Source organism: Oryza sativa, chromosome 8, assembly GCF_034140825.1.
Source record: "Oryza sativa Japonica Group chromosome 8, ASM3414082v1".
Classification (NCBI taxonomy): domain Eukaryota; kingdom Viridiplantae; phylum Streptophyta; class Magnoliopsida; order Poales; family Poaceae; genus Oryza; species Oryza sativa.
Genome location: NC_089042.1, coordinates 15,232,442 through 15,293,389, shown reverse-complemented (window position 1 = coordinate 15,293,389; position 60,948 = coordinate 15,232,442). Strand labels below are relative to the sequence as shown.

The 60,948-nt window shown below is 43.2% G+C and overlaps 6 protein-coding genes and 1 non-coding gene across 9 annotated transcripts; 5 read left to right on the top strand and 2 right to left on the bottom strand.

Moving 5' to 3' along the window:
• The first annotated feature begins 579 nt into the window (after positions 1–579).
• Positions 580–1,281, top strand: LOC4345314 (uncharacterized). The gene has a single exon (XM_015794091.3). The coding sequence runs from the start codon at positions 601–603 to the stop codon at positions 1,192–1,194; it is 594 nt and encodes a 197-aa protein (XP_015649577.3). The 5' UTR covers positions 580–600; the 3' UTR covers positions 1,195–1,281.
• Positions 1,282–5,033: 3,752 nt separating this feature from the next.
• LOC4345313 (general transcription and DNA repair factor IIH subunit TFB1-1) lies at positions 5,034–13,801 on the top strand. Of its 2 annotated transcripts, none has more exons than XR_001548489.3 (20): positions 5,034–5,282; positions 5,832–5,910; positions 6,228–6,301; positions 6,409–6,472; positions 6,739–6,877; positions 7,648–7,723; positions 7,819–7,914; positions 8,048–8,092; positions 8,719–8,775; positions 8,944–9,099; positions 9,212–9,277; positions 9,423–9,546; positions 9,976–10,032; positions 10,112–10,236; positions 10,328–10,519; positions 11,519–11,665; positions 11,774–11,851; positions 12,681–12,728; positions 12,998–13,066; positions 13,411–13,801. XR_001548489.3 is itself a non-coding variant. In XM_015795489.3 (20 exons), exons 1-20 carry the CDS (start codon positions 5,208–5,210, stop codon positions 13,489–13,491), a joined length of 1,815 nt encoding a protein of 604 aa, XP_015650975.1. In that variant the 5' UTR covers positions 5,034–5,207; the 3' UTR covers positions 13,492–13,801. The 2 variants fall into 2 exon arrangements, 1 of the variants encoding a protein (XP_015650975.1); XM_015795489.3 differs by having other exon boundaries at positions 11,552–11,665.
• Positions 13,802–14,100: 299 nt separating this feature from the next.
• Positions 14,101–14,173, bottom strand: TRNAR-UCU (transfer RNA arginine (anticodon UCU)). Its single transcript has one exon. It is a non-coding gene; the product is annotated as a tRNA-Arg (tRNA).
• Positions 14,174–15,210: 1,037 nt separating this feature from the next.
• LOC4345311 (L10-interacting MYB domain-containing protein) lies at positions 15,211–17,222 on the top strand. 2 transcript variants are annotated; one of them, XM_015792678.2, is made up of 4 exons: positions 15,211–15,668; positions 15,811–16,019; positions 16,152–16,460; positions 16,555–17,222. In XM_015792678.2, exons 3-4 carry the CDS (start codon positions 16,152–16,154, stop codon positions 16,762–16,764), a joined length of 519 nt encoding a protein of 172 aa, XP_015648164.1. In that variant the 5' UTR covers positions 15,211–15,668; positions 15,811–16,019; the 3' UTR covers positions 16,765–17,222. The 2 variants fall into 2 exon arrangements, with proteins under 2 accessions (XP_015648164.1, XP_025875705.1); XM_026019920.2 differs by having other exon boundaries at positions 16,102–16,460.
• A 1,318-nt stretch (positions 17,223–18,540) lies between these two features.
• On the bottom strand, positions 18,541–20,187 carry LOC107275816 (UPF0481 protein At3g47200). Its single transcript, XM_015793661.3, has 2 exons — positions 19,481–20,187; positions 18,541–19,396 (listed from the first exon to the last, which is right to left on the bottom strand). The coding sequence occupies exons 1-2, from the start codon at positions 20,138–20,140 to the stop codon at positions 18,650–18,652; spliced, it is 1,407 nt and encodes a 468-aa protein (XP_015649147.1). The 5' UTR covers positions 20,141–20,187; the 3' UTR covers positions 18,541–18,649.
• Positions 20,188–49,999: 29,812 nt separating this feature from the next.
• LOC4345310 (uncharacterized) lies at positions 50,000–53,357 on the top strand. Its single transcript, XM_015792598.3, has 8 exons — positions 50,000–50,428; positions 50,534–51,287; positions 51,652–51,768; positions 51,843–52,021; positions 52,141–52,234; positions 52,338–52,415; positions 52,522–52,623; positions 52,889–53,357. Exons 2-8 carry the CDS (start codon positions 50,730–50,732, stop codon positions 53,018–53,020), a joined length of 1,260 nt encoding a protein of 419 aa, XP_015648084.1. The 5' UTR covers positions 50,000–50,428; positions 50,534–50,729; the 3' UTR covers positions 53,021–53,357.
• A 367-nt stretch (positions 53,358–53,724) lies between these two features.
• On the top strand, positions 53,725–54,746 carry LOC112936160 (uncharacterized). Its single transcript, XM_026019884.2, has 3 exons — positions 53,725–54,039; positions 54,112–54,216; positions 54,292–54,746. The coding sequence occupies exons 1-3, from the start codon at positions 53,943–53,945 to the stop codon at positions 54,744–54,746; spliced, it is 657 nt and encodes a 218-aa protein (XP_025875669.1). The 5' UTR covers positions 53,725–53,942.
• The last annotated feature ends 6,202 nt before the right edge of the window (positions 54,747–60,948 follow it).

Here is a 60,948-nt window from a genome sequence, read left to right as displayed (position 1 = left end):
TACCTTTAATATTTATTTGCTGAAAACAATACCTTTGAATTGACATTTAAATTTTTATAATTTTGTTACTATAAAGTACATAAATAATTATAATCCGAAGTCGAAAGAAATCGGCCAGGTAAAGCTAAAATAAGTAAGTATCCAGACAAATGTTGATCGTTACGGAAATTAAACATTATAAAAATTGAACATATTTTTACCGGTACTTTGGTACGTCATCCGTATTTAAGTCAGTTTTTAGTTCATTCGCTAAAGCGTGTTTGAATCGGTTTTTAAGTTTATTCACTTTTAGAAATTTAGAAGGAGACATATAAGAAATCTCTTTTAAAAAAACTCGCACATGCTACCTTGAGATGATTAGACTCTTAATTGCAGCTCATGATTTTATAAAAAAAAAATCCAAGTAAATTCCTACCGTGAATTTCACCTTATCTAAACCGTATAATAATAATAAGATTAAAATAGTCTTCACTCTCGCAACGCATGAGCAATTTTTTCTAGTCAATTCAAATATTCAATTTCTTTTTTTGTTTAGTCTTTCGGAAGGTCAAAATGCACACGCGCACGGCTCGGCCAGCCAGGCAGAAACAAAATTCAGCCATGACGACGGCCATGGCGTCCTCCTCCTCGCGTGGCGTCACCGTCCCCTTCCTGATGATCTTGCCGCTCCTCTTCGTAGTCGCCGCTCTTCCGGCCGAGGTCACCGTCACCGGCGACGGCATCCTGCTGCCGTCGTGCAAGACCGTCGGCGGCGGGAGCACCTACTTCGACGTCCAGTTCTGCCTCGACGCCCTGGGCTCCGTCGGCGCCGGCGCCGGCGCCCGGAGCTACCGGGACCTCGCCGCCGTCGCCGTCGGCCTCCTCACGGCCAACGCCACCAGCACGTCGGTCAAGATCGACGCCCTGCTCCGCGGCGGCGGAGGCGGCGGGAAGGTGGACGCCGCCACGGCGCGGTGCCTGCGGTCGTGCCGGGCGCTGTACGCCGGCATCGCGCGGAGGCAGCCCGGCTGCGCCGCGGCGGTGAGGGGCGGCAGGCTCGGCGAGGCGAGGTCGTCGCTGGAGGAGTCGGCGGCCGCGGCGAGGCGGTGCGAGGACGGGTTCCGCGGGGGCAACGCGACGTCGCCGGTGACGGCGGAGGACGACGCCGCCTTCAAGCTCGCCAAGCTTGGCGTGGCGCTGCTTGGTTTTGCTTGACAAAATTACAGCTCGTGTGTACTGTTACTACTAGTGCTATGCCGTGATGTTCTAAATGAAATTAATAACAAATCAGAGTGTTGTCTATATTTTGATCGTTTCATGCAGAAAATTTCAAACGCGAGTATCTCTCTAACTGAATAAACTGGTACAATCAAAAGGTTGTTGGAATCCTCACTTAGTATAAGTTAGTATAACTTATAACCCACTAAATTCTAAAGCTTAACATGCAAAGATGTCGCATCATCACCCACTATCATCCAATAACAATTATTATATTTAAGCATTATGAAAGCATGCTATATTATCCATAATTTTATAATTTATTAAATTTTAGAAATTAAAATGCAAACACGTTAAATCATCCCCACATAATTCACATATATCTCTCCATTATTTTTTATAATATCCTACTCCATCCGTTTCAAAATGTTTGATGGCGTTGACTTTTTATCACATGTTTGACCATTCGTCTTATTCAAAAAATTTAAGTAATTATTAATTCTTTTCCTATCATTTGATTCATTGTTAAATATATTTTTATGTAGGCATATAATTTTACATATCTCACAAAAGTTTTTGAATAAGACGAAATGTCAAACATGTGCTAAAAAGTCAACGGTGTCAAACATTTCGAAATGGAGGGAGTATATAGGTATACCTATATGGCTATATAAGTTCATCCTCACTTCATTAATGTTATCTCTGTTTTCTCTCATTAAGCCATATCAACTCAATTTTTATTATTTTTTATAATATCCTATATAGGTATACATATATGGCTATATAAGTTCATCCTCACTTCATTAATGTTATCTCTGTTTTCTCTCGTTAAGCCATATCAACTCAATTTTTTAACCCTTAGATATATGATCTAAATTATCTTCCTTCTTTTGTTCTCTGGCCAAATCATCTTACTTTTAAATTTGAATAATCATTCTATATACTACTTAAATTTAAATCACTTCAACATATATAAGCTTATGTTATTTAATCTACGTTACATACTATTATTTTTATCTTTTGTTATCACAATAACTCCTGTAGCAATACGCGGGTTTTATCTAGTTGTCCTAACAGGCGGAGCCGCGGAGGGGTTGGCGTTAGAATAATTTCCTGGCTGTTACGTTAATAGGCCAAAAAATAAGGCGATCAAGAGTTGTATTACAGGAGCATGGATGCATGTATTTGTAGACCGGCTGCCTGCTTATTTTCCACTCCCTCCGTATTTTAATATATAACGCTGTTGAATTTTTAACAAACATTTGACCTTTCGTCTTATTCAAAAAATAAAAATTATGTAATTATCGTTTATTTTATTGTGACTTGATTTATCATCAAATGTTCTTTAAGCATGACATAAGTATTTTTGTATTTGCATAAAAAATTTAAATAAAACGAATGATCAAACGTTGGTTAAAAAGTCAACGGTGTCATACATTAAAATTAAAATACGGAGGGAGTACTATGATTTAGAAGTTAGAACACGAATCCAACACGTCATGTTTGCCTATACAAATACAAGGCCAGGTTTCAAAACAGTGTACACACCAATCCACTGTTAGTAGCTGAAGAAATTAGATCTGCCTATTGTTTCGGAAGATCAAAACATAGCTCTTGCTTTCAAGTGGTGACTGGTACGCTTCAGTTTTCGTATCTAAAGTTTATAGAATTGTTTTTATGGTGTTTTGTTCTTACTTGAGGTCCCTTTAATTCCAACAAACTCATAATATTATTTCTTTTCTGAAAATTGATATTCATGGATCATTTTTAGTGAATTAGGCAAAATGAATTTTAAAATCACACTGTTCTTATGTGAGAAACACAATACAAACCCAAACAATACAAACCCAAAGACTCACATACACAGACGCACGTACACTCACCTATGTGAACACGCACACATGAACATCCTATTTTTACAAGTATCTCGGCAAGATTAGGCCGTCATATGTTGATATTGACGAAATCACATCGTTATCAACGGCACATAGTCTTAACACTAAAAAAATGATTAGCCGTAAACTTGAGCATCTGTTTGATCCAGTAAACAAGTTTCACCACAAAAACAAACTAACCAGAAAAGCTACACCAACTTCGCAAAATCACACCGTTTGGATCACATGGAGTGGGGTTCGTGCAAATGAATTTTGTGTTTGTGTAGCTAAGTTGTATCCTTGGTCTACTCCCTCCGTCCCAAAAAAGACAAGATGCGACACATTATAGACGTCCAGATTCGTTGTACTATGATGTGTCACATCGTAGTACAAGGTTGATTTTTTTTATGGAGGGAGTATCTGACTATCTGGCAGCTGAAATACCAGCCCATTTTTCTCTCTAAAAAAAGAAAAAGAAATACCAAACCAATATACCTTTAAAAGAAAGGAAAAAGTACACCGAAGGTCCCTCAACTTGTCATCGAGTTACAACATTGTCCCCCAACCACAAAAATAGATATATAACATCCCTCGATTTATAAAAACCGTTCATGTTAGGTCCTTCGGTGGTTTTACCCCGATTTTGTCCTATATGGTTGCTGAATCAGCAAGGAACCCACGTGGGCCCTACATGTCAGGATGCCACATCAACACCCTCCCTCTTCCCCCTCCTCTTCCTTCCTCCTCTCTCTCACTCTTCTCTTCTCTTCTTTAGGTAAGCCGGCCGACGCTGCTGGGAGGAGGCCATTGGGGTGAGGCGGGAGAGGAGGCGATGGCGGGCGACGAGGCGGCGGCGGCTACGACACGGGAGAAGGCAAGGGCGGCGCCCGGTCGTGAATGGCGTTGATGGTGCTGTGTCGTCGGTGGCGGCGAAGCGATCCCGCGCGGGCGGGTGCCGCGACGTTGGGCGATGAGGAGAACGGCGGAGCAGGCGGGCGAAGCGAGGCAAGGCGGGTGGAGTGGGGCGATGTCGCGGGTGGGAGAAGCAGTGCAACGGCGGGCGGAAGGGCGACATGTCGAAAGCCGGTGGGACAGTGGCGGGGGGAGTGGGGCAACAGCAGGAGCGGGGCGGCAACGGGCGGAAAGGTAGCAATCCGCCGTCGGCCATGGCGCGAACACCGTCGAGGTCGAAGGGCGGTGCAGAGGATGGCAGAGATGGGGGCGAGGGTCGCAATGGTGAGGTGTGCGCCCTCCTAATCCTCGAAACTGTCGTCGTCATCTGGCGGCTTGTTACCGCGGGCTGGGGCTAGCAGGCAGTCTCGGGCGGACGAGGAGCGGAGGGCCGCGCTGCCGTGGGCGGTTCACGGTCATGGGCTGCGTCATGTCGGTGGCGTCGGGCGCCGCGTGCGGGGTGTGTGGGGGAGTGCGGCGTGCGTGTGTTTGTTGCATCAACGGCGGAGGTGGAGGTGGAGGGGTGAGGTGCGGGATCGCGGTGACGCCGCTGCTGCCGGTGGCAGCTCCTCCCTCGCTAGCCACCGCCCTTGCCCGCCGTACTCATCTGCTCTCTGCCAGCCGCCCGTGGAGAGGGGAGGAGAGAGGAAGAGAGGTGGTGAGGGGAGGGGAAGAAGAGGCTGATATGTGGGACCCATGTGGATCCCACGTTGAGTCAGCTGCCACATCGGACAAAACCGCTAAGTGACCTAGTTAGCACTGGTTTTATAAGTTGAGGAACGCGTTGTATCTGGTTTTGCGGTTCAAGGACGATTTTGTAATTCGACGACAAGTTGAGGGACCTTTGGTGTACTTGTTCGTAAAAGAAAAGAAACACCGGCCCAGTATTGATAAGAAGCCCAGACGGACCAACAGGCCAAGCCCATCTTATCCCAAGAAAAAAAAGGGGAAAAATTACTCCTTTCTAAGCGAAGGCCTAGGCTAAAGAACAGAGAAGAGACCTGCTCTTGCGATCCTTCTCACTCTCTTCCTCCCCGAGTCGACGGCCGGCCACCGACTTGGGGGAAACCAAGCCACCGCCGCCGCAGCCGCCGTACCCCACCCTCCCTCCCGGCGGCCGCGGGCCATAGCCGCGTTCTCCCCCGCGCGTCTGCCTGCGGCGTGGAGGCGTGGGGGGCGACGGCGATGGGGTCCATGACGATCGGCGCCAAGTACAAGACCACGCTCAAGGACCCCGGCACCACCGGCGTCCTGCGCATGGTGCGTCGCGATCCCCCCTCTGTTCCTCCCTCCCTCTCTCTCTCCCGCATAGCGTCGCCTCTCTCCCTCCAGCTCCGATTGGTCGGGTTTAACCCTTGCGGCCGTGCCCTACTGGATACACACTCCGCGGGAGGTGCGGTGGGTGTGCTGATTCTGTGGAGGGATGTCGCTTGACGGGAGGGTTTTGATCGGGTGTTGGTCGCGGTAGTGTTTGATTGGGTATGCTAGGGCTTCTGATGCTTTCGGAGGGGTTTGTGGTGGAAAGGAATCGAACCGATCTGCGGTAGTCGGATGTATAAGAGGGATGAGCTTCTGGAGACATTGGTTTAGCTAGCTTGGTGGTTAGTTATTTATGTTGGGTTCATGTAGTGGAGCGTTTTGTGCCTAGTTTCTGTGGATCAGATGCAATGAGTTGCATATCTGTTTGATTCGCTGATGAGTTTTGCGTAGTTGCGTTGTAAATTTTGCTTGAGTATTTCTACCTGCTTAATTTCATGCACAGCTTGCTGGGTCTAAATGGCATCTATCGTTTGATACTTTTAATTGTAGAACGAGGATAAGTTCACCTTCACTCCCCATGATCCACGGTCAGCGATGAAGCTCAATGTTGATTTCCGGAGCATCAAAGGTAATTTCATTTGGTCTATTTATAGTTGGGTACAGTGGGAGTACTATGACCGTCCCAGTGGTTTAGTAAATAACAAACTGACCAATTCGTGATTGCCATTTGTCAGACCAGGCTCCATATTTCTTATATCTGATTCCTTTTGTGGATAATTTGAAATATGTTTTCTGCAAAGGCATTAATTAACGGGAAATCAAGATAATATATAGCTATTCTAAGGTAGACCATGCATAGTAAAACAGATGGATTGATTTGATGCTTGTGACCAACTTGTCTGATGTCAACTTTGTACTTTCTGTGCACATGCACTTCTGATTCAGGCCACAAGTTCAACAAAGTAGATGGTAGCAAACCAGCTCCACCATTACTGAATCTTTCAAAAGACTCTGACAAGGTATAGGCAATTCTACCTTAAACTTTATCTTGTTGAATTTCTATTCATGATCTACATTTGTTTCTGTCATTGAGAAAAATTGAAATTTCTATGTGTTTTTTCTTTAGGGTGGAGGCTACATGTTTGAGTTTGACAATGTTACTAACCGCGACCTATCTCGTGACTTTGTAGGTAAAGTGAATGGAACCTAAAATAGCTTCTTTTATTTCAGTTTGATGTCAAATGTAGGTTATGAAAGTTAGAAATAACAGTATTTTGTTATTTGCCTGAGTATTGATTATTGTGTAAGCATCAAGTGGGAAATTGTCCACTTAGTGTAAACCAATCCACCAGCTGAGTCCTTTTTACCGATTGACTTGAAGATTCTGAATTTGAGTCCAACAGTACATTTATACCCTGACACAGCATACAAATAACCAATGGCTTTCTCTTTTCAGCTAAAGTTTTAGGTAAGCAACAAGGTACGATACCGCCTAAACCAAATGTGCCCCCTGAAAATTCAGTTACTTCAACTGGTGAAGAACAGCTTAGTGCTGCAGAAATGCAACGTCGGATGAAATTGCTGCAAGAAGATAGGTAATGTGATTATGTGGAACATCACTATTGTATTTTTTAGTTACAGCAACATGATGTAGTTATGATAATCCAGTGCAAGGCCAGTGGTTACTTGTTTTTTGCAAAAATATGATCTCAGATGAAACTTCCCTTAAAACTCTTATGCGTCTATAATGTAAAAAAATTTGCCAACACTATAATGGACAATTCAAAATGTAAGCTATCCACTGAAAATCTCAAATTGTATGCGGAACACAGACAGTAATATCCAGGCTTAGGAATATAACCTTGGCAACAGCCTTGAGCGGGAATAACTAAACAAGTATTTGGTTTATTCAGATTTTGTTAGGTTAAGGCAGCATTAGATTTTTCATGTCTTAACTGCATCTATTGGTCTGTTTCATGAGCTTTGCTGCAATTAAACGGTAGATACCTGCCAGATTGGCAAAACGAAATAATAGAGATAATATATGCCTTCTATCCAGTTTATTTTATATTGAATTATAGTTGGCTTGAAATCTGTGGCATTGGAATAGCATTGTGCATCCATTTCCATTTAATGGCTTTTGCTTGTCATCTGATGTTAGTGTGATATAAATATATATATTTTTGATTTCTTCTTTTTGAGAACATGGTTATGCAGCTATATTGATTAAGTTTTACTATATGGATGAAATTGTAGTTCTCATATATCTTACAAGAGAAAGTGATGCAAAATTATGCAAACTGTCGCACCCACAAAAATTTACATGGTGTATTACAATCTTGAGCTTTTTTTTGGGTCTTCACAGTGAATTGCAGAAGTTACATATGAAGTTTGTTCTTGGCAATATTCTGCAAGAATCTGAATTTTGGGCAACAAGAAAGGTAAAATTCACTCACTCAAGCAAAATATGTTTCTTCCTGATATGCTTGTTTAATTTATTCTCATGAAACTATCATGTCTTTATGAACTTTTACAGAATTTACTTGAGGACGAAGCAAATAAAGGATCAAAACAAAGGCCAGGTTTCAAAAGTGCCATGCTAGCTGATGTTAGGCCATCGGCTGATGGTCGGGTACGTTATTTATTTTGTGTAAATTATGGTTTATTATGTTCTAGTCTGTTGTATCTTATCTTGCCAGACATTCACTTTGGTGATAGCTGGTGATATTGATGTTATTTCTTTCTTTTTCCTACTCCTCTCACAGACAAATAAGGTTACTTTTAGTCTCACTACCGAGATAATTCATCAGGTACGTTCATTTGACTTTGATGATTCTTTAGGACAGGCCATCTTAGTATTGTTTTACTGTTTCCTCAACTGTTGTAGGTGCAGTTCTATGCTATAAGAAATAAGTTATATCTACAGATCTACTTTGTGGGATGGAATTTCAGAATTACTAGAATCTTTCTCATTGCACAATAGACTCTACACCTATTTGGCAGGGCTCCAACTCCTGTATTCTTGCATATATTGATTCAAGCTAAAACAAAGTGGTTCAAGCTTCTTAGCTTTTATATCTAAACAGGCTTGCAATTTGCTGTATTTTTAGTCCCCATATAGAATGGTTTGATCCCTACTTAAGCCATTTTTTATTCATGAAACTATATGATTTTGTTGTCTGGAGTATACATCCAGCATGTCAGCTAGATCAGGCCAAAGGGCTTGTACGGTTGTACCACTTGAAAGCATTCTTGCATCCATGCCTAGGCTTACAAGTCTGTAATGCTCCTAAATCAGGGCTTTGTCTAGGTCATTGGGCTTGGCTATGTTTGCTCAATATAATACTTGCTTATGTTTGGCATGCATTATATAATGGGTATGACTTCAAATTGTTGAACAATTCAAATGTTCTGAATATACCTTAATGTTCTGCAGATATTTGCAGAAAAGCCAGCTGTGCATCGAGCGTTTTTAGATTTTGTTCCAAAAAAGGCAAGATCTTACCCATTTGTATTATACCTTCATTCTTTGTTTCGCATGTACTTTAGAAATTTCGGTATGATGGTGTTGAGTTTATACTATTTCTGTATTGATGTAAATGGATTTTTTTTTTGCGTCCTTTTCCCTTGATCCTCCATGCAATCATCTCCCTCAAAACAGATGTCAGAAAAAGATTTTTGGACAAAATATTTTAGAGCTGAGTATCTTCTTAGGACAAAAAATACTGTGGCAGCAACTGCTGAGGCTGCTGAAGATGAAGAGTTAGCCATTTTTCTGAAGAATGACGATATACTAGCAAAGGAGGCAAGGTTGAAGGTACAGTTTTCGATGTCTTGAAATACTGCTTATATTATTCCAATTCATTTGTGCTATTGCTTGGGAGTTGGATTTCTTCATTCCTCTTAAGCGGTTCTGTTCTTCCCTGCAGATAAAACGAGTCGATCCAACATTAGATATGGAGGCAGATGCTGGAGATGACTACATCCATCTTCCGGTGCGTCTGTATTCTCTACTTCTGTTGCATATGCAACTTGATGAAGACGAAAGTGATATATCTTTATTGAGCAAGGATATCTGTTCTTTTTATCGAAATCATGAGTTGCTTATCCTGTTTTGATAATATTTTGTTGGGCATGTAGGACCATGGCATTATTCGTGATGGCAGTAAAGAGACGATTGATAATGATGGTGAATTGGCCAGGAGAACACTTTCGCAGGATCTGAATCGCCATGCTGCTGTTGTGCTTGAAGGAAGATCTTCAGGTAAAAGTTTTGGATCTGTCAGAAATATTTCATCCTTTCTACGATCATTTGATACTAAATAATTGTGCAAATATTTTCATCTGTTATAAGAGAACTGCCCTCAGGTATTTGAGGGTGCTTTTATTTGTTTGCAACTGAATAGACATTTTTTTCGTGCTACCCTGTTGATTGAAGTCTTCTGACTATTCTTTGGAACTGAGTCTTAAAGAATTAATTTCCTGATAATAATTATATAAACAACTACCCTAAGCTACTAGCCACTTGTAATTTCACTGTGCTGTTCCTGTACTTTCTCCACAGTGGAGTTCATACGTTGATGCTATGCTGCATTTTCTTGCTCTGCATATGCCTGTTAACTTTTGCATCTTTAACATATATGCGCAGTCCAGTATGTGACTAAATTGGATGGGTGCCTGTGTGTTTTTGCAGACGTGGAATTAACTGATACGAAGACTGTTGCTGAAGCAATTGCAAGGTCCAAGAAAGGTTACAAATTATGTTTCAACGTGTTTTTTTTGGTAGTAACACTTCTGTATTTATGCTGATGAAATATTATTAGCTGCAGAACCACCTTCAAGTTCTATTTCTGATGATACCAATCATGAGAGGTTGGTAAAAGTGGCCCGCATGACTGAGATAGAGGATCTACAAGCTCCACGGAGCCTCCCATACGCACCACTTTGTATAAAGGTAAAAAATATTTCATGGCTTCATCGTAGATCGATGAATCGGAATAATATATTTTAACTTGTAGATTATCATCTCTTATTTGTCTTATTAGGATCCTCGAGAATATTTTGATTCCCAACAAGCAAATGCTCTGAGATCTTTAGGTGGCAACAATGATGGAAGACATGCTCGTAATTGCAGGCTGAGTACAGATGATGCATTTGATCATTTGTTGGGCCAAATATCTTCTATAAAAGTTAATGGGTTGAACTATCCGGTTATTCAGTCTGATGTGGCTCTTAAGGTAAATGATTTTACACAGTACACTAATATGGATATTTAATTATGTTAAGCCATCTTTGTGGAGTAGGCCATATCTCCCTGAAATAGGCAACCTCCTTAAGCTGGTACATTATTGCTAATAGTCTACTACCTCCAGTGAAAAAAGTGATGTTTCAGGATGCAGTCAAACATCATACTTTGCATATTGGGCATTTTTTTACTATGCATTTTATAAGTATTGTACAATAATTTGATTGTTCTAAAATTTATAATTCATTGGTCAAAGTCATGTTTTGTAAACTACCAATGTCATGGGTAGTGGCCGAGAGGTTGAGGCCCTAGTGTCCCTAGGGAACGGTTCCCTTGTCTTACGGTAGCTCACTTGGATAGTCTAGACTGGATCCTTCCCTCCATCTATATAAGGATGGATTGTATCGTTATTCTAATTAAGCAATGAATCAGAATTAGTCTCCCCCAACCCTAAGTCCCTCTCTCATCCCTTTCAGCCGTCGCCGCCTAGCTATCCTCCCAGTGGTATTTACCCTCTATGCCCTAACCCATAACAACCAATGTCCCAAAAGCACTTTTGTGGCTTAGGAAATTATTGCTAAACATAATTGTTGGATACTAAGATCAAGGGGAAATATAGAACAAGGGTTTAGAAACTAGTTTGAATAGCACAAACTTTTGAAATAACTGTCTTGTTAGTTTTCTTACATGTACTAGACCAGAAGTTGATGATGAAAGCTGCATTTGAGGACCATGTTGATATCCAAATTACTTGTGACTGGAGGGTAATTCTTGAAACTTGTTTGGATTTTGGGTGATGTAGCATTTCAGATTGTACAAACATTTTAAGAAATTTACTATGTTGACCAACAAAGTTTTAGTTAACTGTGCAGTATGTAGCTATGAGAAAGCCTCTGCACATCTGATTTTTCCATCCACACATGTTCTGCATGACGTTGCACTACTGTTACTGTGGCTTCTCTATTCTTAAGCTATTAAATTGCATGAGCAGGAAAACCTAACTACCTGCATGGTATGGGCTTAGGTTCTGAATGAATTGAATGAAGGAATTTCACGTTCAAGAAGACTTAATCTTAAGAATCCTCAAGATAGTCTGCTTGGTCAAATCCCTCGACGCACACGAGATGAACTTATGGATGTGAGATGCTGACTTCATTTTCTGTACTGAATATTTTCTGCATTTATTTGTTTTATGTTTTTTAGTTCCTGTATTACAGAATTACTTATTGTAAACTCTGTTTCTTAGCACTGGGCAGCTATCCAGGAATTATTGCAGCATTTTTGGTCATCATATCCAATAACAACTTCAGTTCTTTATAATAAGGTATATTATCAGTCCCAGACTTTTCTGCACCATTACGTAATTTATGTGTAGCATTTGGATGGTAATCAGTATCAGTAGATTACTGGGTCACAATAAATTTGGTTCCTATAGTGATTTTGTCAATGTAGTTTTCCTTTCCTAGAGTGAAAGGAAAATTTTGCCCATTAATTATGAGCGGTAAGTTAACTAAATATTAAGTCTGGCACTCAGAAGAAAAAAAGGGTTCCCAAAGTGAACAGTTTCAATTGTGGATTCAGGTGGTAGCAGCATGGTTATCTGTTCACTGTTGCGAATTTATTTGTAAAAGTAAATGCAACATCATGAGAAATTCATCATAGCCTAGTTTTTATGTTTGTTTTGGCTGTACAACAGCTCTTTTTGTTTTTTCTGCATATTGCACTGAATTCTGTAAGAAAAAAAATATTACTGAAAGCAGACTAAGTAATTTTATACTTCATTCATCTGAAAATATAAGGCTTATTTTGAGTTGATACATGAAATCAAGTAGGGTATGAAACTGAGGAAGAGAAGATAAAATGACTACTCTATTGCTACTTAAATGAAATATCTTTGAAACAGGATAGGGAATGTTAATGAGATGTTCTGAGAAATGTAGGAGAATATGTAAAGGCAAATAAGGAAAACCACCAATAACTTCCAATGCATGCCTTATATTTTGCAACAAATTTTGAAAAATTCTGCCTTATAAAAAGAAACAAAAGGGGAATGCAGTCATGTGGGTGGAATAGCTGTACAACCAAGACTAAGCCTTGAACTATATTTGCAAGATTAAGAATTCAGTGTTTATGTTTTTGTACTTCTGTGGCAGGTTCAAAGAATTAAGGATGCAATGACCCAGATATATCAAAAGTTGCAGGTAATCTCCATCACAATTGCCTCTTTATCTTCTTCGAGTTCATCATGTGGAGTACCTTAGTTTTTACCTTTTGAGCATGAGTTACTGATAAGATGATAGCTAGCTGGAATTGCTCTTCCTTAAACTATAGTTTCCCTCAAACATGTTACAGAAATGGGTTTGTATTGAAATTGACTTCAAACTTTCTTATGATGTTATGGAACTGTACCTTGTTTTGGTGATGAAATTCTCACTGGACCCCTATTCATATGCATAACTTCCACCTGCAGGATATAAAGGAATCAGCACAACCTGATGTGAGACACGAAATATCTCAACTAGTAAAGCCCATGACCCAGGTTCTTATCTATATCCTTTTTTGTCCCATTTCCAATTTTCCATATGCAAAATAGATTTATTTCAGCTTCATTATGACGACTCAATCATGCTACTGTACTGCATGAGTTTCCACATTCTTTTCGAGCTACCCTTTGTTTAGCATTTCTTTATGCTCATTGTGTTGCAGCTTATCTGTATTAGCATTGCTTGACAGTTGATATTTTAACTACTACTACCTATTAACTGTTCAGCGGTGCTCACTTGCTGTCTTTGTACACGTATCAGCATGTCTTCTTTCATTTGCATATTGATGATCTTCTTCAACTGCTGAAATGCCATCAATCTGGTTATATTTACTTTCCAGGCTTTGGATGCTGCCTTCAACCATGACTTGGAGCAGCAGCAAAAATCATCGAAATCCGGGAATAAGCCCAATGGGTTTTAACTTTAGCCGAGAAGACTAGCTTCGGCGACGGATTAGGGATTGATTTACTGCTAGAGCAAGAGGGCTACTTGCAGTTCTGGAGGGGTTACCTCCTTGAGCCTTGATTCTCATGTATATTTACCTGAGCTTTATAGTGGTGGGCATAACGTGCTTACTAAACGCCCCAATTTTTCAGTGCCTGATTCATTCCAGGCATACTCTGGGATGGTTTGTGTTCATCACAGTTCCAGGTAGAACCAAAATTTTGTGTACACTTTGGAAAGAAGGAAAAAAAATGAGCACGCGTTGATGCTGCGTTCCTTACCCGTCATTCTGCATTGTTCGTGCAAGTTGTAGACGACAATTTTGATATGGTCGAGTTTATGCATGGACAATGGTTCACTCTTGCTGTGTTGCAAGCTTGCAGTATGGCAAACAGAATGAAACTGCAGGATTGTTGCTAGTTTTCTGGTGACCGCTGGTTAAAGCATGTAACGTTCACCGTGAGCAAAAGGCATCTCCGACCGGAGCGATCTGCAGTCCACGGGAAGAAGGCCCAAAGAGAAAACCAAAAGAAATGGAAAAAGAAGGCCGAAAAAAACGAAATGAAAAGGAAAAAAAAAATAATTGCACGCCCAGTGGGACTCGAACCCACAATCGCCTGATTAGAAGTCAGACGCCTTATCCATTAGGCCATGGGCGCTTTGTTGCTGTGGGGTCCAGCTTTAACTAAATGTAAGAATTCGTTCTTCTGTTCCTTTGCTTCGACAGAGAGATAATTTGGAGTATGAATTAATCATCTAATGTCTAAAAGCAATTAACATGATATGAATTAATGAGAGAAGAAAAAATAATATTAACTAAGGAAGAATGAACTATATAGGTATACAAGATATTATAAAAAATGATAAAGATATATTTTAAAATATTATGTGAATTATGTGGGATGATTTAATATGCTTGCATAAAATTCTAAAATTTAATAAATTATAGAATTATAAATAATATAGCATGCTTGCATGATGTTTAAGATGTAATAATTGTTGGTGAATGATAATGTGACATCTTTGCATATTGAGTTTTAAGATTGAGTGGGTTAAACGTTATAGTAAGATAGGATTAGAAAACTAACAAGTGAGGTGGATCTTGTTTTAAGGAAAAATGGAATTTCCTTAGTCAACGATAGTGGGCCTGTTCGGTAGCCTATTTTCGCAACTGTTTGGGCTGTGCCGCACAACCCAGCCGTTCGGCTGCAGTGGTCTAGGCTGTGTTGCATAGCCCAGTCGTTCGGTTGTGGAAACGGCTGCAACCCACTCCCCGCAAAAAAAAAGTTGGTTTCTCGCGAAAAAAAAGAAAGTACCTATACATCTTTCGAAAGATTTTTATAATCGTATCACACAGATTTTTAATCTTTATATTAAAATCTGATAGATATAATAAAAAGCAAAAAGCAATTAAGAAACACCATAATGGACACTAAATTACCATATCCTCAAGAAAAAGACCAAATCAAATATAAAATTTAAAATTTACATGCGAAGATTCAAAAATTACAGTGTAACTTACAAAAGTTATAGTGTAAGTTTCATAAATTACACTGTAACTTACAAGAAAATGCACTGTAAGTTTGAGTTAGAAAATCGAGTGAGAGATAAGAAAAAAATCTTTCGAGTGAGATATAGCGAAATCCAAAAAAAATGACGCCCCTCTTCTAGTTCCCATCTCCCAGTCCTATCGCGTAGCCCACACTCCACCCTATCGCGCCTTCTCTTCCATCGCCACGGCCCACACTCTGCCGAGCGCGTCTCGATCCCCTCCGCCTTCTCTCCCGTCCTCCTCCTGCCGAGCCACGCCGTGCCTTCCCGATCTCCTCCACGTTCTCTCCCATCCTCATCCCTCCGAGCCGTGCCGTGCCTTCCGGTCGCGCCCGACGCCACCCCTTCCCATCCCCTTCCTTTTTTCCTCTCACCACTCCCGATATGATCGATTAAATCCAATAGGATGTGAAGTTCATCTTGATTCAGCTGTGGGGGTTGAGGGGAGGGGAAGCTCGACAGTCGGCTGGAGTTAACCTCATTAGGGTGTGGTTGTTGAGGGGATAGAGTGCAGCCAAGGGAAACATCCCGTCGGGCAAGACCCACGCTGTGTCGCTGGCGACGTCTTCTCCCCCAGATCCGTCCAGGTCCGGCAGTTAGGAGGTAAGAATCATCTCCCTTTTGTGATTTTTGATCTTGCATTTTTAGGGGTATTTGTGTATGGCACCATTCGCCATGTCAACTCGGCCGAAGGGCACCTTGTGCAGGCATACGAACTGCTGATTTGATTCTTGGACATTTGTAGGACCGCAACCAGAAGCGCTGGCACATAACCTGAGACGATATGGCACCACGGAGCGGTTGGCACTTGTAAGGTCACAAGAGCGACTTGTACGTAGGAATCCTCAATCTGAACAAACGATTTCCCTCCGCCGGTCGACATCGTCATGGTCTCCACCTGAAGCCGCATGATACAATCTGCGTACAACTCCTGCACGGCAGAACTAACTCAAGGCAAGCATTGCTTTCTCATATTAGTTATCAGTGCGAAAAATGTTTTGCATACCTGCAACTTGATGTTAGTACTGTGTTTAAGATCTCAAAAACTCCTAAGTTGGACTACATGTAATGCAAAATTACACATAGATGGCTGGTGGTCGCACCTATTGGGACAAAGCCCTCACAAAGATATTCCTCGACTTATGCATTGCTGAGAAGACAAAGCGCAATCACAACAAGAAGGGTCGTACCAACATAGGTTGGCAGAATTTATATCGCAATTTCAGAGAACAATCAGGCAAGAACTATGACAGTAAACAGCTTCAAAACAAATTTAGCACCTTTAAGAGACAATACAAGCTATGGAAGAGCCTAAAGAATAAGAGCGGAGGTGGGTGGGACAACAATTCTAGCACCATAAGGTGCGATGATGATTGGTGGGAAGACCGTATTGAGGTAACTACATGTGAATATTGATTTTACTACAAAACTAATATTGAGTTTTTGTTATTGTCTCGTCAAACTTACATTGTCCATATCTGACTTGTAGGAGAATAGGGATGCCAGACAGTTCCGTGGAAAGCCGCTTGAACATGAGGATGAGCTGACTACTCATTTTGGTTGCATGGACACCGAAGAAGGTACAATGTTGTGCGTAGGTGGTATTGGCAAGAGAACACCAAGCAGTGGAAGCGATGACAACCTTACTCCGATGTCTAACGACAATGTCGGCTTGTCTAGTGCTGGCCGTGTGGCTTAAAGGGCAGGGAAGGAGCAGGTGGTTGACCGCCCACCACCCAAGAAGAGTAAAAATATGGAGTACTATGTAGGGTGCGTATCAGAGAGTATGCTCGAAAGAAGCAGGAATGAAAGCAGTGTGCTCAGGGGAGAGCAAGATGAGATAAAAGAATTGCTGCAACTTGTAGAAGAGGATGGTGTGGCTCAAGGATCTGAGTTGTATTTCATAGCTACTGACCTATTTAGGTCAGCTGCACGATGGGCAGCTTTTAGGTGTATTTACCCTGCAGAGAATCGTAAAGCATGGCTCCGATGGACTTGGGACAATGCTAGGAAAAAGTGATACCAGTCCATGCTTAGTTGTCGCACACGGTGTTTGATTGTATATACCCATCGCCAACACGACGTGGCATTATGTAATCGGTTGTTTGACCTTGGCATACTCTTATGTTATGCATTATGACCTTATTTGCTTTGCTACTTTATCATATAAATTTGTATCAGTCGGCTAGTCATTTCATATAGATCTACTTGTCCTTTCTTTATTCTTTTTTTTACTTGAAAATTGAATAACCATGTTGCATCCTCACCTACTGTAGAACAATGGAAAAATGCACTACACTGATTTTGTACATGCATACATTTTGTAACGGAAAAAGTACGAATTACCCCGCTGAACTATCGCAGTCGACTGAATTACCCCCGAACTCAGAAACCAGACATAGCTCACCTTAAACTATTAATACCGAACGAATTACCCCCCTCGACACTGTTCAAAGTGGTTTTGGCTTGAGCTTGCACACGTGGTGCTAACGTGGCAATCCAGTCAGAAAAAGACTCCTTGGGCCCACTTGTCATATCTCTCCCTCCCCCTCTCTCTCCTAGGTCCCTCTCTCTCTCTGCCCGGCCCCTCTCTCTCCCTCTCAGATAGGCGGCTGCAGCCGGCGGACGGGCTCGGGCATGCAGCTGTGGACGGCGGCACGGGGGGAGGACGCGGCAGCGGCGGGTGGCGCCCTCTCGTGCTCCGTGTCAACAGCGATGGGGGCGGCAGCACAGCGCGGGAGGACGCGGCGGCGGCGGGCAACGCCCTGTCGAGCTCCGTGTCAACGGCGCCGCGTCCACCCCCGATGGCTGCGGCTGTGTCTGCACCATGACGTGCGCGTTAACGGCTCCTCGTTGTCGAACTCCATCCCCTCAAATGGGTCAACGCCGTCGTAGACGACGGCCCGCGCCACATACGCCGCCGCCGCCGCCGACCTTGCCGAGCCGTTCCCGGCGGCGTCAGCCTCCATCTCCGCAGCGTAGTCGACGTTGTCGTTGTCGTTGTCGGCGGCGGCGGTGGCGGCGGCGGTGGTCCGACGAGGGGGTGGAGGAGGTGGGGGCATGGTGGGGGGGGGGGGGGTGAGGAAGAAGGGGAGGGGAGGGGCGTGGCCGGCCGCACCCGCAGCCGCCTCCGCTCGCCCCGCCGCGTGCTGCCTTGCTCGCCAATAAGGCGATAACGCGAGAGAGAGAGGAAGAGGAGAAAGAGGAGGGGATAGAGTATATATGACGGGTGGGGCCTATCATTTAAAAAAGAAAATGCTGACTGAAATGTACGTAGAACAAAACCGTCCTAGATTGGGTCGGGGGGGGGGGGGGGGGTAATTCGTAGCCTCCGCTGGCGAAGATGGGGTGAGCACTGCACCACTTCTCGGTCAAGCATAGCCGCCGCTGGCGAGGAGCTTAGCCTGGGCTCGGCACGAAGCTGTTCAGCAACGGAAGCCCAGAGACCCAAATTCGCTCCGAGCTCAATCGTCTCTTCTCTTCTCCGATTGTTTCTCCATTTTATCAATTTCAACAAAATCAAGGGAACAGCAAGGCTAATTAAGCTAAAAACACACTGATCGATTTCCCACTAGATCATGCCGTCAGAGTTCGCGGAGAGCAGCCTCGCCGGCTGCCGCCTGCTCCTGGTAGTAGGGCAGCACGGTGTACACGGTCTGCAAGACGGTGAGGACGAGGAGCACGAAGGCGACGACGAGCGAGACGATCGCCCACGGGTTGCCGGCGTGGTTGCGGACGAGGCTGGCGCGCCACTGGTTCCACCGCTTCTCCCTGTACGCGTTCACCTCCCCGTGCACGCCGTGCAGCGCGCTCCGCCGGTCCAGCTCCGCCTCGCTCGCCAGCCGGTTGAACATCTCCGCCACCGCCTCGTCGCTGCCCAGCCCGTTGGACACCACGCCGCTCGCGCCCAGCAGCCGCGCGTCGTCGCCGGACTTGATCACGTTGTCCATGAAGAACACGTACGCCGTCACCTCGTTGGCGCCGGCGCCGTGCAGCTGCTCGAATGCCATCAGGCTGAACAGCTTGTGCTCCGTCGTGTCGTCCACGGCGAGGCGCGGGATGCGGAGCGCGCCGTGGCGGAAGCTGATGTCGTGGAGGCTGCGCGTCCGGCTGGGACGGAACCGGACGCCCGCCTGGTCGAGCTCCGTCGCCGACGGCACGAACTCCTCTCGCCTCCCCGTATGGCACGGCCTTGGCGGCGAGCCATGGAGCAGGCTCCGGTGGCAGACGTCGAGCGGGTGGAGCGCCAGGCCGCCGCCGCCTCTCATCGCCGGCGGGTCAGGGATCATCGACACGAAGCTGAGCACCATGTTGTTGATCGCGTCGTCGCTCTGCAACCAAACGCCGGCGAGTTAATCAGCAACTAATCGAACACTCGAGTTGATCAGAGCAGCAGCATACCACGACGCACGCACCGCTTCAGGGGCGGCGCCGCCGTGGACGAAGGCGACGATCCGCTGGAGCACGAGGAGCGGCAGCTGGTTCTCGATCATGAGCATGTCGCGGCGGACGTACGGGAACACGTACAGCTCGCCGTGGCGGCTGAACACGGGGTCGTTCGCCGCGTAGCCTCCGCCCACGCCCTCGCCGTCACCGTCGCCCTGCGCCGCCTCGGCCGCCGCGCGCATCACCTCGAGCAGGAAGCACCCATCCAAGACCATCATCTTCAAGAACCCGTCGCGGTCGTCCCTCCACTTGGTGGCGCCCAGCCCCTGGTACGCGTCCTGCAGCTCCACCACCACCTCCTCCATCGACGCCACGAGGCTACCCAGCCGCAGCCGCCGCCCATCGCCGCCGCCGCCGCCGCGGCGGAGCAGGTGCAGGAGCGCCCTCTCCTTGTGCTCCTCGGCCGGCCGGAGCTCGGGGACGCCGTGGTGGAAGGGGCCGAGCGACACCAGCTGCGGTGCGCCGTAGGAGGTGCGATGCTTGATGTACGCCGGCACGCGGTACACCGACTGCCTCCGCCACCGCCTCGCCTCCTCCTCCGATGGGTTGCCGCCGGCGTCGAGCAGGTGCTCGACGTGGGACACCCATTGGCTCGTCGTCTTCACCCTCTGCTGCTCCTCGCCTTCCATTTGGTGAGATTTCTTGATGTTGCTTGTCGCGTCAAAGGTTGGGGGAAATTTTGAGTAATAATATACTACTACTCTAAATCCCCCGCAAAAAAAAAAATATACTACTCTAAATCGAGATTACAGAGCAAACAATATTTTTTAGGCACCGTCCAGCCATTGCTACTGCCATAACGTGGTCTACTTTGTCACTCGAACAACAAAAAATTCATTTACTTTCGGCAATGTTCGACAAGTCAAAATTTAAAAGGGGCTTAATGACTTGTTAATACATACGGTCATTGTGTATGTGAGAAAGTACAACATTACATCGCTGTCCTCGTATCTACAGGGAAGTGGCCATTTGGGTCCACTCCCATGCAATGTTTTCACTTTCGTTTTCCACCGAAATTTTGAAATTTTGGAACTATTCTTTTTGCACGAGTCACTTATACTTTCATCATCCCCCTCTTCAACTCAATTAGGTACAAAGGACCCCCCACAAGTCCACTACTCAATTTTTCTTCTAACTTCCTCCCCACACATCCAGTTTTCACTCATTACTTTTCTCGTTTGCTCAATTTCTCATGACCCGTGTGAGCCTCCACACCGTGGTGGTATCATGGGAACCATAGAACAAGGATGCAGCATGACGCTCGCTCCCTGGGGCAGTTATCTATCAGCCATGATTCCAATTTCGAACAGCACAACAACAACCTGGTCCAACATGTTTCAGGCCCTGAAGACTCCAAAGTCCAAAGCAGCAAACTGATACTCCTGTACCATGTAAGAGAGTTCCATCTCTCATGGCAGACGTTCGAGAGGGTGGAGCGCTAGGCCGCTGCTGCCGCTCATCGCTGGTGGGTCAGGGATCATTGACACGAAGCTCAGTACCATCACTACTACAAAACATCAAATAGATACCGCTATTACAGATGCTAGAGTAGGTAAAACCGGTACCTATAGCTCCTTTCCCTATCCATGCGTCTATCAACCCGCCAAAATCCAAAGAATCAGCACCTTTATCCTCAAATAGGTGCCAGTTTTTAAAAAGAACCGGCACCTATTACTGGTGTCAGAGAAAGATGCCGGTTTTTATTGAAAATCCGGCACCTTTTAGTATCCATCCCATCGGAATAGTAGGCGTAGGGCCCACCTAAGAACCGGCATCTTTGTGGTTAAAGAAATAGGTGCCGGTTTTTTTTAAAAAAACCGACACCGAGGCGAGCCACACGGGGAGCCCCCACATTCTTATCCATCCATCAGAGTCAACTGACTCGTATCTCTCTCTCTCTCTCACGCGCGCGCGTCTCTTCGCCTCTCTCGAACTCTCTCTCTTTTTTGCGCCTCCTCTCTCACCTTCTCCTCCCCGGCGGCTGAGGGAGGTGGCGGCCGCAGTGGCGGGAGGCGGGGGCAGCGAGAGGAGAGGTGGCAGCGGCAGTGGTGGGAGTTGGCGGCAGTAGAGGTGGGAGGTGGCGGCAGCGGTCGGCGGCAGGAGGAGAGGCGGCAGCGGTCGGCGGCGGGAGCACCCTCCCCTCCGCCAAATCCAGCGAGAGGGGAGGCAACGATAGCGGCAGCGGCGGGAGGTGGCGGCGGTAGAGGCGGGAGGTGGCGGGAGGAGAGGCAGCAGTGGCGGGCGACGCCCTCCCCTCTGCCAGATCCGGTGGGAGGGGAGGCAGAGGCAGCAGCGGCGGGGCTCATCATCCTCCTCGCCCAGCCCCTTCTCCTATGCAACTTCGTACCACTTCGGCGGCGGTACGATCTGATTTCGTCTCTCCTTTTTTCTTGCCTACAACTTGTTGAATTTGCATGCAAAATTTTAGAGAGACCTGATAATTTACTGGTATGTGTTGAACTGAACCGGTTGAACTATTTCTGTTGATAAATTTGGGGAGACTATTAACGACCAAATTTGGTAAGATATGAACCAAGTTCGATATTGGAATCGAAGCGGATTCGGCAAAGATTCGAAGAACAGAGTATGCATCGGCTGCGAAGGCATCGGCTGGAGTATGCATCGGCTGAGATGGATTGGATAGGGGATGGTTGATGCAGCCGATAGAGCCAATACAGCCGATTCCGATGGGGATGGCTCCGAAGCTGTTTCTAGAATCGATCAACGTGATTCACAAGGATTGCCGCGATGGAGATAAAGCTCTCAGAAAAGCAATTGTATCTATTAATTAGGATATTTTGTTAGAGATATATCTGGGCAAAAGTCTGCGGTAAAGACTTATGGTATATTAGAGCCTCTTAGAGATAAGAGTCGTGTCCGACAAGGACATGTTTTGTATCTCAGGTATAAATATGACCCGAACCCAATGTAATCGATAACATCAGTTCAATAACACTTTTGGCACATCGCCACCCTTTTTTACTTTCATTCTATTTTGACGAGTTCTTGCTTTCGGGTTGAGCTGCATCGATTCGATCTTCAACTAGAGGTAAACTTGTAATGGCGGTTTGCGTTCTCGGGATCAGTGCTTCCATCTTTATGATACTCTAATCTTATTTATGTAATTCGTCAAGTTATCATATATACTTTATAATCTCTGTTAATTGCGTTATATAACTTGCCATCGGCTGGTTTTTACTACTAGAAAGTAGCCGATAGAGTTAGATCTTGTTATTAATCTAGATTATATTGTGTATCTACCATCTCTTAGAGATTTTCATTATCTTGCTTAGATCTTACAGTTATCTTTATGCTTAATGCTGCATCGGTTGAGTTCGATCTATTAAGTTATATCTATAATTGTGATATCTAGCCTGTTTTATGATTATCAATAGAGATAGTATCGGAGTTTTAGCCGATGCTAACTGCTTTAGCTATTCTTATCTCATATGCTTGCTTGTCATGCTAAATCTGCCCTTTATATTAAGATCTTGTTGCACTAAAGTTATATTAGGCTTCTTGTTTGATATATCTTGCTTGTTTTGATATCTTGGTATAGAGTGGTATCGAAGTATTAGCCGATACATGCTAGATCTATTTGATTGGCTATGCTATAAACTAATATATAATCTTCGCTTTAATATATATTTCGGCTTAAGTGATTTATACTGTCTCGGCATGGTGACCGATCTATCCCAATCACTTAGTTTAAGTATATACCGAAGTAAAGACTATATGTTGTTAATATCTACAGTCGATCGAGTAGATTTGGTTTTATCTTATTCATTCATTGCTGCCGATCGATTCAAACATGACATCAGCTCAAAGATATATAAATGATATGTCATCGGCAACTAGCCGATCGGCTATCGTTTATGGATTTAACTGCGGTTTTTCTTGTCTTTACTCTTGTTGATTGCAGGATCAAATCAACAGGCACTCTCACGAATCTAAAAGCAAGATTTTGGACATGCATAGGAGTTAAGCAGATCTTTCAGGCCAGTGTGTGTTTTTCGCATCAATAGAGACCTGGTAATTTTTTTGGAGGGCTCATCTTGTTCCTATTCTTGTTCTGAATTGGTGTGTTCTTGATTGTTCGAGGTGAAAGGGAGCTGCTCACCTCGATGAATCGAGCCGATGCATCGAGCCAGCTTTTTTTTTTATTCCTCAAACCTTAAAGGTGCCGGTTCTAAAACCTAAAAAACTGACATCTTTACCTATATAGATGCCGGCTCTAGAACTAGCATTGATGACCGAAGTCATCAGTGCCGCCTCCGTGGTGCCGGTTGGGAAAACCGGCACCTAGGGGGTTCCTAACTGGCACCGATTAGGGTTTCTGTAGTAGTGCAAGTTATTCACCATGTCATCGGTCTGCAGCCAAACGCATGTTGATTAGCAGCTAAATCGAATATTCGAGTTTATTATATCATCGCAATAGCATGGTATGGCCGTCGACGCGGTAACACACCGCTTCAGGGCATTGCCAAGAACGGAAACTAACTTTTTAGGGAGCTTCTTTGAAACACGTGATTGACAAAGGAGGATTATGAAAAACTAACTTTTTAGGGAGCTTCTTTGAAACACGTGATTGACAAAGGAGGATTATGAAAAACGTAAGATTTTGAAAGAAATGCGAGTGCAAAACACAGGAAAAATATAAATATATGAATGGTCGTTTGAATAGATCGTAGGAAAACCATAGGAACCACAGAAAACACATTGGATTTTCTAAGAGGTTTAAGCTCTTGATACCTTCCTTCAAAATATCTTTAGGATTTTCGAAGGACGGTATATAATTCAATCCTTTGTTTGGAAAGACCTTGTAAGGAAATTTTCAAAAGGGGCCTTAGCTTTTACTTATGCTTCATCATGATTCTCTAACAGTTTAGCATTCGGATGTGGTGTTATGATCTGACGTTGATGTTCTAAATGCGGTGTAGCGTAAAGGACGTTGGTGTTCCAATTTGTTGTCGCATTGGGAGCGAGGTCTGGTGCGAGGGTCTAGTACTCTTGTTAGACGGTCAAACACTTTCGTATGCTAGGGCTGATGAGCAAAGGGGGTTTGTAGATTTTGTAAGCTACTAATTCGTAATGAGCTAAGCCTATAAATCACCCTAATACGGAATTTGGGATTAACTAACTGTTGTTTAAAGTGTTAGTGATATGCCCTAGAGACAATCATAGAGATGATTGTATCACATACTATGTTTACATATTTGTCCGACATTGTTCCTTGAAATAGATAACTCCTTATTGGTTAATGAATATGTGATTCTTTCATGAGACTCTTTATGTTGTTTGTTGCTATTTCGAAAGGATCCCTGATCAAAAATCATATGTGGAACAAATATGTTTAGATGATCAGCACATGTATTAATTGATGATCATGTCTCATGGATCATGGTATAGAGATACCAAATTAATAATATAGACACATGTTAGTGAACATGTTGTTGGATAGACCCAACATGAGACACTGCAAGAGCCATATGTGTTGTGTTATCAGTGATCTCATTTAGTGTTGGTATTGAATCCTTAGACCTGAGATTATCATGGTTCCCAACATATGTAGTAGCTTACTTAGGGACTGCTAAGCGCTACTCCGTAATTGGGTAGTTATAAAAGTAGTTTTCGGTTATGCTACGAAATATGTAGTGGGATATGAATAATGAAGATGGGATTTGCCCCTCCTATGGAGAGATATCTCTAGGCCCCTCGATGTTGTAGATTATGGAAGTGCATGGCCATGCCAAAGGTGATTGAGGAGTCGATCACAAGTTATATAATCTATCAACAGGTTCGAGTGAATGATTGAGCTATTAGAGGACGGCACATATCTAGCCTTGAGCTTAATCGATATCGTGAGGCAAAGGGGTTCATACAAGTATACACTAGAGGTTCAGCCGATATGATCTTTATGTATGCCCGGTGGGTCAATACGTTCTGCTAGGGGCCGCTGTTGACGCGTGGACCGAAAAGGAGTTTTCGGGTTACAGCCGAGTATATATGAACCTACAGGGTCGCACGCTTAATGGGCCGGAATAAGGGGATTGGATAGAGATCCAATATGAGCTTAATTCGGATAAGGATCCAAATAGGAGTCCTACGGGCCTTGGAGGCCCGAGTGATGGATCCTATATATTCGTGAGGGGTGTGACCGGCGGAGGTATTGCATCACTTGAGAAACCCTAGCCGTCACTTCCCTACCCGAGCAAAACCCTAGCCGCGCGCGAGTGCTAGCACATCTGTGCGTGGCATTCCGTCCCTGTACGTGTGGATACCGGTAGAGGCGCCGCTGGTTTGCGGTGCTGATCGAGTGGGAGTATGGCGAGGAGAACGTACGAGGAGGAGAAGGTCGAGCCGGTGCGATCGACTACTTCCTCTACATCGACGCGCACTACTTCGTGAGAGTTCCTTCGACTTCTCAGCGTCTTCTTCCGCTGCGCAACGCGTCGAGTGGTAACGATCTATGATATAATACTTGCATCGTTCCTGGTTTACGCGATAGAAAATTTTGATTTATGCTATCGTAGCCTATGCGTATCCCAACAGTGGTATTTGAGCCGCCTTGTATAGTTTATGATCTAGATCATTGCATATAATTGATACGCGGATGTAGTAGATGAGATCTATTATATTGTATATGAGTTCTTAGGTGATCGGAACATGAGATGAACCGATAGCTGCATGGGTTGATGAGATCAATCGGTATGTGTGTTGGTGACTTCACTGGAATATCTAGTACTCACCAAGGCCGAGCGCGATTGTGTTCATCGGATAGTTCGATGTCCACTGGAACCGCATGCCAATGAGAAAAATGAGCCAATGAGATTGACTCGGTCTCGGCATAATTTGATTACGTCGTTAAGGTTTTCACATGGCGAATCGTAGATGAGATCTAGCGGGACCACCGTGTGCGTTGCCCCTTAGATTTCGCTTGGGGTTTTTATATCTATCTTACTTTATTGCTGTTATATATTTGATATGACATGGTAGGATAGACTCCCTCAGAAAAATTAAGTGTAATTTATGCTCTTCCAATAATTGCACCTATTACGGTTGTGATCATAAGTGATGGGTTTGCCATAGCCAAGTGTCACTTTTTATCATGATAAAATAGGATAGATGTCGGACATCTATATGCGGAGATTATTGGTTTACTTGACAAGGTTATCAAAACGGTTTTGGACCTTGGGGCATAGGTTGGGTTGGACATGGAGATGTCACTCCAATAGCACAAGAGTCACATATGATGTGATTGCAAGGTGTTGCTTACCTATTTTGATAGTTGTCTAGCTGTGATGCCAAAGCTCACTAGACACTAACAAAATAAGGATCTTGACTCACTATGATACTGGAGGGAATTTTGTTTCACAATACATAGTGGGAGTATCTTTTGTTAAATTGTTTAATGAAAGGTTAACTGTAAACATGGTGCTGATTTTGCATACATATATTTCTATTATAGATCATGGCAGCTCTTGCACCATCCAGTTTTAACTTGCGGTCTATTCTTGAGAAAGAGAAGTTGACTGGAACAAACTTCATGGACTGGTATCGCAACCTGAGAATTGTTCTCAAGCAAGAGCACAAAGAGTTTGTGCTTACAGAGCCTTTTCCAGCTAACTTGCCCAACAATGCTCCTGCTGCTCAACGTAGGGAGCATGAAAAGCGATGCAATGATTATCTTGATATAAGCTGTCTCATGCTTGCTACTATGTCCCCTGAGCTTCAAAGGTAATATGAGGCATTGGATGCTCATACGATAATCACGGGACTACGTAACATGTTTGAGGACCAAGCAAGAGCTGAGAGGTTTAATACCTCAAAGTCCTTGTTTGCGTGTAGGCTTGCAGAAGGTAATCCAGTGAGCCCACATGTGATCAAAATGATTGGTTACACCGAGAGTCTGGATAAGCTTGGCTTTCCCCTTAGCCGAGAGCTAGCTACTGATTTGATTCTCCAGTCGCTCCCTCCCAGCTTTGAGCCGTTCATAATGAATTTCAACATGAACAATCTGAACAGGACCTTGGCAGAATTGCATCGGATGCTAAAGACTGCTGAGGAAAGCATTAAGAAAAACTCCAACCATGTGATGGTTATGCATAAGCGCAAGCCCAACAACAAGAAGAGTGGACACATGTTAGTGAACATGTTGTTGGATAGACCCAACATGAGACACTGCAAGAGACATATATGTTGTGTCATCAGTGATCTCATTTAGTGTTGGTGATGAATCCTTAGACCTGAGATTATCATGATTCCCAACATATGTAGTAGCTTACTTAGGGACTGCTAAACGCTACTCCATAATTGGGTAGTTATAAAAGTAGTTTTCGGGTATGCTATGAAACATGTAGTGGGATATGAATAATGAAGATGGGATTTGCCCCTCTGTCACGCCCGGAATTTCTATCCAAAATTCCAAACGCTTACATGTGTGTGAACCCTCGTCCAGGAATCAGCCGAGGCACACAATAACAAATTGATAATAGAGTACAATTATTACTCTAATTAATAAGCGAATAAAATGTCATTACAGAGGTAGATAGTTCCTCTCAATCAATAAAAATCTAAGCAGCGGAAAATAAGATAAACGGCGCAGACGGCTCCACTCCACAAGCAGCTTGACCAAGGCTACACCTAATCCTCCACTCCATCAGCTTCACTGTAGAACTCTTCCTCTGATGAATGATTGCAAGGTGAGTATATGACATACTCAGCAAGCCACGCAGCAAATATGCAAGTGCACAGGATAACAAAGGATGGCATAATAGGGTTCCATTTGCAAAAGCAGCATTTAGCAAACATTTGAGAATTTAATAAAACAGTTAAGTAATAATTAAACAATATTAATCCAACGCTATACAACATACCCTGTTGTATAGGCCCAACCATTCTGAACAACCACCCTGGCTGCGCAGTTCTATCTCCAAACCAGGAATGTACCATTCCAAACCAGGAGCTAATCAAATTATTACCAATTAAAGCATCTTTTACTATGATGAGAAGTGTGAGACTAATCACGAAAGACATTGTTAGACCCACCCATAACCGCGGGCACGGCTATTCGAATAGTTTTACTCTGATCAGAGGTGTACCACTGTACCCACAAGACACAACCCCACATCATGTCACCATGTGCCTCAATACCACCACGGTACCTCGGAAAGGAGTTGTGACAATACCCCTTATACAACATAATCCACTGCAGCGCACCTTCCTGGATCATAATCACCCCCTTATAAACAAGGCATGGACTCCCCAGCGACCCCCGTGGGCTTATCTCTGCCACTTCTCAGTCTGGTGCCCCGCAATGAACCATGCTATACAAAAGATAAAGCCGTTGCCCATGCTGGCTTGTGGTTGGCACGATTAATGTTTCACAACCGAAACTCGTGAACCGGTCCTTAATTGTCATGAGCACGACCATCAAAACCATGTGCTCACAACCCACCATTATCAGGTTTTAGTTGGCACATTAATTAATTAACTAATCACGATTGACCATCGTGAACTATCAATTAAGCCATCATGAAATAATAGTGAATCATAAGTTATCCCAATAGTGTGCTAATGTTTCTAAGCAGGGCTAAGCAATTATTTCTAATATCTAGTTGAACCAATATAAATAAAGCTCAACTAGTCAAATTATAGTAACCCAAGGTATCAAGGAATAAAGTAATCAAGAACAAAAGGGCTATAACAATGAATAGGTTAATTCCACCCAATGACATTCGAAAATAAATGCAATAGTTGAATAGAAATAATAGCTTTAAATAGGATCAACATGCTCAAAGGGTTGTTTGGGATCTGTGTGACTTGCCTTGTTGGCCTTGGAACTCTTCAAACTCTTCTCCGGCGAAAACGGACTCTCCGGAAACGACGGAATCTAAGCAGAAAAGAGCAAAATCACCAAAACAGCACATAAACAAGCATGAACAGTACATGTGGATATTTTTAATGTGTAGATCTCAATTTTAGAAAAATTTAGAGACTTGAACCAACTAAATCGGAGCTAAGATGAATTAGTTATGAATTTTTAAAGATTAAATCGGATTAAAACACTTATATCGGTTTAAATTGAATTATGACGCAATAATGAATTATTTTTGAAAAGGAAAAGAAGATTTATTGCGTCAGCGGGCTAGGGTTTCGGTGGACCGGGCGCACGGGCGGCGGTTCACGCGAACGGACTGCCGAGATCGATCCAATCCAAAACGGACGGCCGAGATCGAACGGTCCACGACCGGCTCACGGCGGACGACCCTGATGACGTCAGCGGTGACGTCACCGACAGCGGCGGCGGCTCGGCGGAGCGAACGGCTCGGGCGGCGCACGCTCGCCGGCGAACGGCGGCACTAGGACGCAAACGGAGGGCACCAACGGGTAGCGGACGGCACGGCGAACTCACCGGCGACCAAAGCGACGGCGGAAGACCAACGGACGGCGACGACGACGAAGAAGAAGCGGCGGCGCTCTTCGGCTTGACGACGGCGACGACGCTCCGGCGATCTTCGGCGACGGCGAAGGGGCGGACGAGGACGGCGACGACTTGGCGACCACGACGGCGGTCTTCCCGAGCGACGGCGACGACCGAGACGGCGGCGGCGCACGGCTGGAGCGACGGCGGCGACGGCGGCGCTAGGTTGCACGGCGCTAGGGCTCTTCCGGCGACGAGAGGCGAAGGCGAGGGTGGCGACGGGTAGAGGAGACACCGGGGAAGCTTTTAAAGGGGCTCGGAGGCGGTGGCAAAGGCCCACGGCGGCCGGCGATGAGAAGGAAAGTTCGTGGCTTGAAGGAAGGAGGCCGATCCGAATCGAACTCGATTCCACGAACTTCCAAAACGTTTTAGCCGAAGCTTCCAAAGAAGAAAAGGTAGAGGAGATCCCGAGGATCATTTCCCCTCTTTTGATTCGGCCAGAGAAGGAAAGGAGCGGCCGAATTTGGAAAGGAACGGCGGCGGCGGCGCGCTAGGGTTTCGGCCGGAGGAAGACGACGGGCCTGACAGGTGGACCCCACCTGTCAGCGGCCGAACGCGCGCGCGCGCGGCGGCTGCGGACTGGGCCGGACTGGGCCGAGGAGAGAGAGAAGAGAGGTTTTGGGCCGACTTTCGGCCCAAAGCCAAAAGAAGACTTTTTAAAACCTTTTTCAATTTAAATTATTTCTTAAATGCAATTCCATTTATTAAAAATACTTTCTTAGCTCAAAAAAATCCCAGAAAAATCTAGGAATTATAGAATTAAGCAAAGTATTTAATGAAATTTTATCTGGCCCCATTTTATATTGGAATTTATTAATTAAAATTAGATCTTCTTTTCTAGGCTTTTAAAATTAATTCTAAAAATTCCAATTAAACAACAATTTATATATTTTAAATTTTCAGGGTGTGACACCCTCCTATGGAGAGATATCTCTGGGCCCCTCGATGTTGTAGATTATGGAAGTGCATGACCATGCCAAAGGTGATTGAGGAGTCAATCACAAGTTATATAATCTATCAACAGGTTCGAGTGAATGATTGAGCTATTAGAGGATGGCACATATCTAGCCTTGAGCTTAATCGATATTGTGAGGCAAAGGGGTTCATACAAGTATATACTAGAGGTTCAGCCGATATGATCTTTATGTATGCCCGATGGGTCAATACGTTTTGCTAGGGGCCGCTGTTGACGCGTGGACCGAAAATGAGTTTTCGGGGTACAGCCGAGTATATATGAACCTACAGGGTCACACGCTTAATGGGCCGGAATAAGGGGATTGGATAGAGATCCAATATGAGCTTAATTCGGATAAGGATCCGAATAGGAGTCCTACAGGCCTTGGAGGCCCGAGTGATGGATCCTATATATTCATGAGGGGTGTGACCGGCGGAGGTATTGCATCACGTGAGCAACCCTAGCCGTCACTTGCCTCCCCGAGCAAAACCCTAGCCGTGCGTGAGTGCTAGCACATCTGCGCGTGGCGTTCCGTTCCTGTACGTGTGGATACCGGTAGAGGCGCCGCTGGTTTGCGGTGCTGATCGGCGTGGGAGTACGGCGAGGAGAACGCACGAGGAGGAGAAGGTCGAGCCGGTGCGATCGACTACTTACTCTACATCGACGCGCGCTACTTCGCGAGAGTTCCTTCGACTTCTCAGCGTCTTCTTTCGCTGCGCAGCGCGTCGAGTGGTAACGATCTATGATATAATACTTGCATGGTTCCTGGTTTACGCGATAGAAAATTTTGATTTATGCTATCGTAGCCTACGCGTATCCCAACATAACGCTGTTGCACTTGGTTTTGCTTGAACCAGAGTGGAAGTAATCATACTAGTGGTGCGAGCAGCATCGTAGGTGAGGACACTAGTTTAATCTCGAAGGGGTCATCGGGATGTTGACGGTCGTTATAGACCAATTTCGACCGTCAATATATCTAGAATAAAGGAGAACTAGCAATTCTTGCATGCATATTTGTTTAAGAATAATCTATTTCCACTTGTTTGGAACTTTATTTGTATATATGAGATCTTCACATAAATGGAGAAGGAATAATGGAAATAACAGTCAGGGAAGCAGTTCCGGCCAATTAGACGTGAGTAAAAGGATCAGAGGGCCCACAAGTCAGATGAAACCGTCCTAAAATGAGCCAAATCCATCCTAACTGTCATAAGGGTCCACCAGGCAGTCTCCTAGCCAAAGCAGAGGTCCAGAGGTGGGGCCCAGGGTTCGGCCGAACCACCACTGGCGCCAACCATCTTAGCCTTCCACGTGGACGTCCCTGATCACTCCCTAATGACGGTTGCAGGGCATTTCCTACAATTCCAACCGCCACAACCGTCATTGGCAGCCTATAAATGGGCATCACCTTGTCCATTCCAAAGTGCACCATGAAGGATCAAATCTAAGAAGCTCTCTAGTTTATTTACATTGTTCTAGTACTAGTGGAGTAGTAATAGAATATTTTTCTTAGTTCTTCATGTCTTCAGGAGATTTTGGGTATGGCTCTAGTAGCTTTGTTATTCTTTTGTAAGACTTTGCTCATTAATGAAATATTCTTCTTTATATAGTTTCGGTCTTTTACTTCACTCATATAATTATTGGAGTGCCGACTTTAGTTCATATTTGTCTCGTAATAATTATGTAGGTAGCTAACTGGAGATATGCAATGGTGTTGGTTTAATGTTCATTTATATGATTGCTCTATGTCACATGCAGAGATGTAGAGTAATATTTAGTAATATAAGCATGGTGCTTAGATTATTAGATACCATTAAATGGTTTTATATGCCACGGGTCTCTAGAGGTAGGCTGCTGATGGTGACAGCTCAATACGGGTATAATACTAAGAGAATTTCCTGGTGTGGTTACTCCTCCATATTCATTACCGGTTGGATGGCCATGACAGGATGTCGTAATGAACTCGGCAAGTAAGGGTGGTTTCTCAATACACCAGGAGGGTATAGTTAGAGGATATTGGCTGCATGATTGTATACTAGCAAGTGCGGACTAAAATGACTATATACTATAAGTACATAAATTATTCTTTTCTTATTCTTTCTCCACTTAGCCTAAATTATATTTTAATGAGAGTAGTCTAGTGAGTTCCTTCTGTGTGTCAACTTACTCTACCCTTGAATTAATTAACCCCTGCATTAGACTTTGATCTATACAAGTGATATAAATTATTATCATAGTATTCTCTTATCATATCTTCCCTTATAATTAAATAAATACGATACATTGGAATACTCCCGGGTGAAATGCTACCACAGTATATCCGTACGCTTACGGATTGTATATGTAACCGTAAAGTACACCGAGAATATTTTGGCACCATTGCTAGGAATTATATTTCTAGTCATGTTGTTAAAAAATATCAACAAGGGACCCCAGGAGAGAGAGCCGTCGTCGTGGGATCTGGCAACCGCCACCTCGCTCGTGTCGGCCTTCCCCAGCACCGCCATCCCCAGGAGAGAGAGTTGTCGTTGAGGTATCCGACGACCGCCACCTCGAAGGGAGCCGCCGCTGCTGCTGTCGGCCAAGGGAGCCGCCACTGCTACAAGGAGAGGAGGAGCAGGAGGAGGCGAGAGGGGGCAAGAGGGAAGGGGACCGATACGAGTGGAGGAGGATCAAGGAGTTGAGAAAGCGGGGTGAGATGCGATCGGATAAGGATGTCGACCCGCTCGGGTTTATTTAATGGGTGCCGGTTTTTTTCAGAACCAGTACCTATATTTATATAACTAGGAAGGTAGCCCGCGCATTCGCGCGGGCATGTATCGCACGGGTATTTACGTGGATTCGTATTTTTTAAAAAACTTATAGTGACAGAATGTATATCAACTGGATGACACCTATCACACTTTAAAAGTACTATTTCTCTATAAATTTTCTTCAACGGTGTTGCTTGGATAATTGTTTCAACCTATCTGTTAGCTTTAAACTATACAATATTTAATTTATACCGGTAAGAAATCAATTATAATCTTTTTCATTATCTTGAAAGGAGATTGACTTAATTAGTTTAAAACAAATGTCGAACAAATTAAGTGTATATTAAAAATAAGGTGCTCTATTTTTAAACAACTCCTAGAAAATTATTATTACTAATAAATTTGTTTTATTTGTGCCATCAAGTTACCCCTCCTTCTAATTGGTTCATACATGCTCACACAATTTGTTATATACTTACATATATATTTGAATAAAGAGGAGTGATCTAAATATCTTGTTTCCTTATTATATATGTGATCTATAGTATTTATTTAAATACGTATTCAACATAAGTCCTAAAGTTTAAATGTTGTAATAGCAAATATAAATTTTGAACCAACTACTTGCTTTCATTGTGCAGATTATATACCGCGGCGCTAGGTTATTTTAATCTCAATTAAGTTGGGCGGCTATAAATATTGGACCCACTGATTTAAGTAAAAAGGGATGGATTTTATTAGCGTCACATGGTAGCATGAGGGCGTTTTAAGGATTGGCATGTGGCAGCGTGAGAGCGTTTTAAGAAAGTTTAATGGACTTGTAGTATTCAACCATTAATATAAAACAAAATTATTAAATTATCTAATATTATTAAATTATTAAATTATGGTCCTTCATCCAATAATTCAATAATATAATCCGGGTTACCAAATTTTGTAATATTTATTAAGAGAAAGCGGACTAATCTAATGATGTAACATATTGCGTGTTTTTATAGTATAGAAAATCTTATTTTAAAATGACGGTCTAATTTTTTCTACTGATGTGCATACATATTTTAAGGGTGTTATAGTTTTTTTACTCGTGCATACGTACGTATGTTTGTATTGTTTTTTAGTAAACAGTATCTAAAGGTTTTTTTTATAGTTTTTCTTCTCGTACTTACATACGTGTGTTTGGTTTTTAAGTGAACAGTACGTTATCTTTTTTTCATCATAAGTACTTACGCTAGTTTTTACTCATATGCACGTGATACTAAGAGGAAGGAAATAGATCTAATCTAACGGTCTAAAATTATGGGTCCACCAATTTAAATGAAAATCAACGGTGAGATTATAAAATGCCATGTGGCGACTTAAGAGCGTTTCTAGGAACGCCACATGGCGGTTTAGGAGCGTTTATAGGAAGATTAATGGACTTTTAGTATATAATAGATAGATAGATAGATAGAAGATAGAAGATAGATAGATAGATAGGTGTTAGTTCTTTTAAAAAATCAACACCTATATTGGTACTGGTTTTTCTCTGGAACCGACACCTATAATATAAGTATAGGTGTCGGTTCTTTTAAAAAACCGTCACATATAGTATTTGTACCGGTTTTACATGTAGAACTAGCACTTACAGTGTTTAAATGTGTCGGTTCTTTATTTTTTTTCAGCGTGTGAAGGTGGGAAAAGATCCATAGGTGCTGGTTTTAAATGAACCGGCACCTATAAGACTGGTCCCTTTAAAGGTTTTTTTAAGTAGTGCAAGTTTTCTTTTAAATTTTTTTTCTTCTACTGAATTAATTAGACCATTCATTTTAAAATACTAGTTAAATTTATTTATGAAATATTTAACATTATAGTTGAGTAGATAATTCGCTGTAATAATCAGTTCGATAATCTAAACAGAACACGGCCTAGTGTACTTACGTAATGGAGCAGTAAGCAAACTAAGCCGACGGTTGCAGAGGTGGACAACCACTTTGACACTAATTTTGTTAGTACTAACAACTACTAGTAGTACAGGTTCATCTCTGCAGAGTCAGGACCAATCTGAGTACCTGGTTGGTACCGGTACCGGACAAAAATCTGGTTGGAATCTCTAGCCAGCTAGAGTACGTACAATTTAGAACTTTCCGTTCCTACTTCCTACGCGATCTAGCGATGGTTGGAAAAGCCAAGTGTTAGCTGTCTTTGATCCCATGTGTCCGCTAGTTTTTGCGACAGAGAAGAACAGAGCCTAGGGGATTCAGAAATCAGACCAATTAATATGGCTCACAGTCACAGTCTCGCGGACCAAAATCTAGTGATTTGGATGTATCCCCACTCCCCAGCTGGCGTTGGACAAGGCAGAAAATGTTAAAATTATTTTATCTTATACGAGACGAGAATTGCTACTATCAAATAAACAGATTTGGAGTAAAGCTATCCCCATATTCGCATCCTCTTCCAGCTTCCCCCTTGTCAAATTTTCTCCACTAGTCTTGAGTCGGATGCACCTGTATATTAGACTCAAAGTGATATGCTTGTCCTTCCTCTCGACAATAGATGTGTTCGGTGGAGATTTTTGGCTTGTGGTCAGCTACGGAATGGGAGAGAATGGACAACAGAGAGTAGGGAGGTTGGCCTGCTCCGTTTAAGCCTTTAGCACAATATGACATAGCTGCTCAACTTGGGCTCGTTTCTAAGGGCGTGTGCAACATTTATTCTGGAAGTTAGCAATAGCATGAGCCAAGTGATCCTATGGTAGTAGCTGTGATAGAAATCTACAATATACGGAGTATAACACTGCTTAAGAAACGATTTTGGGCTGCGAAAACAGGGGGCTAGGGGTCCAAACGGCCGGCCGCATGCGAAGATCACTATCACAGATAGGATCTAAAGAGGCCCGCTTACGAAAATATCAAAGCACTAATAAAATTGGCTGTCACAATCGAGTCCTCCCTCTCCCACCAATTTCTTACTCCAGGAGGGCACCACCAATGCTGGCTCTGGTTCATCTCTTCCTCTCCGTCTAGTCACCTCACCTCTCTACCCCTCACCTCGCAACCACCCTTTCTCTGCACCTCACCTCAAATCTAGCGGCGACAATGAAGTGGGGCTGGAGGAGGGGGGCTGCAGATCCAGAGGTGACGGCAGTGGCGGATCCACTGTTGGGGCTGGTTGGGGCGCCAGCCCCACCTCTAATCCCTGCCCCTGATTAGTCATTAACAAGTCTAATTAGTCACAACCAGCCCCTGATTAGTCATTAACAAGTCTAATTAGAATTGATGAGGAGACTGTCCATACGGTAGGGATGCAGGCTGCATCACTGCTTCTACTCCTTGCTTTCATGGCCTAAACTGATGAATACAGCTAAGAGAAAATACAGCTTACTCTAAGTATACCATAACAATATATTCACACATATTATTGTATATTTTCACATAGCCACAAATTGAAATGGAGAAAGTTCTTTTGATTATATTCGTATCTGGTTTTTCATCTTTAGTTGATATATCTCTAATTTGTTTCAATCATACTATATTTTTACACTAGCACACCCTCAGTTTACATCCTGGATTCGCCACTGGGTGGCGGGCCTTGGTGCGGTGGAAGCGGTGGCAGTTAAGAGGAGACTGCGGTAGTGAACAATTGATACGTGAGCGGCGCAACTCAGGAGAGATGGATCTTTCATCGATGGCACTTGGGAACTCCGGAGCCATCATGCCCTGTCTGGTTGTGGCTTAGCAAGATGTCCAGAAGGGGGTGGCGAGGATGAGCAGTACCCCTACTACGGCAGTAGTGGCCTTAGATCCGCCGCTGGGGAGGTCAGATCTGGATGGCGCGGGCCTCCTACTTGACACCAACACGAGGGGCAATTGTCGGTGGCATGGCCCAAATCCGCCAGCGGGAAGGCTGGATCTGCATGCTCCGCTATCAATGGGGCAAAATGAGATGGTGAACACGATGGTGTGGCACTACACTGCGTGAGACAACGACGACCATCTTGTTTACATGTTGATTTAAAACTGCATGTTGGTGCTTGATGTGGCCCCAAGTATTATGGTCTAAATTGCAAAAACCTACAGGAGTTTTGGCACATGACACATAACCCTGGGTATTATCACCATAAAGTTTCACAAAATCACATTATTGGTCATTTGACTTTGATGTACGTATCACACTTTTATGTTTTGCAATCACATCTTAAATTTATGAGTTGTTTATCCATCATATGTGTAAATAAAGCTTTTTTATTTTTTTATATTGGAATATATTAACTTAGTTAATGATATGGTTTTGTGAAACTTTAAGACCATAATAAGGTTGTGTTTGAGGAGGAGATAGAGAAGATTGGAAAGATACGCAAAACGAGGTGAGCCATTAGCGCATGATTAATTAAGTATTAACTATTTTAAACTTCAAAAATGGATTAATATGATTTTTTAAAGCAACTTTCGTATATAATTTTTTTGCAAAAAACACACCGTTTAGTAGTTTGTGAAGCGTGCGCGCGGAAAACGAAACAAACAAACTCACTATCACCCTAGAACGAACTCAGCCTAACTAGGGTTATGTGCTTTGCCAAAACTCCTATGATTTTGTGCAACTTGTATCATAATGAGTGCCATTTTATGAAACTTACTTTTAAAAAATGGTGAATCATTAAGACAAATATATTGACCAGGAATTTATATATAAATTATAGGAACATATGTAATCTAAGTAATTGATGAATGAGAGAAAGCATAATGAAAGGAACTTTACTCTTCTCCATTCGATCCTTGGGAATTTTCATGAGAAAAAAATGGTATAACTTTACACACTCCACATTGACGTCTTATTCCTACTAAAGTCATTTGTCGGACATATTGCAAACCTTATACATATATCGATCATATTGAGTTAGATTATTTTCATGCTTTCATGATTAAGATCTCTCTCTCTCTCTCTCTCTCTCACACACACACACACCCATATTTTCTCACCCTCTACAACTAGAGTTTAGCAAAAATGTACCACCCATCTACCACAATATACTATACTTATACACTGAAAGTAAGCATATGTCATCCATCCACCAAATAAAGTCTCCACATACCTATGATCCTCCCTCCAACCATCCATGCAAAATGAGACATGAGCTAAAAAAGATGTTGAAAAAAATAGAAATGCTCACGTGGAGAAAGAGATAAAATATTCTCGAGCATGAAAAAAAAAGAAAAAAAGAGAGAGAGAAAAGGCCATGTTTTACAAATAAGTGCAAGGAGGAGGATTGTACAAAAAGGAGTCAATATTCAACCTTTCATTCTTTCACGCACACATATTCCTTTTCCACACACATGCACATCTTGATCATAATTGTATCATTAGTCCTCCTGTTTAGAAGAATGAATTTCCAAGAAGCCAATAAGCATTCTTGGATCCATTTTTGACTTTACAATATATGCGATGCAAGTATGTCATTCTTATTCCCTACCTTGAGCTCTACATAAGTCTTATTAGAAGTAGGATAAGAAAATGCAAAATCAATGCCTTGGTGAGGAATCATACACATTGAGCGATCCGAGAGAATCAATTAAGGAGTAAAGTAAAGTTATACTTTTATGAGAAAAAGAAAAACCTCAAGGAATTCATTAAAAGGAATGGAGGTAACTTGAGTCAAGGCTGTTTCATTCTTCAATCATTCAAGATGACATGTAGACACTTTAAGGTTCACAAGTACATGTATGGCTTGGAATAATTTGTATGCAAGTATCATTACAAAAGGATTAATGGCTTTGTTGTAATCCATGATCATTACTCAGGGACCAGTAATGGCTAAGTGTGGAGATTTTGTTGACTGTCTTTAAGGTACCAAATCCGATCGTCAAACCTTGCATAAAATCAATTGAAATAAAAAAAATCAAACTTAGTGGTAGTGGTTATTACTAATTATTTTCACAAGTATTGGTGAAATATTTGTATGAAAACCACCCGCCAGGCGAAGAAACACACCTCCGGCCAATCAAACGCAAATACACGGATTGGAGGGCCCACAAGCTGACCAAATCACCTCAAAATAGGTCAAAACTATGCACCGTCATAAGGGCCCACTGGACAATGACCAGGCCAAAAGAGAGGGGGAATGGCGGTGCTAGGGGGTCGGCCGAACAAGGTTTGGCTGAATTACCCTTGCGGCCACTCATCCCCGCCCAGTGGCGGATGTATCGTTGGGGCTAGAGCCCCACCTCCACCTGACAGAACCCTCCCCCTCACCACCACGCGCACGTTGGGCTTAGCCCATTGGGTCGGCGACCGGGAATCTGAACCATCACAGCGCTAGACCGTGATCATTAAGGCGCGATACAGAAAGAGTCGAGGCGAGAGCGGCGGCGGCAGCAACGACGTCAGAGCCGCGGAGGTCCTGCAGGACGGTACGACGAGTTGCTTGCAGCCTTCAGCGATCTCATCTGCTGCCCGGCCGGCCAGCACGACGTCCACTCGTCAGCACAATGCCACATCCAACCAGTACAGGTAAATCAATCTCTTTGCTCTCTAATAGTATGTTCAGTTTCAGTTTTATTTGATTATCACTGCAGCAATTTTCAGTAAATCAATTCTTTATTTTAGGCACACATAGGTAACTTAATTTGCAAGGATGGAGAATCAAACATTGCATAATTTTTACCCACGAAGGAATACAACAAATGAGAACAACATGTTGAGGCATGTTTTAGATCCTAGTGAAATTGTTGCTGATCCAGCGTGTCGCAAACAAAATGAAGATTATCCTAAGGAAATTAGAGATCAAGTGAGGCCATTTAATTTAATTTGATATGCAGGCCATTGATGGATTTTTATGTGTTTATGGCATCGTATTTGATTAACAAGGTACCGATACTTGATTCCTTAGTTTATTTTTCTTTTTTTATGAACAAAATATAAATTATATTTGCATGAGACCAAGAAATATATATTTTTAGTATGTTTTCATTGCATTATGGGTTGAACATAGGATATTAGGAGCACCCCCTCTATTTTCATCCTAGATTCACCACTATCCCCACCTTCCATGTGGAGGATAGAGATTGGTTCCCTATAGCGGCTGTGGGTGAACTGACCTCACAACCGCCATAGTAACCATCATTGCTACCTATAAAAGGATCTTTTCATTCTTCTCTCAAAACATAACACAACTTTAGTAGAGTACAACTCATTTTCATATTTAGGCTACTCTATGGTAGAGTTAGAATATAGAAAGAGATTGAGGGAAAGCTCCAGAAGGAGTGCCTCAAATGTCGGAGTTCCCTTGCGGCGGGGGGGGGGGGGGGGGGGGGGTACTCCATGGGGAGTTCTAGAGGAAGTGTCAAACATAGATGTTGGCACTCTTTTCGATCTTGTACCTCGATGGATACTTCTTCTACATCAATAAGTATTTGGGATTTCTTTTGGTATTTACTTTTCTTATTTAAGTGAGACAGATTCTCATCGTTACGGGTTCATCGCTTAGTATTTATGCTTATTGCTCTAGTACTAAGAGTCTGGATAAGGCGAAAGTTCTTGACTGAGGCTAGAGTAGTAATTGATAACATAAACGTGGAGTCTAGGTTAGTGGTTACCTTTATTTTGTGTGCCCCACGCAAAGCAAAGGTAGGCGACAGGTGGTGACAGCCATGTCCGTCCTTCATATTCATCCATATTTTGGTACATCATAGAGCTACAAGCTTAACTCAGCTTGGTAGACTAGGAGAGAGCCGGTGCCCAAAGCAATTGATAGAGTTTTACCTTACCTTAATTAAGATTATTGACCCATAGGAATCATCTCTATCCTAAGCCTACCATTTAGTTGCTATACTTGGATGAATCATTTTCTTAGGTTATATACACACTTTCCCTGTGAATCAATACCCTTGAAATACTCTGAGGTGAAGTGCAACGTACGTCGGTATCCATGAGTATGCGGATTTATCTGTGACCGTAACAAATACCAACACGACTATATTTTCATTTTCCTGGTGGTAGTGTATGTTTTAGTCTTGGTCTTTGATCAACTCTCTAGCCATCTTTTTGCCTAAGATTGAGCCCAGTCAAAATAAAAATATATTTTAGACTTATGTAGTTGGTGTAAACTTCACATCTATCTACGGCTGTGTTCGGGAGGTGAGGTTGGGAACTCACCTCCCGCGCACGCAAAACGGAGCGACACATTTTCTTATGATTGATTAAGGCCCTATTTAGATCCTCCAAAATAGCAAAATTATTGCCATTTTGGATCTAAACACTAGTAGCAAAAGTTGACAATTTGCCATTTATCATTTGCTAGTCCATAGTAGCAAATTGTGCCAAAAAGTGCTTTGGGACCCTTCTCTCTCTCCACCAAAAAGTGCTAGAGTGGCAAAAATTTGGGATGCATCTAAACACCAACTAGTACTTTTGCAATGCCAAAACTTTTGCCACCAAAACTTTTGCCATTTGTCATTTGCCATTCCAAATGGATCTAAACATGCCCTAAGTATTTACTTGTTTTGAAAGGATTAATATGATTTTTTAAAGCAACTTTTGTATAGAAATTTTTTTTTAAAAAAACACACCATTTAGCAGTTTGAAAAGCGTACGCGCGAAAAACGAGGGAGGTGAGTTGGGAAAGTTGGGAGAAAGAACTCAGCCTAAATAAAGTACCGTCGCCATATATATCTTGAGGGCATGCACTACTGCAGCTAACTTCAAGTAATGTGTACAGGGTAGCTCATCTCATGAGGCATAAGCAACAAGTTGCTCTTCTTGTATAAGCACACATCCTAACCTTTTCAGCATGTGTCGCAATATTTCTCAAAATCATTTCTTATATATCTAGGACGATTAAACTAGGGAGGCCGGTGATCAACCTTTTCTTCAGTTCTGAGAAACTCTTCTCACATTCTTCTATTCATTCAAACTTTTTCTTTAGAAGTCCTGTCATTAGCTTAGAGATCTTTGAGAATCCTTTAATGAACCATCTATAACACCCGGTCAAACCAAGGAAACTTCTTATTTCAATGAATGTACTTGGAGATTTCCAGCCAAGCACTTCTTTCATCCCGGATCCAGTTCTACTCCACGGGCTGGCACTAGAACAACAGATACCATCATCTTAATCAGGCGGCAACCCCCATCTCAATCGGGCATGGCATCCGTCGGATCCAGTTCTACTCCACGGGCTGGCACTAGAACAACAGATACCATCATCTTAATCGGGCGGCAACCCCCATCTTAATCGGGCATGGCATCCGTCGGATCCAGGTCTACTCCACGGGCTGGCACTAGAACAACAGATACCATCATCTTAATCGGGCGGCAACCCCCATCTCAATCGGGCATGGCATCCGTCACAGACTAGAAGTCACTGATGTGAAAAGTTATCTCAATCGGGCAAACGGCCGTCACAGATGAACCTATCTCAATCGGGCCATAATTAAAGCCCGTCACCGATAGCTTTGACCCAGACGATCAGTCCAACTATAGCCCGTCACGGATGACCTATCTCAATCGGGATAATTAAAGCCCATCACCGATAGCTTTGACCCAGACAATCAGTCAAACTATAGCCCGTCACGGATGACCTATCTCAATCGGGCCTAAACTATAGCCCATCACAGATGACCCTTATCTGTGACGGATATTAACTATAGCTCGTCACAATGGGAAGAACTTCCCGATCGGTCACCCATCCCAAAATTTATAGCCCATCACAGATAACCCTTATCTGTGACGGACATTAACTATAGCCCGTCACAATGGGAAGAACTTCCCGATCGGTCACCCATCCCGAAACGGACATTAACTATAGCCCGTCACAATGGGAAGAACTTCTCGATCGGTCACCCATCCCGAAATTGCTACAGGCCAAGCACACTTAACATCAAAGTTTTTTGGAGATCAGCTTCCGAAAAAGCAGTTGTAACTTGTCGGTATGAGTATTCTATTAATTCTATTAAGCCTTAGGCCAGGATGTCACACCCCAACATCCCTCATTCATATACATTCATTCACATACACAACCATCAAAAATCCTAAACAACAAAATTGTATAACTCACCGAGATCTACAACTATTGTATCAGTCCTTTGTACAAATAAGTTCATTTGAATAATTCAAATTTTGAATTTTCAAAATTTGACAACTTCGAACAAAAATTAGGGTTAATAAATGATTTCAAATGGAAAAGTCACCAAAACCAAAGTTGTAGAGCTCATTGAGGTGCAAAACTTTTATTTTGGTTATTTCTCCATCCGACTCTATTTAAACAATTTGAAATTTGAAATTCAAGGTTTGAGAAATTCAAACAGAATTTTTTGTTAGTGAACGACTTCAATTGAAAAAGTCATCAACAACAAAGTTGTATAACTCATCAAGATCTATAACTTTTATTTTGGTCATTTTTCTATATAATATTTTTTGAACCGTTTGAATTTAAATTTAAAAATATGACAACTTTAAACAACATTTTCAAATACTAAATGATTTCAACTAAAAAAGTTATCAACAACAAAGTTAAATAACTCATCAAGATATAAATCTTTTATTTTGGTCATTTCTTCATCTGATAAAGTAATAGTAACATTGTTCACAAAATTGACATATCTCTTATCTGGTTTTATAAACTATAACACATATATATAAAATTTGTGAACAATGTTACTAACATTTTATCAGATGAAGAAATGATCAAAATAAAAGTTTTAGATCTTGATGTTTTATTCAACTTTGTTGTTGATAACTTTTTCAGTTGAAATCATTTAGTGTTTGAAAATGTTGTTTGAAGCTGTCATATTTTTAAATTCAAATTCAAACGGTCCAAAAAATGTTATATAGAAAAATGACCAAAATAAAAGTTATAGGTCTTGATGAGTTATTCAACTTTGTTGTTGATAACTTTTTTAGTTGAAATCATTTAGTATTTGAAAATGTTATTTGAAGTTGTCATATTTTCAAATTTAAATTCAAACTGTTCAAAAATTGTTATATAGAAAAATGACCAAAATAAAAGTTATAAATCTTGATGAGTTATACAACTTTGTTGTTGATGACTTTTCCATTTGATATTATTTACTACGCGTAAAATTATTTTGACTCATAAATTGAATTATTATACTGCAAGTTAATTATTTTGCTATAGTTCAACTTACAAATATAAACATTTCATATGAAAAATGGAAAAATACTCATCGGTGACGGGCTTTAGTTAATGCCCGATAGAGATTAAGTCATGTCAACCGGGGATTAGTATATAGCCCGTCACTGATGAGTCATCTGTGACGGGCCTCAAGTTGGTGCACGTCACGAATGATGGTCATCTGTGACGGGCCCCAACTTAAGGCCCGTTTGAGATATGGAATGTTATCTCAATCGGGCCTAAAGTTGGTGCCCGTCACGGATGATGGTCATCTGTGACGGGTCCCAACTTCAGGCCCGTTTGAGATATGGATTGTTATCTCTATCGGGCCTAAACTACGGCCCGTCACTGATAGGTGTCATCCGTGACGGGGTTAAGTTTTATGCCCTTCTAATATGTCTGTGCGACCATATCTCAATCGGGCACTTTTTCGGCCCGATTGAGATGACTTCCTTGTGACGGCCTGCTATTTCCAGGCATGTTAGAGGCCGTCACAAATAGAGGGACCTGTACTAGTGTGGGCTGAAATGGCATTTCCTACAAAAGCAGATCGATCCAACCAAAACTCACACTTTGAGTATTTGGCGTACAACTTGTGTTCTCTTAGCCCTCCCAAACCAATATTAAGTGTTATGTATGTGCATATTCATCTTTAGAGCAATTTGTGTGTTGCAAAAAGTTTAAGAACTTATACACTATTATTGATGCCTTCATCATTTCATCATTGATGGGGCAGTGTCGGCTACTTCCTATGGGTTGCTACCCCACATGACTATTAGTTAAGCAAACTCTTGACCCTTTTTTTTCCGATCAACTCTCTTCGGCAAAGTAACCCATGCCACAAACGACCTCATACATCTATAGAGGTGTTGGCTCAGTCCCATTATTGTAAAATATCTATATACCAATATATGTAAAAGAAGCAGTAGGCTTCCATCAATTTGAAGTATTATCTAGAACTCTTGTATTGTTGTTATTATCAAGAGCCCATGGATTATCTTAGCTTGTTTTTGACTTTCCATATTATTAAAAGTATCATTTATTTTGTTGTAATTTGTTTTATCATTAAAGGTATTTTTGAGCACGACTTATAATTTTGCATATTTACACTAAATCTTAAAATAGAGAGAACGCTTAACCACTATATCCCGCGCACTTAAAATCGGATGGAGTATTTTTTTTTAGAAGGGGTCTTTATGAACTATTGGGTCCACCCAAAGACGTGTCAATGTATTGTTTAATAACTTGAAAGCTTCTTTAACATTTTGTTTACAGATAAGTGATGAGCTAATCTTTTGCTTTCCTTTGACCGACCAAAACCCCAATTGGCCACCAATAGTCACCAAGGACTTGATCTCCAATGGAAAAATAATGTAACCAGTGATGCAACGGGTGCACTGATCTGGACCAGGTCCCTGGGCTGGACAGATGAATGATTGTGATCCATACTGGAGGACCATGAACCGTCCTGCCTACGGATTTTTGCAGAATTTCTATTAAATCTCAAAATCTGGGGAACATGCATGCTATCTTCGATATGGTTATACACCATTATATATTGTTCATAAATACTGTAAAAGAATATTCTACAATTGCAAACAGCACAAGTCTTCTTACATATTGATATGGTCCCTATGTACTATTTTTACGCAAATTGCAGTTTGAGATATTTAGGAACTAACAAGTGTGTAAGTAACGCCGAAACGTTTGACCTTCATGGATCTAATTCTAAAGCACTCTCATTTGCAATTGTATAAGAAAAAAAACATATAGAAATTGTGTAGAGTAGGGGAAATCTGCAGGTTTTGTTCACGTACAGGTGCACATTATTATTTTTGCAGATTTAACAGTGTATTTCTTCTATTAAGCATTCGCTAGGAGGCACACTGGGATATATGTATATGTGGTGTGTACATCCTCTTTTATTCAGGAAATTTAACTATTTGTCACTATTAGATTCGACAATTATTCAAATACCCATTTTAGATTTGGACTTAATTTTTTACCCCTCTTAAAAGATGCCTTCTTAAGACTTAAGAGAAGCTACGATAGCCAGGTTATAAGTCAACTATAAACATATTTTAAAGAGAGAAAAGAAGAGAGAGAGAGGAGCAGCAGGCTACATATCTGTAGCCAGCTGCAGCACGGACTCCAAGACGTAATGTGTGTATGACAGGTAGGACCAGGTATTAATAGCATAGTAAGCAACTATTGTATGAATTGCCTATTACATTGGTATAGATGATTTGGAGCTAGTAGTTGGCTATACTTTTAAACTTGCTCTAACTATTTGCCACTTTTGTCCACGTGGCATGCCAACGTGGCAACTCAGGGTAGAAATCGGTGTGGGACCCACTAATCAGCCTCTCCTATATCCTTATTCTTTTCCTCCGGTCTGGCGAGGAGCATGCTCTGCCGCAAGACGGTGCTGCTCCGGCCTCCATCCTTGTGCACGGCTGCTCTAATCTACCGCCGCGAGGAGCCGACCCGCCGCCGCTCTGCCTCCTTTGTCAGCGCCACCGCTTCACCTCCTTCGACAGCGCCGCCGCTTCGCCTCCTCCACCACCGCGAGGAGCCCGTCTGCCGCCGCTACATATCCTCCTCCGCCGGCGCCGCCGCTCCGCCGCCTCCAACACCACGAGGACGTCCGCCGTCGCTACATCTCCTCCGCCGCCACTGCTCCTTTCCCCAACCGTGCCATCATCGCACGCTGGACCGGAGGGAAAGGAGGAGAGAGGAAAGGCTGACTTGTGGGTCCCACACCGATTTCTACCCTACGTTGTCACGTTGGTATGCCACGTGGGCAAAAGTAGCAAATAGTTAAGAAGGCATCTCTTAAGAGGGGCAAAAAAAAAATATGTGCAAATCTAACTGGGGCATTTAAATAATTGTCGAATCTAATAGTGGCAAATAGTTAAAATCCCCCTTTTATTCAATAGGAAATAAATATTGTGTCTCAATCATATGTAATAGATGCACAACAAATTAAGGTGCGGCGTTGGAATCATGAGTGCACTACATCCACTAAGATTTAAACCCTAGAGCCCATAACTATTATTGTTGGACTCTGTCTTTTTTACTTCACTTAACTAGCGCAATCGTGCATACAATCCTATTGAACACATGTATAGTGTGTAGTTTTAAATACTCCATTTGTTAACTAAAATTTAAATTTTGTTCAAAATAAGTGCAATTGTAAAGTATTACGTTTTCATGTAATCATCATTGATTTAATTTTTTTTCTCATCCTACCTCCAATCACCTATTCACTCTCAATCACTCATTTAATAAGTGATATATAGGTCATTTTTTTCTACTAATTTGTCAATGAATTTTAGAATAGTACTACCTCCGTCTAAAAATGTAATAACTTTTGGCTATGAATCTGGATACACAGTTACCTAGATTTATAGCTAAAATTGCTTATATTTTGGGATGGAGGTACTAGTTATTTTGGAAATGGGGTAATTAAAACCGGTTATATATGTGTTTGACTTGTATTGAGCCTAAGCACGTGGTAGAATATTTAGTACTAACTATAGGACATGAGTTTCCGAAAGGGATATGTACAACCATCATTCGAAAACGTAAAAAAAAAAATCAAAATATATAGGACGGGGGCGTACTCCTGCAACTATACCAACCAACAAGTGGTTCTCGTGATGTATATTAGCAGTATGCAAGATAAATATCAGATCGAAATCAACTTTGTTTCATCGAATTTTGTGCAGTTTTTTTTTTAAAGTTCAGAAATTGAAACTTCGTACAAGTATGCACGATTAGATTGAAATTTGTGAAGCTTAATTCATACTCAAGATGGGGTGTTCTTCACATGTAGCAATCACACCGCACCAGCATGTTCCAAGAAACCTTCCTTGACAACTAAATCTCTCAAAAAAATAATATAGTAAGTTCTTTGCTCACCAAACGCAAAATGAAATGTGAACGTGCCCCCATATAGGAATTTAAAAATAAAATGAAATGCAAACTATCTACTCCTATGTCCCACGATGTCCATCGCCAGTCATCTTCTTCACTTGCATCATAAGCCTCCATCACAATCCAGCTTTCAACTTTTCTAACCTCCTACCTTTCATTATTTAGTCAAATCACTTTTGCATATTAGCAGTTGTGCTCGCCTCTACATGATATTTTACAACATGGTCCTTCTTGTCTATTAATTTGCCACAACATTGTCGAAGAACGTATATATAAGTTATGAATTTTCAAAAGGAATAAAGATTGCAATTGAATAGTGATATTCTCTTATCTAGAATATATGAGATGAAAAATTGTGGAATTAATAAAATAAATCTTTGGTAATATATATTGGATGAAAATGCGTCCATGTGTAGAAATATGGTCCACGTTGTCATTGGTTGCTTGTTAGCTTATCAGCAGTAGCACAATTTAATTTTAAAACTTAGTACTCCCTCCGTCCTTAAATATTTGACGTCGTTGACTTTTTTAAACATATTTGACCGTTCGTCTTATTCAAAAACTTTTGTGAAATATATAAAACTATATGTATACATAAAAATATATTTAACAATGAATCAAATGATAAAAAATAATTAATAATTACTTAAATTTTTTGAATATGACGAACGGTCAAACATGTTTAAAAAAGACAACGGCGTCAAATATTTAGAGACGGAGGGAGTATTAAATTAATCTAGATGCTTTTTCTTCATTTTTTATTATTCAAACTTAACTTTTAAACTGATGCAAATAAAAATATAAATTGTACTCTACAATAATTTTTGGCTCCTTCCTACTGCATATGTCCTAAACTATACCAAATTCTAACTTTTAAAATTTATCTCAGGATATAACAATTTCGACAACCACTATTTTATCTCACCAATCAATTTAATTTCTTTATTTATTTTCTCATCTTAAAAGCAACACAATAATCCCACATTCAATTTCACTCTTTTTTAAATTTCCGTAGAAAACTATAGAGTGAGTACATTGTATTGTGTGGTATCACGTAAAGATATCTAAATTCGGAGTTTTCGGAGGGGAAGCCTGTAAAAATGAAATTGACCACCTATTCATACTTAATACAATCACATCTTTACAGAAACTTTATTTTTTTTTCAAAAAAAAGGCGGATAATTAAGACAAGCAGACATGGTCACAAGAAGAAGCCATACTCCATAAAAGCCAAATCCCAAGCTCCCTCTTCTCGAAAGCCGTAGGAGAAGCTGCCATTGGCAAGAAGCTCATCAAGAAGAGAGCTAATCCCGAAAAAAAATCTGAGAGAGAGGCACAGGCGCTGAGCATTTCATCATCTTGGTGATAGGAACGGAAGAGCTGCTCCCAATCTTGGTTTGATTCGATCAGAGCCATTGGACCTCCCAAAATAGGGTCAAAAGAGGAGAGGAGAGAGGAGCAGAAGACGTGCAGGGCCTGCCATTTTTAGCCGCTGCTCGTGCTCCCAATCTGAGGCTGCCGGTGCTTGCTTTGCTTCCGCCTCCTCCTCGGGTTCTTGCAGCTTCCGGGATCAATCTTCCCACAGAGGCGGCAGCACCGGCCAAATACGGTCGTCTTCTTGATTCTTGGTGCAACGAATCAGCTCACCCGAGGAAAGATCCGTGCGGGTTCTTGCAATCCAAGGTGAGTTGGTGTTTTTCCCTCTCCAATCCAATGAGTTCTTGCACCTAATTTGTTCCTTGTTTGATGCCAAGTGCAATAAATTTCTTCTTCTTGAAATGGTCCCAGGGGTCAAGGATTAGAGAGTAATAAATCAGTGGTTACAATATCCTTGGAGGAGTAATCCATCATAAGCTCTTTTTTTTTTCCAAGAAAGGTTAGGAAGATAGAAGGAAGAAAACCTTCGAAGCAGCAGAGATTTGGGGATTTTTAGATCGATTTTTGTGAATATTATTTGTTGGCAAGTAGATTTGTGGATAAGAACATGTTTGGTACCCAAGTGAGGGGTGTGGTGGAAGATGATTTCAACCCTAGGAGGAGGAGGACATTGTGGAACACGCCAGCTGCATCCATGCCCACTACCACCCACACCATCAGGTACAGCACACCCAGGAAGGGCCATGCCAATGCTCACCAGCTGTTGGCCAAATTCGAGGACCTCTACGGATTCATGGTGGAGGGCAATGTCGACGACGTCAATGTGCTGAACGATGTGAGGGAGAGGATGAGGGAGCAAGGGAGGGTGTGGTGGGCGCTCGAGGCCAGCAAGGGCGCAAACTGGTATCTCCAACCAAGGATCTCCTCCAATGGTGGCAGTGAGGGGGTAATCAGCGTCACGTCGCTCAAGCTGTCGGTGCTCACCAACACGATTACACTAAGGAGGCTGATCAGGAAGGGTGTGCCACCAGTGCTGAGGCCGAAGGTGTGGCTGTCAGTGTCGGGGGCTGCCAAGAAGCGGTCAACGGTGCCTGAGACGTACTATGATGAGTTGATCCGGGCTACTGAGGGGAAGACCACGCCAGCCACGCTACAAATCGACCATGTGAGTACTGTGAAGCTATTACGGATTTATCCTGTACAAGTCAGTATATTATCTATATTTATCTAAAGTGAAAGATTATATGGTCATCTCAGAATTTCAAGTTTAATTTAATGAATAAGCCTGTTAAATTTTTTTTATTTATAGTTGTTAAAAAAACTGTATGACATAGGCAACAAATAGAGTGTATAGTTGTCGCATTCTAGCTAAGTGTATAATTAGTAATGAGCATCATTTTACATTCTTCAGTTAACTTCATCAGTATAATTTTTATTTTAGTGAAAACAAATGTGTGATTCTACTATAATTATCATTTTACTAGGACTATGGAATTTAGAGAATAATATTAGTTATGGGAATTTTACAGGATCTCCCTCGCACATTTCCATGTCATTCTTGGCTGAACAGTGAGGAAGGTCAGGCATCTCTTCGGCGTGTGCTTGTTGGTTACTCATTTCGTGACTCAGAAGTTGGATATTGCCAGGTAGGCATAAAGCAATGCTTTTCAAATGTAACTGTTTTATAGAGAAGCTCCATTACTAACACCATGCAATGCAGGGTTTAAATTATGTAGCTGCATTGTTGTTGCTTGTTATGAAGACAGAGGAAGATGCATTCTGGATGCTTGCTGTACTACTGGAAAATGTACTTGTCAATGATTGCTATACTGATAATCTTTCTGGATGCCATGTCGAGCAGAGAGTTTTCAAAGACCTCCTAGCTAAAAAGTGCCCCAGGTATTTCCCCCCTGTTATGTTTATGGCTTTTATGCTATGATTTTTCATCAGTCGCTGGCAATAACAAGCATTACCATTATAAGATGATTGTGAATCATTGGATTACCCAAATGATGCAGGATTGCTGCTCATCTTGAAGCAATGGGGTTTGATGTTTCTCTTGTTGCCACAGAATGGTTCTTGTGCCTCTTCTCCAAGACCTTGCCTTCAGAGGTTAGAAGAAATACCAGATAGCATAAATATTTAAGAGGTCAATGTATGGTTTACTCAAACTTATCTTAAATAATTTTCATTATTATTATCACTGTTGTGGCAGACAACCCTCCGGGTATGGGATGTTCTATTCAATGAAGGAGCAAAAGTATTGTTCCATGTTGCTCTGGCAATTTTCAAGGTGTGTATCATGAAATTTATCGATGCATGCATTCTGAGAGTTGCCTCTATGAGCAAGAGGGTGCCTGCTGTTTCTTTCGCTTACTCTGTTTTTGGTATATTTGCAGATGAGAGAAGATGATCTACTACGTATTCAACATATTGGTGATGTAATTGATATTTTGCAGACAACTGCTCATCATCTATACGACCCTGATGAACTCCTCACGGTAAATCTTCTTCCTAGTTTTGGGTCCATCATATCGTATATTATTTTTGTTCATGTACTGGTAACTCAGTGAGGTAGTCAGTGGCTTTATATTACGTAGTCGCAATAGTTTTACAGATGAAAATTTGGGTCAATGGGATATTTCAGTACAATGAGAATAAAAACCGTAAAAGATGTCTGTATGGTTTACCCAGATGTGTTGATGTTTTGAAGCACTCTACCAAACATTGGTTGCTGATGGATCTTTTTTATCCTTGTTTTTCTAGTTCGCTTTTGATAAGATTGGTTCGATGACAACAAACACAATCACAAAGGAAAGGAAAAAGCAAGAGACGGTTGTAATGGCTGAGCTTGACCAAAGAATCAGACGGTTAAGTTCACTCAAGATGGATGGATAATGTATAAGAAAGGGAAAAATGCTCTGCAGTGTTGTAGCCTTTGTAGGTTTGGAAACAGTGAAATGGGTAGTCATTTGGTACTTGGCACCAGTTCAGACTGCGGTTCGATGAGTGAAATCGTGGAAGAACCAAGAATATGGGGGAGTTGCGAAAACTGCAATGTGGGTTTCTCATGAACAAGTCATATTGTGTGTTTTTGTGTGTGCATCACATCTTCATATTTGAAAGAGAATTCCATGATGCCATATGAGCAGATTGTGCTAATGGTGGAAACTTGTACAGGTTTGGTGTTTGTTGAAATTCATTTGGCAACCCAGCAAGGATATATTTTTGGAGAGCGCTTTTGGCAGTTTTGCTTTACTTTTTTTAAGATAATGAAAATGTATTACATCGCCGCCAGCCTCAGCCATAAAAGGACACATAGCCAACAAGTTGTTTAACTACTCCATCCGTCTCAGAATATAAGAAGTTTTAAAGTTGGACACGGTTATTAAAAAAATTGGTAGAAGTAAATGGTAGAGGGTTGTGATTGGATGAGTAGTGGAGGTAAGTAGAAAAAGTGAATGGTGGAGAGTTGTGATTGGTTGGGAAGAAAATGTTAATGGAGAAGTTGTTATATTTTGGGACAAATCTTTCAGGCTAATAATTGTTATATTTTGGGACGGAGGGAGTAAATAATAGCCAACGGTACTCTCTCTAAGAAAAGAATAGTGTTTGGACATGTCTGATGGAGAGCTACGTATAACAAACCAGTACTTTGACTCCGAATTGTTTTTGAACTGCTACAGCAGAAGTATCAAACCAATATTTTGTCGAATTGTTTAAATTGCTGTAGCAGAATAGACTCCGGCATCGCGAATCTGGCAATAGTTTTGTCGAAACTAGATTTCGGCAATAATAAAAGGGGGTGGAAACCAGCTGCATGAGGCCAAGGAGTGCGCCAAAAAGACAGAAAGAGTTAAGGGACCGAATCGCCCAGCTCCAGGATTCAAACTTTGAGCTGAGTGGTTCATCAAAAGGTAATCATTCAGATCTGTTCCATTGATTTATACTGTCATAATTGCATCCTCAAATATTTGGATTTCAAACAGCGCAAGCCACCAGAATGGCTCAGATGGAAAAACAGATTGAAGCCTTGAAAAAAGACAAAGCAGAACTGGCTGCAAAAAGGGACTCAGCCTTGAAAGAAGTTGAAGGTACTGCCGGCTGATGATCTGAACTTTCCTCTTTTTAATGCAGTAGAGTCTGATTATTATAAATGTGTTCTGTAGACCGTAAAATCAAGTCTCAAGCTCAGTTTGACGTCCTGGTTGGTAAGATCAAGAGGCTTGAAGGAGCAAGAGATGAAGTCGCCAATGTCGCTACACCACTCATCCAAGCCATGTTCCTCAATAACAGTGGTCCGAGTGCACTCGACGCAACCGAAATATTCGACAAGCTGAGTGTTGCTCCGGATGTATATTTCAAGAATATCAAGAAAGCTGGAAGTATGGGAGCTGGCATGGCCTTGGCGATGACAAAATCCTTGTACCCGAGAATTGAAGTCGACACCATTGATGGATTTGCAGACGGGACAAGTGAAGAAGCTGCTCTTGATCTTATCAGCAGTGCGCAAAATGCAGCTGACAAAATTGCGAGTGATGTTGTAGAACAATTTCGCAACAACGACCTCCAGCCGAGTAATGAAGACTCTGATGATGAAAGGACTGATTCTGACTTAGTTTGAATGTAATACATGGAGGCTCAATTTGTACAATACTGGTGTATTTATGCTGTGCTTGATGATTCTTGCGAAGTTTTTGATTTCTTAAAAGTTTTTGCTAAGCTTTGTTGAGTCTAAAACCCAAAGAAGCTATTAAAAACTTTCAGTCCTCGCAAACTAAGTAGAAAAACCAAACAAGGCAATGATAAACCAAGTAAGCAAACTGAATTGATAAAAAATCACACTCCATTATTATGATGATAGCCCCCGACTGACAACTTCAAGGAGAAAACTTGATGTTTGACAGTCAAAATAGGGGAATACAATGATACAGTTAAGCGTAGAAACGACGAAGATGTTCAATGTTCCAAGAGTTGTCGACGAGAGTGCCGTCTTCGCGCTTGAGTCGATATGAACCTGGCCGGGTAACTTCAGAGATAATAAATGGCCCTTCCCATAGAGGAGATAACTTGTGCCGATCTCGTGTGGTTTGAATTTTCCGTAAAACCAGGTCGCCGACTAGAAAGGCACGAGATCGAACATTGCGATTATGATAACGTCGCAACCCTTGTAAATACCGAGCTGACTGAATCAAAGCTGCTTTGCGGATCTCTTCCAGTCGGTGCAAGTCGTCCACGCGGTCTTCTTCATAGCGTTCTTCACGGAAATTACGGAAGCGCAAAGATTCGAACTCGACTTCACTCGGCAACATTGCTTCTGCCCCGTAGACAAGGAAAAAAGGTGACTGGCCTGTGGCCCGACTGGGCGTAGTACGCAAAGACCAAAGTACTGATGGTAACTGTGACACCCATTTGCCGGCGTAGGGTTTAAGCCGGTCAAAAACTCGAGCTTTAATCCCTTGAAGTATCATGCCGTTGGCCCTCTCCACCTGTCCATTGCTCATTGGGTGTGCTACTGAGGCATAGCAAATCTTGATCCCAAAGTCTTCACAAAAGTCTTTGAAAACTCCGCCGGTGAATTGTGTGCCATTATCGGTGATGATCCGATTGGGTACTCCGAATCTGTGCACAATGTTGATGAAGAAATCGCGAGCATTATCTGCTGTAATCGTGACAACAGGCTTAGCTTCGATCCACTTGGAAAATTTGTCAATGGCCACGAAGAGGTGCGTGTAACCGCCGACTGCCTTTTTAAATGGGCCAACCATGTCGAGCCCCCAAACCGCAAACGGCCAAGACAGCGGGATAGTCTGCAACTCTTGAGCTGGTAGATGAATTTGTCTGGCAAAAAATTGGCAACCTTCACATGTGCGCACAATTTTGTCGGCGTCGGACACTGCAGTAGGCCAGAAAAAACCCTGCCGGTAAGCTTTGCCAACAATGGTGCGCGCTGCAGCATGGTTTCCGCATATCCCAGAATGTATGTCCTTCAGCAATTGTCTCCCTTCCTCTAAAGATACGCAGCGTTGCAGAATTCCTGAAGGGCTTTTCTTGTATAACTCAGATTCGTGCATAACATAAAGTTTGCTCCGCCTTGAAATCCGCTCGGCTTCATCTTTATCTTGAGGGAGCTCGTGAGAAGTTAAAAATCGTATGAAGGGCTCTCGCCAGTCGGCTTCAACCATAGCGACATCATGGGTGCCCGCAACTTGAGTGGCATCTTTGTGAGGTACCGTCGGCGTATAAAGGTGTTCGACAAAAACATCAGAGGGCGCTGCCTCGCGCTTGGATCCAAAGTTCGCAAGTCTATCGGCAGCTTCATTGTTGTGTCGAAGAACATGGCTGAGCTCAAGTCCATCGAACTTATCCTCCAGTTTGCGTACCTCTTGTCGATATGCCATCATGTTGTCGTCAATGCAGGACCACTCTTTCATAACTTGGTTGACAACCAGCTGTGAATCACCTCGAACAATTAGACGCTTTATCCCTAGGGAAATTGCAATCCGTAGCCCATGAAGGAGCGCCTCATACTCGGCGACGTTGTGAGACGCCGAAAAATGTATCCAAAGCACATAACTTAGTCTTTCTCCAGTCGGGGAAATTAAAACCACTCCAGCTCCAGTGCCCGAAAGTCTTTTTGACCCGTCAAAATGCATGGTCCAGTGCTCTATTTTCTCCACGGGGGTATCCTCTTGGCACTCGGTCCACTCGGCGACAAAATCAGCCAACGCTTGAGACTTGATTGAAGTGCGGGGCTTGAATGATATGTCCAAAGACATCAACTCCAAAGCCCACTTAGCAATCCGCCCATTTGCTTCGCGGTTGTGCAGTACATCGCCGAGTGGGAATGATGTGACCACCGTTACCGAGTGACCTTGAAAGTAATGAGACAGCTTCCTGGTAGTAATTAAAATACCATATAACAGCTTCTGAACCTGAGGGTACCTCGTTTTGGAGTCGGCCAGGACCTCGCTGACGAAGTAGATTGGTCGCTGAACTTTCTGGACATGGCCTTCTTCCTCACGCTCGACAACCAAGACTGTGCTCACGACCTGGGAGGTGGCTGATACATACAGCAACAACGGCTCCTGCGGATGTGGTGAAGCTAAGACCGGTGGCTTGGTGAGGAGTTGTTTGAAATCTTCGAAGGCCTTCTGTGCTTCGGGTCCCCATTGGAAATTATTTGTTTTCTTCAGTAGCTTGAAGAAGGGCATCCCCCGCTCGCCAAGTCTTGAAACGAATCGGCTGAGCGCCGCCATGCATCCAGTCAGCTTCTGAACATCTTTCTGGGTGCTTGGCGGTTTCATGTTGAGGATAGCAGTAACTTTCTCCGGGTTGGCTTGGATGCCCCTATGAGACACCATAAAACCAAGCAGCTTCCCTGACGGTACTCCGAAGGTGCACTTTTCAGGGTTTAATTTCATCCTGAAGGCGCGGATGCTCGCGAAGGTCTCTTCTAGATCCAAGATCAGATCATCCTTTTGCTTGGTCTTGACGACTACGTCATCCACATAGGCTTCAACGTTGCGGCCGATCTGTGTTGAAAAGCATCTCTGGATCATGCGTTGATAGGTTGCTCCTGCGTTTTTTAATCCAAACGGCATGGTGACGTAGCAGTATGCCCCAAAAGGCGTGATGAATGAAGTCTTCAAGCAGTCGGATTCCTTCAGTCGGATCTGATGATACCCCGAGTAGCAATCCAGAAAACTGAGAAGCTCGCAGCCGGCGGTTGAGTCAACTACCTGGTCAATGCGAGGCAACCCGAAAGGATCTTTTGGGCAAGATTTGTTAAGGTCAGTGTAATCGACACACATGCGCCATTGCCCCGTCTTTTTCTGAACCAGGACTGGGTTAGCCAGCCAGTCGGGATGAAGGACTTCTTTGATGAAGCCTGCTGCTAACAGCTTGGTCAATTCCTCCTTGATCGCGTCCTTCCTGTCTTGTGCAAATCGGCGGAGTCGTTGTTTAATAGGCTTGGCGTCTTCTTTGACATGTAAGGAGTGCTCAATCACCTCTCTGGGAATACCGGGCATATCCGAAGGTTTCCACGCAAAGATATCTTTATTATTTTGAAGAAAGGTGATGAGCGCGCTTTCCTATTTACAATCTAACTCGGCGCCTATTACAGCAGTTTTGGTAGGATCAGAAGGATCTAAGGGAATCTTTTTAGTCTCGGCTTCGGTTTCCCCACTTTTTGAAATTTTGGCAGCGGGCACTTCTCCTTCGCTCACCGTGGTTGCAGCCAGTCGGATTTCCTCTCGGGCAGACGCCATCTCGCGGGTTTGGGCCATGTCGCAACTCTCCTTGTCGCATGTGACAGCTTGCTTGATGTCGCTCCGTAGGGTTAGGACTCCTCGGGGACCAGGCATCTTCATCATCATGTATGTGTAGTGCGGGACGGCCATGAACTTGGCTAACGCCGGGCGTCCGAGTATGGCATGGTATGCTGTCTCGAAATCGGCAACTTCAAAGCTGATATTCTCTGTGCGGAAGTTTTCCCGAGTGCCAAAAGTGACCGGGAGAGTGATCTGGCCGAGTGGAGTTGCGGATAATCCTGGAATTACTCCATGAAAAGGCGCATTGCTTGGTTTTAACTCGGAGCGAGGGATCTGCATATCATCCAAAGTCTTGGCGAAGAGGATATTGAGTGCACTGCCACCATCAATGAGGGTTCTGCGAAGCTTGACATTACGGACCACTGGGTCTAGTACCAGGGGGTACCGCCCCGGGTGGACCACTCGGTCAGGATGATCCGAGCGGTCGAACTTGATTGCAATCTCTGACCATCGAAGATACTGGGGTGTGTCGGGCTGAACAGCATTGATCTCCCGTTCAGTCAACTTCTGCTTCCGTTTAGACTCATAAGCCAGGGGGCCGCCGAAGATATGGTTGAGCTCCTTACGGTGATCTTGAAAACCTGCCGGGGTGTCGCCGTCGTTCTTCTTCCTCGACGTGCTTTGTTCTTCGTCAGAGTTCTTCCGTGCAGTCTTGGTGTACTGCTCCGCGAACTGCTTGTAGATGAAGCACTCTTTGGCCACGTGGTTGGAGTTTGGATGATGCGGGCATTGGGAATTCATGATCTTGTCGAAGGTGTTGACGCGCGAACGCTGTCGAGAAGAGTGAGCGGCGGTTGCAACAAGTTCCTCAGGCTTACGCTTGCGGTCCTTATGATTGTTACTTCCACCTCCTCCCGTAGCCGGCGTATTTTTCGGCTTCCAACTGGGACCCGACTGCTTCGATGCGGTGACGGCGTCTTCGGCTTTGGCGTACTCGTTGGCTTTTTCAAACATGAGCTTGACTGTCCTGGGAGGCTTACGCCCAAACTTGCCGACTAGTTCTTCGTGGCGAATCCCTTTGGTGAACGCGGCGATGATGACGTCGTCAGTGATGTCGGAGATCTTGTTACGTTGTTCAGAAAATCGCCGGATGTAATCTCGAAGGGATTCTCCGGGCTTCTGAATGACGTTGTAAAGATCATATTGTGTGCCGGGACGCTCGAAGGTGCCTTGGAAGTTGGCGATGAAGTGGTCGCGTAGTTCGGCCCAAGATCCAATTGTACCACGGGGCAATCCATGGAGCCAAGATCGGGCGGAATCCGCTAAAGCCACTGGTAGATAATTCGCCATGGCCTTGTTGTCTCCTCCTGCTGCGCGGATTGCGAGACCGTAGACGGTAAGCCACGATTCGGGGTTAGTGGTGCCGTCATACTTCTCTATTCCAGTCGGTTTGAAGCCGGCTGGCCAATCCACTCGACGCAGGTCGTCGGTGAAGGCTGCGACTCCGTCAAGGTCGTCGTCGCGGCGATCCGGCGAGTGATGGTAGCCTCGAGCTGCTCGGCGCTGTATGATTGTGTCGCGAAGATCGATGGGGCGGCGACGAGGTGGTGAGCGAGGCTGTTCCACTCGGCGCTCCCTATGAAGTTCGGGAGGCGAGTGAACAGACCGCTCGTCGTGGCCCCTGCTCCTGCGATTGGATCCTGCTCCAGTGATGCTGAGGCTTGGATGACGGTAGTCATGAGATCGGAAGTGGGGGACCCGGCTGCCAGTCGGCGTGTGGACGCTTTCGGAGTTAACTGGGACCGTCGCCGCAATCATGGTCTTCGTCTGGTTCAAGATGTTGACGACGTGGTCGGATTGATTGAGCTCGTTTTGGTTGAGGAGGGTGTCGAGAAGGGTGATCGCGGCAACCGCATTCTGTTGAGGGGTGCGGAAAACCGGTGTCCCTTCGACATCTTGCTGGCCGATGAGATCACGCGCTCGGCGCCCTGCTTCCAAAGCTCGCTGACGTCGATCCTCAGCCTCCTTCGCGGTCCGCTCACGGTCCTGCTGCTCACGCCGTAGCCGTTCTTGTTCTTGCGCTTGATGCTCCTCCTCCAGTCGGCGACGTTCTTCGTTCTCCCTGGCTTGGCGTTGCTCCTCCGTCTCATTATTGGCCATGAAAACGCCAAAGTAGAGAGGGGTGTAGTTGTCATCCAGGCTTCCGTCGAAGTCGTCGAAGTCGTCGAAGTCGTTGTAGCGAGAACTAAATTCGTCGTACTCCACGATGTCAGTAGGACGTGAGTCGACGGTGGGAGAGCTGTTGTAGTCATCCAGCTGATCCGTCGAAACCGTGCCGAGTGGTTGGAGGATGACGCCGACTTCCCTGAAGCTAGGCGAAATCGGTGTTGAAGCCGACTTCCGCCTAGGCCTACGGGATGAAGACGCTGTCGTGGTGAAGACGGCCGCTAAATCGTCGGGGAGCTTCATCAGGACTGGTGGGTAAGCCCCGTCATCTTGATCTGGTGTCGTTGGAGAAGATGCGATCTCGGCCGAGTGGTTTGAAGCCGA

What these genes read in the sequence shown, in the direction of transcription:
- LOC4345314 (XM_015794091.3), top strand. Translation starts at nt 601, where the DNA reads ATGACGACGGCCATGGCGTCCTCCTCCTCGCGTGGCGTCACCGTCCCC.
- LOC4345313 (XM_015795489.3), top strand. Translation starts at nt 5,208, where the DNA reads ATGGGGTCCATGACGATCGGCGCCAAGTACAAGACCACGCTCAAGGAC. An exon ending in CCACCGGCGTCCTGCGCATG is followed by an intron (nt 5,283 to 5,831) that starts GTGCGTCGCGAT and finishes TTTTAATTGTAG; the next exon opens with AACGAGGATAAGTTCACCTT. An exon ending in CAAAGGAGGCAAGGTTGAAG is followed by an intron (nt 9,100 to 9,211) that starts GTACAGTTTTCG and finishes TCTTCCCTGCAG; the next exon opens with ATAAAACGAGTCGATCCAAC.
- LOC4345311 (XM_015792678.2), top strand. Translation starts at nt 16,152, where the DNA reads ATGGCTGGTGGTCGCACCTATTGGGACAAAGCCCTCACAAAGATATTC. An exon ending in GGTGGGAAGACCGTATTGAG is followed by an intron (nt 16,461 to 16,554) that starts GTAACTACATGT and finishes TCTGACTTGTAG; the next exon opens with GAGAATAGGGATGCCAGACA.
- LOC107275816 (XM_015793661.3), bottom strand. Translation starts at nt 20,140, where the DNA reads ATGGAAGGCGAGGAGCAGCAGAGGGTGAAGACGACGAGCCAATGGGTG. An exon ending in GCGGCGCCGCCCCTGAAGCG is followed by an intron (nt 19,397 to 19,480) that starts GTGCGTGCGTCG and finishes GTTTGGTTGCAG; the next exon opens with AGCGACGACGCGATCAACAA.
- LOC4345310 (XM_015792598.3), top strand. Translation starts at nt 50,730, where the DNA reads ATGTTTGGTACCCAAGTGAGGGGTGTGGTGGAAGATGATTTCAACCCT. An exon ending in CAGAAGTTGGATATTGCCAG is followed by an intron (nt 51,769 to 51,842) that starts GTAGGCATAAAG and finishes CATGCAATGCAG; the next exon opens with GGTTTAAATTATGTAGCTGC. An exon ending in CCAAGACCTTGCCTTCAGAG is followed by an intron (nt 52,235 to 52,337) that starts GTTAGAAGAAAT and finishes CTGTTGTGGCAG; the next exon opens with ACAACCCTCCGGGTATGGGA.
- LOC112936160 (XM_026019884.2), top strand. Translation starts at nt 53,943, where the DNA reads ATGAGGCCAAGGAGTGCGCCAAAAAGACAGAAAGAGTTAAGGGACCGA. An exon ending in GCTGAGTGGTTCATCAAAAG is followed by an intron (nt 54,040 to 54,111) that starts GTAATCATTCAG and finishes GATTTCAAACAG; the next exon opens with CGCAAGCCACCAGAATGGCT. An exon ending in AGCCTTGAAAGAAGTTGAAG is followed by an intron (nt 54,217 to 54,291) that starts GTACTGCCGGCT and finishes TGTGTTCTGTAG; the next exon opens with ACCGTAAAATCAAGTCTCAA.